Genomic DNA, 72,089 nt, shown 5'->3' on the forward strand with positions numbered 1-72,089 from the left:
CACATTAGGAAAAAAGTATTTTAATATTCTTCATTTAACCATACTTACCATACTTCAGCGCCTGCAAAAAACATAAAATAATAAACCGTTTACTACCTGTCTGCCGTAGTCCAATTAATAACGTGTGTCCCACGATGATCTCCCCTATAGAACATTGACATCGGGTGATGTTACTGCTCTATAGGACCTTCAGTGACACACTGACAGGAGACAATGGCTCCTGCAGTGCATCACTGAGGTTACTATAGTTCAAAGTCTCACTTTATGGCAATTGCTGCATGGGAAAATTTCTCACACAGCAATGCCATAAGTGAGACTAGGGACTATTTTTTACAGCGGTGGAGGAATACAGTGGCGGAAGGATACCTTCCTCCCATCATTGTGTTCCTGGAGCCCCTGGAGAGCGGTCGCATCAGCTGATGCTGCCATTCTCCACTGGAGATCATCGTGGGACACTCGTGGATTTCTGTGGACAAGGAGTATATTGGTTGTTTGTAGTACATGCACAAGGCAATCTTGCCTTACGCAGGCGTGTACTATGGAGGACAGAGAATGAACTTCAACCCAATATTGCAGCCAGCGGGTAAGGAAAGGGTGAATCAAACACCCGAAAACCCCGCCCATATGACTGAAAATTGTTCCCTCCAAATTCAGGTGACAGAGTCCCTTTAAGTTCAAAAGACCTTAAAAGTAAACAAAATAGTGCAAAATAGTAATTTCATGATGCAAACTCAGATATTGCAACAGCAGGTGAAGCATGAATGCTATTTGCTTAATTAAGAAAGTTCGTTGGCATTGAAACTGCATCCAACTGTAAATTTAATTAGCAACATAACTTTTTTCATTGTCCAAAACATCTGTGCACACTTGCTGCAAATATAATTTAATGCTGCATATTTTTTCATTGCTGTATAGTATTTGCCATGCTTATTTAATTCCACATAGCAACCACCTGAACAGCCGGAGGGAAAAGCATCTGCACTAAATGATTTTATATAATTTTTAAAAGGCATAACAGTCACCACAAAACATAATTCATTGTCTTAATGACCTGAGAAAACTCCCTGAGATCAAAATTAGAAACAGTTTAAATCAGAGCGAAAGCCTGTCTTGCATTTTTGTGAAGAGATATGTATATCCGGAGCCAAAATGGAGTCTGCATTCAAAACCATGAGCAAAAGTACTTAGGAATTAAAATCTGACACTGTCAGAAACAAACACAAGAGGGGCAATTTCTTTCCATGGATAACAGCTAATATATATATATATATATTTTTTTTTTTTTTCAGTTTGTCTGATTTTCCTCTTTATATTGTAGGTATATTTTTCAGTAAATGTAAATTGATCTTTTATTCTATAAACTACTGACAACATGTCTCCGAAGTTCCAAGCAATACATTTTGTATTTATTTTCTGAAACTGAGAAATGGTCAAAATAACACAAAAAAATGCATTGCTTGCAGACATCAAATAATGCAAAGAAATCAAGTTCATAATCATTTAGAAACAACAATGCTAATGTTTTAACTCAGTAAGAGTTCAGAAATCAATATTTTGTGGAATAACCATGATTTGTAATCACAGCTTTTATGCGTCTTGGCATGCATTCACACTGCTTTTGGGTGACCTTATGCCACTCCTGGTACAAAAATTTAAGCAGTTCTTCTTTATTTGATGGCTTGTGACTATCCATCTTCCTTTTGATTACATTCCAGAGGTTTTCAATGAGGTTCAGGTCTGGAGATTTGGCTGGCCATGACAGAGATTTGATGTGGTGGTCCTTCATCCACACTTTGATTGACCAAGCTATGTGGTATGGCACATTGAGTTGAGGAACATTGCCTCAATAAAAGGCAATACAAGCACACCCAGGGAGACATGCACACACACAATCACATGCAGGCACTCAAAGACATACACACACAACGCTTATTATGAGGGCAATCTGGCCATGGGCCCCCCGAAGCCTCAGGCTCTGAGCAACAAGTCAGATTGCTCTCATTATCACCGCCCTGGTTAAGATTTGGTTCTGCTGGTTCCAGCGTAGTCAGACTTGCAGCCAAGTGACAACTAGTATCAGCCATGTCGGTGAACAGAACACTGCAGATGTGGCTGACACTCTACTTGGCACATGACAGCAAGTGCGCAAAGTGCATCCTCATGGTTATGTGATTACTACTGGAACCGGCAGAGCCCGACCATGTATATATTATATTACATTATATGTCTGGTATATGGTAGTATACTACAAATAAAAGTATGGAATAGTGTAGTAGACTGCCCTATTCCATACCACAGTATCATATAAAAGACGCATATAAAAGCCCCTACACAACTCTTCCTATATACAATCTGTGCCCCCACATTGCCCCCTATATACAGTAATGAGCCATCATATGTCCATCAATGTACACAAACAAATCACACACACACACATGCGCAACAAAAAAAAAACACACACACACTCAGCTCTCTCCTGTTCCCCCGGTGCTCTGCTCCAGTGCTCTGCTGCACTGACTCACAGCCGACGTCATCACATCTACTGTCACAGTCGCACACGGTGTGGCTGGTAAAAAGAGTCGGTGGTTCTGTCCTCCATTATATTCACCACTATTTGCATCCTGAAGATGCAGATGGTGGCGAAATCTGGATGCAGGTCGGCCGTATGATGCATCCTGTGGACCAGTGTTTTTGGGCGTTTGGCTATCTCAGGTAGCCCAGTCCGATTTCCACTTTGCCCAGGTCAATTATATACCAGCCATATACTAATTTGTGCACTGGGTGGTGTTATGCACTTTACTATGTGCACATATACAGTGTTACATGCAGTAAGCACTGACCAGGCTGCAGGACCTCACATTATAATTAGTGTTGAACGATACCGTCCGATACTTGAAAGTATCGGTTTCGGATAGTATCGGCCGATACCCGAAAAGTATCGGATATCGCCGATACCGATACCCGATACCAATACAAGTCAATGGGACACCAAGTATCGGAAGGTATCCTGATGGTTCCCAGGGTCTGAAGGAGAGGAAACTCTCCTTCAGGCCCTGGGATCCATATTACTGTGTAAAATAAAGAATTAAAATAAAAAATATTGATATACTCACCTCTCCGGAGGCCCCTGGACATCACCGCTGGTAACCGGCAGCCTTCTTTGCTTAAAATGAGCGCGTTTAGGGCCTTCCATGACGTCACGGCTTCTGATTGGTCGCGTGCCGCTCATGTGACCGCCACGCGACCAATCACAAGCCGTGACGTCATTCTCAGGCCCTACTCCTCATTCTAGGAATTTAGGACCTGAGAATGACGTCGCGGCTTGTGATTGGTCGCGTGGCGGTCACATGAGCAGCACACGACCAATCAGAAGCCGTGACGTCATGGAAGGCCCTAAACGCGCTCATTTTAAGCAAAGAAGGCTGCCGGTTACCAGCGGTGATGTCCAGGGGCCTCCGGAGAGGTGAGCATATCAATATTTTTTATTTTAATTCTTTATTTTACACAGTAATATGGATCCGATACCGATTCCCGATACCACAAAAGTATCGGATCTCGGTATCGGAATTCCGATACTGCAAGTATCGGCCGATACCCGATACTTGCGGTATCGGAATGCTCAACACTAATTATAATATATATCTGATATATAATGCGGTATCTCCTGGAGCCGGGCTCTGGGTCAGACAGTGCAGGGTGAGGATCACTGTGAGTTATTGCTGCAGCTTGAGCTTACTTACAGATCGGGTGATGCTGGAGCCGATGACCCCACTGACAGAGTGACCTGATCTGTATGTAAGTGTAAGATGGTTCAATAAATCTCTCAGTGCCTCAGATAGAGCCTCCGCAGCAAACACTGCAGGAATCTGATGAAGCCCCTTCACATACCTCCCGTCTCGACACCTCCATGGGCTCTGCTATCCTCATCTCTCCTCTCCGGAAGACTGAAACAGGTGCGCAGATCAGGAGACACACACCCTGCAGTGTCTCTGCAATAGTGGGATGATGGCCGGCACCGATCTACTAAAGCAGCAGAAAGCCGGGTCCCTGCCTGCAAGGGCCCCCCTCCACCTCAGGGCCCCGATGCAGCTGCACTGGCTGAATCAGCGGTAGGTATGTGTTGTGGATTCTGTTTGTGGGCTCCCTCTGGTGGTTACTGCTGGTACTGGGTGACTTTGGTGGGTTGCGGCCTTTGGTTTCCACCTGTCCATCAGAGGCTGGGTGTTTCCTATTTTACCTGGCCTTTCTGTCATTCCCTTGCCGGCTATCAATGTATTCAGATGTGCTCTGTTTGGTTCCTGCCTACCTGCTCCCAGATCTTTCAGGATAAGCTAAGTGCTGATTTTCAGTTGTTTGGTTTTTTTTGTCCAGCTTGCTTATTATGTCTCTATGCTAGCTGGTAGCTCTAGTGGACTGAGGTTCTCCCCATGTGCCATGAGTTGGCACATGGGTTCTTGTAATCTCAGGATGGTTTTTTTGATTAGGGTTTTTTGCTGACCGCTCAGACCCCTTTTGTATCGTTCTGCTTTCTAGTTTACAGCGGGCCTCAATTTGCTAAATCTATATATATCATCTCTATGTGTGTGCCTTCCTCTCATTTCACCGTCAATACATGTGGGGGGCAACTATATCTTTTGGGGTCCATTCCTCTGGAGGCAAGTGAGGTCTTTATTTTCTCTGCAGTACTAGTTAGCTCTTAGGCTGGTGCGTGGCGTCTAGAACCAACGTAGGCACGCTCCCTGGCTATCTCTAGTTGCGTTTGTCAGGCGTAGGGCAGCGGTCAGCCCAGGTTCCATCACCCTAGAGCTCGTCCGTTATTTATTTGTACTTTGCTTGTCCTGTGCTATCCCTAGCCATTGGGGATTCATGACAGTATAGCCGGCCCACAAAGTGTTAATTGTTTGGGCTGAAGCAGGAGAAAAAGAAGTGTTTAAGGGAAATTTTTTTTTTTTTTTCCCTTCAGAGTTTTGCTGCCTAGCCCTTAATTGCTGTCTAGCTGCTTCTTACCTCCTCTTAACCCTTGAATGGCTCTGATCTTAGCTGTTTAACATGGATGTCCAGAGTTTGGCTTCCAGCCTGAGTAATCTCGCGGCAAAAGTTCAAAACATACAGGATTTTGTTGTTCACACTCCCATGTCTGAACCTAGAATTCCTATTCCAGAGTTCTTTTCTGGAGATAGATCTACCTTCCTGAATTTCAGGAACAATTGTAAATTGTTTCTTTCTTTAAAATCTCGCTCCTCTGGAGACCCTGCTCAACAGGTCAAGATTGTAATATCTTTCCTGCGGGGCGACCCTCAGAATTGGGCATTTGCATTGGCACCAGGGGATCCTGCATTGCTCAGTGTGGATGCGTTTTTTCTGGCATTGGGATTGCTCTATGAGGAACCTAACCTGGAGATTCAGGCTGAAAAGGCTTTATTAGCCCTCTCTCAGGGGCATGATGATGCACCTCCGATTTCAATCGCTTCATCTACTCCTTCTGAGGTCCCTGCGTTTTTGTCTGACTATCGGGATGTTTTTGAGGAGCCTAAGCTCAATTCGCTCCCTCCTCATAGAGATTGTGACTGTGCTATAGAATTGATTCCTGGCAGTAAGTTCCCTAAGGGTCGTTTATTTAATCTGTCACTGCCAGAGCATACTGCTATGTGGAATTATATTAAGGAGTCCTTGGAAAAGGGACATATTCGTCCATCTTCGTCCCCTCTGGGAGCAGGTTTTTTTTTCGTGGCAAAAAAAGATGGTTCCCTGAGGCCTTGTATAGATTATCGCCTTCTGAATAAGATTACAGTCAAATACCAGTATCCATTGCCATTATTAACTGATTTGTTTGCTCGCATTAAGGGGGCTAGGTGGTTCACTAAGATAGATCTTCGCGGTGCGTATAATCTGGTGCGGATAAAACAGGGTGATGAGTGGAAAACCGCATTTAATACGCCTGAGGGCCATTTTGAGTATTTGGTAATGCCTTTTGGACTCTCCAATGCTCCGTCAGTCTTTCAGTCCTTTATGCACAATATTTTCCGTGAATATCTGGATAAGTTTATGATTGTGTATTTGGATGATATTTTGGTGTTTTCTGATGACTGGGAGTCTCATGTTCTACAGGTCAGGAAGGTGTTTCAGGTTCTGCGGGCCAATTCTCTGTTTGTGAAGGGCTCAAAGTGTCTCTTCGGAGTCCAGAAGATTTCTTTTTTGGGGTACATTTTTTCTCCTTCTACTATTGAGATGGATCCCGTCAAGGTTCAGGCTATTTGTGACTGGACACAACCTACATCTGTTAAGAGCCTTCAGAAGTTCTTGGGGTTTGCTAATTTTTATCGTCGGTTCATTGCTAATTTTTCCAGTATTGTTAAACCTTTGACTGATTTGACTAAAAAGGGTGCTGATGTTGCTGATTGGTCTCCTGCGGCCGTGGAAGCCTTTCGGGAACTTAAGCGCCGGTTTTCTTCTGCTCCTGTGTTGTGTCAACCAGATGTTTCACTTCCTTTTCAGGTTGAGGTTGATGCTTCCGAGATTGGAGCGGGGGCGGTTTTGTCACAGAGAAGTTCTAATGGCTCAGTGATGAAGCCATGTGCATTCTTCTCTAGAAAATTCTCGCCCGCCGAGCGCAATTATGATGTGGGTAATCGGGAGCTTTTGGCCATGAAGTGGGCGTTTGAGGAGTGGCGTCATTGGCTTGAGGCTGCTAAACATCGTGTGGTGGTCTTGACTGATCACAAGAATCTCATTTACCTTGAGTCTGCCAGGCGTTTGAATCCTAGACAGGCTCGTTGGTCGTTGTTTTTTTCTCGTTTCAATTTCGTGGTTTCGTACCTGCCAGGTTCAAAGAATGTGAAGGCAGATGCTCTTTCCAGGAGTTTTGTGCCTGACTCTCCTGGAGACTCTGGGCCTACTGGTATCCTTAGGGATGGGGTAATATTGTCCGCCGTGTCCCCAGACTTGCGACGTGCATTGCAGGAGTTTCAGGTGGATAAACCGGATCGTTGTCCACCAGAAAGACTGTTTGTTCCGGATGATTGGACCAGTAGAGTCATCTCCGAGGTCCATTCTTCTGTGTTGGCTGGTCATCCTGGAATATTTGGTACTAGAGACTTGGTGGCCAGGTCTTTTTGGTGGCCTTCCTTGTCTAGGGATGTGCGTACCTTTGTGTAGTCTTGTGAAGTGTGTGCTCGAGCTAAGCCTTGCTGTTCTCGGGCCAGTGGGTTGTTGTTATCCTTGCCCATCCCGAAGAGGCCTTGGACGCACATTTCCATGGATTTTATTTCTGATCTCCCGGTTTCACAGAAAATGTCCGTTATCTGGGTTGTGTGTGACCGCTTTTCTAAGATGGTTCATTTGGTGCCCTTGCCTAAGTTGCCCTCCTCCTCTGAGTTGGTCCCTTTATTTTTTCAGAACGTGGTTCGTTTGCATGGGATTCCGGAGAATATCGTTTCTGACAGGGGATCCCAGTTTGTGTCTAGATTTTGGCGGACGTTTTGTGCCAAGATGGGCATTGATTTGTCTTTCTCGTCTGCATTCCATCCTCAGACGAATGGCCAGACGGAGCGAACTAATCAGACCTTGGAAACTTATTTGAGGTGTTTTGTTTCTGCTGATCAAGATGACTGGGTTGCTTTTTTGCCACTGGCCGAATTTGCTCTTAATAATCGGGCTAGTTCTGCCACGTTGGTCTCTCCTTTTTTTTGTAATTCGGGGTTTCATCCTCGTTTTTCCTCTGGTCAGGTGGAGTCTTCGGATTGTCCTGGAGTGGACGTGGTGGTGGACAGGCTACATCAGATTTGGAATCAGGTGGTGGACAATTTGAAGTTATCTCAGGAGAAGACTCAGCAGTTTGCTAATCGCCGTCGCCGCGTGGGTCCCCGACTTCTTGTTGGGGATTTGGTGTGGTTGTCTTCTCGTTTTGTCCCTATGAAGGTCTCTTCTCCTAAGTTCAAGCCTCGGTTCATCGGTCCTTATAGGATCTCGGAGATTCTTAACCCTGTATCTTTTCGTTTGGATCTCCCAGCATCGTTTGCTATTCATAATGTGTTCCATCGGTCGTTGTTGCGGAGGTATGAGGTGCCCGTTGTTCCTTCGGTTGAGCCTCCTGCTCCGGTGCTGGTGGAGGGAGAATTGGAGTATGTTGTTGAGAAGATCTTGGATTCTCGTGTTTCCAGACGCAAACTCCAGTATTTGGTTAAGTGGAAGGGTTATGGTCAGGAGGATAATTCCTGGGTGGTCGCCTCCGATGTTCATGCGACTGATTTGGTCCGCGCCTTCCATAGAGCTCACCCTGATCGCCCTGGGGGTTCTCGTGAGGGTTTGGTGACCCCTCCTCAAGGGGGGGGGTACTGTTGTGGATTCTGTTTGTGGGCTCCCTCTGGTGGTTACTGCTGGTACTGGGTGACTTTGGTGGGTTGCGGCCTTTGGTTTCCACCTGTCCATCAGAGGCTGGGTGTTTCCTATTTTACCTGGCCTTTCTGTCATTCCCTTGCCGGCTATCAATGTATTCAGATGTGCTCTGTTTGGTTCCTGCCTACCTGCTCCCAGATCTTTCAGGATAAGCTAAGTGCTGATTTTCAGTTGTTTGGTTTTTTTTGTCCAGCTTGCTTATTATGTCTCTATGCTAGCTGGTAGCTCTAGTGGACTGAGGTTCTCCCCATGTGCCATGAGTTGGCACATGGGTTCTTGTAATCTCAGGATGGTTTTTTTGATTAGGGTTTTTTGCTGACCGCTCAGACCCCTTTTGTATCGTTCTGCTTTCTAGTTTACAGCGGGCCTCAATTTGCTAAATCTATATATATCATCTCTATGTGTGTGCCTTCCTCTCATTTCACCGTCAATACATGTGGGGGGCAACTATATCTTTTGGGGTCCATTCCTCTGGAGGCAAGTGAGGTCTTTATTTTCTCTGCAGTACTAGTTAGCTCTTAGGCTGGTGCGTGGCGTCTAGAACCAACGTAGGCACGCTCCCTGGCTATCTCTAGTTGCGTTTGTCAGGCGTAGGGCAGCGGTCAGCCCAGGTTCCATCACCCTAGAGCTCGTCCGTTATTTATTTGTACTTTGCTTGTCCTGTGCTATCCCTAGCCATTGGGGATTCATGACAGGTATGCTCATGTACACACATACAGGCATATACATATACCATACATACAGGCATACACACATACAGTATACCATGCATACATACACATACAGGCATATACATACAATTCATATAAACATACACAAGCATTAGGGGCTTTAGTTCCCTACCTTGGCTTGTCTCTAGTCCCGCACAGGCTTTATTGAAGTACTTCTTCTATACCCGGAAGCAGCAGTGCAGGGCCCGTAGAGTGATGTCACTTTTAGAAGACACGGCTGAGGCCGTGTCTGCTAGCTGTGACATTGCCAGGAGTGCGACTCCGGCTCTCTCCTGCTCCCTGGCCCAGCTCTCCACTGTTCTGTGCGTCGCGGCTGTCCAGCTGCGTGTGCACGCATTTAAAGGGCCCCCGACCTTTTTTTTTTTCTTCCTCCCCTCTCCTGCTATTCTGCAAGGGCCCACCAGGGATTTCTCCGGCACCCCGCCAGGCCTGTCCGACCCTGTATGACAAACAGTATGCATGACAAACAGTACACCATGGCAGAGTTTCTGAAAGGTCTAACAGACCAGTCAGATTTGTGGCTCTTGCTGCCGAACCTACAACCAGGTGTGGTCATTTGTGATAATGACCATAACCTGTTGTTGGCTCTGAAGCTTGGCAACCTCGAAAATGTACCAGGCTTAGCCCATGTGCTAAACTTAGTAGTACAGCACTTTCTAAAAAAATCTACCCCAATTTTCCTGAGCAACTTGTCAAGGTATTCAGCATGTGCGCCCATTTTTGCAAGTCAGCTACAGCTGCCGCAGGTCTGGCAGTGCTGCAGCAGCGCTTGCAATTGCCACCTCACTGATTGGCCCGCCTTATCACACTTTGTCATTTTGTTGGGATCAAATTAAACTGTAGATGGATGATCCAGAGGCCACCGAAAAATTCTTGTGTTCCTAATATCATACAGTAGGGGACCTGACTTTAAAATAGTTTGAGGCATCTAGTGTGTTATAGAGGCCTGAAACAGAGGCCACAAAAAAATTCTTCTGTTCCTAGTGTCATACAGTAGGAGACCTGACTTTAAAAAAAGTTTGTAGCATATCTTCGTCATACAGGCCTCATCCACACTCAAATAATTCTTTCTGCTGTGACTAACATGATACAGCACACCATATTTCACCTTGGAATTTACTGTTAATGAAATTCAGCTATTTGCAGAGGTAGTGCACAGTTTAAAATCTAATTTTTGTTGCTAATACTGTGCTCCTACCACACTATCTAAGCAACATGACTGGAAAAAAAGTGAGGCCGTGTTGGAGGTGGAATTATGCTTGGTGTTCATGGTGTACATGTGGTAGGTGGTACTGTTTGTGAAAGCACTAATGAGTCAACAATGTCACGTCCTATGCAGGACACCGGGAGAGGGCATCCTGCTGTGCGTGTCCTCCTGTCTTCGCAAGCTTGGTGGGTTTCCGTGGTTATGGCCAGGCGCCGGCAGTCTCATGTGATCATACTGAGTTGATGGGCAGGCATGCAGCTGCAGGGATTTCCGTGGCATGGGCGCACATGCACCGACATATCATCGTGAATGGTTCCTGCCGACCATGTGATAGGAGGAACCGGACATTTAAGAATTGACTTGTGACATATTAAGCCACTCCTCCTGAAGAAGCAACCAACAGCAAAATGTGCTTTGGGGACAGTCAACCGGCGCACTCTTTCTCCTTTAGCAATGGGTATTTATGAAATTCCTTTATTGTAACTAATCTATCTGTATCAGTCTGATTGATGTTAATTTATGCATGCCACCATGTGCCTTCAACTGGATGTGCATATCTAGGCTTGCTGTCTTGAATGGAGGTGGAGATGTACTATTTCCAGCCATTCTGCAGTGATTGTTATCCATCCTCATTGAGACATATATATGTGCATCTCTGACTCTTCTTATATGTGCCCTTCTCCTGAAGACTGTTATTGAAAGTTGATTGCAATTTTGCATATGAGAGAAATGCACTTTACTTATATTTATTGATATTAGTGATTTTCTAGCACCCATTGCTTATTAACCTTAGTGCTACTGTCTGGCTTCAATCTCTGGGTTAATTGTCACTGTTTTGCCCTCATACCTTACCTGTTGCCCATTTTTTATCTTTTCTAAGATGTTTGTTGTATATATAATAAAATTATGATTTTTTTATGTAGCTTTGACTCAGGTTTCTCCTTTTAAGTAATTTTTGAAAACGTGAATACTCCTGGTTGGGTGTCCATCTGCTGGATTGGGTTTAGTGGAAGACCTGTCGGTCCCTATTACACTATCTATACTGTGGTGAAATTGATGCCACTTTTGTGGTGTCTGCCAGTAATTTCTGGAAATGGGAACACTCCTGGTTGGGTGTCCATCTGCTGGATTGGGCATAGTGGAAGACCCACCAGGCCTCCACTTCCTTGGGCTCAACTACACATGTGTGAGGTTGTAACCCCTGTTACAGCTAGTGGGCGCTGTTTTGTGCTCCCCAGAAAACGCAGAGAGACGGATGAAGTCCATAGGTATGCATGGCAGTCGCAGTTGTAGCTGTGATTGCAATATGAGGCAGTGACTCATGTCACAAGTAGGGGTCACTGTGTGTTCTCCTCAGGTTGTGCATACAGATGGATGAAGTCCATAGGTGTGCATGGGAGTCACAGATTTACGGTCTGGGTTATCCATGTGGCTGAAGGCCACAGGTTTGTGTGTGTTTTTAACATGCCCTGCAGTAAGAGTTATGGGTGTGTCAGGTGTGTGAGGTGCACGTCAGTGCCAGTCTGGTATGTTCTGGTGTGCAGAGCAGAGGCCTGCAGAGCACCGGCTGAGTGCATGGAGACACAGGCCTGCGGAGCCAGCACACAGGGCATCTGAATAGCCTGGCACCCGCAGCATATACAGTGATGAAAGTCGTCCATGGTACTGGTCTCGGATGTGAACAGTCCTGTGCCCCTAGGTGGATGTTCTGTGCCTGAAAGAGACGGATGTGGACATTCCTGTGCCTGGAGGTGGATGTCCTGTGTCTGAAAGAGATGGATGTAGACAGCCCTGTGCCCGGAGGTGGATGTCCTGTGCCCGAAAGAGGACTAGCATGTTTAATGATATGGTGCTCGGCTGCTATGCGGAGGATATCCTGGGCGGTATACGTCTTTGTGAGTAAAGAGACTGTGATACAGTGATGCAGGACACCCACGAAAACTAGTCGGAGGGGGCTCGCGTATGTAGTGTCTGCAACATATGAGGCTGTGTATATGGAGACTGTATTATGGCATGCGGTCGCCTTGGGAAACTGGACAAGGGAAGTCTGACCTGTTTAGGGACTGTAAATCTAAAGCCATACGATATGTATTGCTATGAACTGGTGTGAACTGAACACTGATAATATACACTGAAGTTATATGCATTTGTGTGAATTGGACTTTAATGCTGGGAGGAAACACATTAAAGAGACTTTTGTGTTGTAACTTTGTGGGTCACTGCCTATTCACTGCATACGATGCTACAACAATCTTACACATTACTATCCTTAAATTTTTCTAACAATGGTAGTCTACAAAACTGATATTTGTGCCACCTGAGTGTGGCTCAGCATGGAAGCAGGTTGCGATGTTGCATGTGGTATCAGGGCTCCTAGCAAAGGGGCCCTACACCAATCCCTCACCCACCTCGTCTTACTGTGACGTTCAATTAAAAGCTGTAAATGCTGTCCCAGACCCCGATACCTCATGCCTGGCTGATTGCTGCAGTGCCATGCTACAATTTGCACTGTAGGTGAATTGAGGCCACTTTCCTGGTGTCTGTCCCTAATTGATGTGTTTTGGCAGCATTTGGGGCCATTATAAGGTGTTGTGCATGCCTTTGGTTTTGCCTCCCATTGACAGTAATGGTGTTATGTTCGGTGAATATTTGACAAATTAATTGGTGAATATTGCAAATTTGTCGATCGTAATCCAATCCGAACATTGAAATATTCAGTCACCTTTAAAAGTAACTCATGGGCACATCCTCCTTTCAACTGAAAATGCTGACAGGCTGACTCTCATCAAACTGAATAAGGACTGGATTGGCCAAGATTTTGCAACACCACTGGATGAGAGCAGCAGATTATAAAGTCAAATTATATATTCCTTTTTAAGGGTATATACCCATGCACCCGTTCCAACCCAAACAAGAATATACAGTAGGTACGGAAAGGTATGGAAAGTATTCAGACCCCTTTAAGTTTTTCACTTTTTGTTTCATTGTAGCCATTTGGTAAATTCAAAAAAATTCATTTTTTTTCACATTAATGTACAGTACTCTGTACCCCATCTGAATGAAAAAAACAGAAATGTAGAAATTTTTGCAAATTCAATACAATTCAAGCTGCTTGAGGTCTAGTGTGAAGGTTCCACAATCAGTGATGGTTTGGGGAGCCATGTCATCTGCTGGTATAGGTACACTGTGTTTCATCAAGACCAAAGTCAGTGCAGCCATCTACCAAGAAATTTTAGTGCACTTCCTGCTTCCCTCTGCCGACAAGCTTTTTGGAGATGGAAATTTCATTCTCCACCACGACTTGGCACCTGTCCACACTGCCAAAAGTACCAATAGCTGGTTTAAAAAAAACAGTATCACTGTGCTTGATTGGCGAGCAAACACGCCTGGCCTTAACCCCATAGAGAATCTATGGGGTATTTTCAAGAGGAAGATGACAGACACCAGCCCCAACAATGCAGATGAGCTGAAGGCTGCTATCAAAGCAACGTGGGCTTCCATAACACCTCGGCAGTGCCACAGGCTGATCGCCTCCATGCTATGCCACATTGATGCAGTAAATGATGCCAAAGGAGCCCTGACCAAGAATTGAGAGCATTTACTGAATATACATTTCAGTAGGCCAACATTTCAGATTTTAAAATAATTTTTTCACGCTGGTGTTATAACGTATTCTAATTTACTGAGATAATGACTTTTGGGTTTTCATTGGCTGTAAGCCATAATCATCAACATTAACAGAAATAAACACTTGAAATAGATCACTCTGTTTGTAATGACTAGATAATATATGAGTTTCACTTTTTGTATTGAAGAACTGAAATAAATTAACTTTTTGATGATATTCTAATTTTGTGAGATGCACCTGTAAATTGGGTATCATTGTAATCGTACTGTCCAGAAGAATAAAGCTGCCTTATCAATTTTACCACATACAGAACGGTATAAAATACAATTTAAAAAAAAAACAATTCCTGAATTGCTAGTTTTTGTTCATTCTGTTTCCCAAAAATCAGAATAGAAAGTGATCAAAAATGTCATATTCACATTGTCCTGCAAAAAAACAAGCCATAATGTGACTCTGTCAGCCGAAATATGGAAACATTATAGCTCTCAAAATATGGTGATTCAAAAACTAATTTTAGTAATAAAAAACATATTTTTTTTGTGTGACAGCAGCAAAACATAAAAACCTGATTATAAGTCTGGTATCGCTGTAATCGCACCTACCCAAAAAAATAAAGTCGCTTAATCAATTACATCGCACAAGGTGTAAAAAATAAATAAAACCAATTTTTGACATGCTGTTGATTTTTTCATTCTGCCTACCAAAGATTGCAGTAAGGCTCAGTGCACATTTATCCTGCGCTTTACGCTAAGCACTTACACCGGGGGTTTCCCGTGTAAATCTCTGAAATACATGGTTCAGACAGAACTTCCTGGCGGAAGATTCCTGTCACGCTGAGGCAGGCGGAATGGGAATAGTAAACCCACTGGACCTCAGAGTATACTGTGGAAGCTGAACCCTAGGAACCAGCCGGAGTAGGAGGTAAGATGAATAGCAAGACTTTATTGGTGACTTCAAACAAGTAGACCCCCAGAGAAAAAACCCTGGACCGAGGCACCGAATTTCTACTAGGGAGCACCATTGAGCGAACCCCTTACAGGGACTGTGCCGATACAACCAAGGCGGCTCGAGTGGAACGGTTCCAAGACCAGAGGGTCTGACCCGAGAGTGATAAAGACACAACAGAGAGGCAACGGGAGGTCCTGGGAACCAAAGGGGGAGAACCAGATGATTCAGAAAGTTCTGACGAAGTCTGCAGACAGATGATGGATGGATGGGACACAGAACTAGAAGAGAACATGGAGAGAAAGATAACGACCGCACAAGCAATCGCTGGTCTGCAACCTGAGGACGGCAACTGAAAATAAGACACAAAATTGCCCAGGCACCTCCCAAAGGAAATCACGACCTTAAATATACCCAGAACTCACCGCGATCGCCTGACAGCTGCGTGCGCACCCTATGCAGGCTCCCCTGCAACCAGGAAGCGAGGGAGCAGAGGAGACACGCTGGACAGATGCTGCAGCAAGAGGGAGCATTGCAGGAGCATTGTCTGGGTGAGCAGGACTTCGTAGACCAGGGGGACACCTGTGGGCAGGCGGAACCAGGTCCCCCTGCACCTTGGAAATGGGACCACCTCCCTTATGCCCCCTCCTTTTCAAGCCAGCCTAAAACCTATGCATGAGATGGGGATTATTAATATTCTCTCTTGATTCCCAAGACCTCTCCTCTGGACCAAAACCCTTCCAGTAGACCAAAAACAGTGTCTTGTTTCCTCTCCGTTTCATATCAAGTATGGCCTTGACCTTCGAAGACAGCACCAGCAGAGACAGAAGAAGGAAGGATACCAGGATTCTGGAAATAGTGACCAAGGACAACAGGCATAAGGAGAGAGACAAGAAAAGAGTTGTGGATCCGCAAAGAGAAAGGCAAATTCAGTCGGTAACATACCTCAATGATTCTCTGAAGTACCTCGAATGGCCCTAAAGCGAATGTGCCTAGAAGAGAGCCATATCTTGTCCCCAGGTTGGAATGGAGGGGAATCCAGACGTCTCTTATCTGCATGGTCTTTCATCCACACGGATGTCTGTTCCAAGAAAGCCTTGGTCTCTGACCAAATTCTGAAGAAATCCCAAGCCAGATTCTGGGCTGTTGGATCACCCGAAGGAGTGTTCAAGAAGTCGGAGTCTTAAGATGGCACCCATAAACAATGAAAAATGAGGAATTGGAAGAAGACTGTTGTGAATTCTGCTCTTGGGTTCCCTCCGGTGGTTGTAACTGGTAGCGCTGCTGTCTCTGAATCACAGCAGTTATCAGGTGTGTTCACTTCTTGTGATTTTGACTGGGCTATTTAATCTTGCTTCACCCTTTAGTCAGTGCCAGTTGTCCATTGTTCCTGGAGGATTCACTTGCCTGCCTGGTCTCTTCTGCTTTGCAGTTCATTTCAACAAAGCTAAGTCCTGGCCTTGATTTTGCTGTCCACATGCTGTGGACTTATTGTTCAGTTCTTTTCCATGTTTTTGTCTTGTCCAGCTTGGTCTGTATAAGGATTTGTTTAGCCAAGCTGGTATCTCTGGAGATGCAGATATACCCTCCATATCTTTAGTTAGCTGTGGAGTTTTTGTATTTTCTGTGGTGGATATTTTCTAGTATTTTAATTCTGACCGCATAGTACTCTGTCCTATCCTTTCTGTTTAGGTAGAAGTGGCCTCCTTTGATAAATTCTCATTTCCGTCTGTGTATGTTTTTTCCCTCTCCTCCTCTCACAGTCAATATTTGTGGGGGGCTGCCTAACTTTTGAGATTTTCTCTGAGGCAAGATAGTTTTCCCTTTTCTATCTCTAGGGGTAATTAGTCCTCCGGCTGTGTCGAGGTGTCTAGGGAGTGTCAGGTACATCCCACAGCTACTTCTAGTTGGTGTGTTAAGAGGGTCTGCGGTCAGTACAGGTACCACCTTCTCCAGAGTACGTCTCATGCTGCTCTTAGGCCACCAGATCATAACAGAAGACTTACCAATATGATTATTGTAGGAGAACTCCGTCCAGGGCAAAAAGCAACCTAGTCCCCCAAGTCATCTCTTGCCCGCTCATGCCGCTTACACCTAAAGAACATCACTAGAATCCGCCCTTTTCTCACTATGGAAACAACAAAAACCCTCACTGTCGCCCTGATCCACTCCCGCCTGGACTACTGCAATGCTATATTAATTGGCCCCCCCTTACTCGACTTTCCCCTCTCCAGTCTATCCTTAATGCAGCAGCCAGGGTTGTCTATCTAGCTAATCGTTACTCGGATGCGTCCGCTCTTCGCCAGTTGTTGCACTGGCTGCCCATACATTATAGAATCCAATTCAAAGTACTTGTTCTCACCCACAAATCTCTTCACAGTGCAGCACCCCCTTACATCTCCTCCCTCATTTCTGTGTATCGGCCTAACCGACCACTGCACTCTGCAAATGACTTTCGACTAACCTCTGCACTAATCCATACCTCCCACTCTCGACTCCAAGACTTCTCCTCTGGAATGCTCTACCCCAAGATATTAGGACCATTAACAATTTGCATAGTTTTAGGCGCTCCCTCAAAACACATTTGTTCAAAGCGGCCTATCACAATCCCTAATCAGTCATTTTATGTTTGTGTGTAGCCCATTCACTACTTCCATCTATCCCCCACTCCCTGAAGATGGCTGGACCAACATTGTAAATACATCATTGTAAATAAGCTCCTGTACTTTGTATCTCCCCCACCTCATTGTAGATTGCAAGCTCTCGTGAGCAGGGTCATCTTATTGTGCTTTAATTATTGTATTGTTAACGTTGTTACTTATGACTGTTGTGTTTGAAACTGTTAAGCTGTAAAGTGCTGCGGAATATGTTGGCGCTATATAAAGATTATTAATTATTATTATTATTATTATTATTATTATGTGTGCGTTGACAAAGTGTTGCAGGTACTTGGTGAGTATCTGATTCATCTGTTCCACCTGGCCATTGGATTGCGGGTGATAGGCTGAGGAGAAATCCAGAGAGACATCCAGCTGCTTGCAGAGGGATCGCCAGAAACGGGACATGAACTGCACTCCCCTGTCAGACACAATATGAACAGGTAAACCATGGAGAAGAAGAACATGTTGAACAAACAACTTGAGTGCAGAGGGACGACTGGACAAAGGGATTAAGTGGCCCAATTTGGAGAATTGATCCACCATGACGCATATCACAGTACAACCGGGAGACATTGGCAAATCGGTGATAAAGTCCATAGTGATATGCCTCCAGGGGGCAGACGGCACGGGGAGAGGCAGAAGTCTGGGTTCTGATTGCGAGCACATGAGGAACAGGCGGCAACAATATCGCAGATATCTAGAGGCATCTTGGGCCACCAGTAGTGCCATGAAGTCAGCTGCATGGTAATTCTCAGCCCCGCATGCCCAGCAAGTTTAGAAGAATGCCCCCACAGCAGTATTCGTTTCCTATCCGGAACAGAGAGGAACGTCTTACCTGGAAGTAACAGCTGGACTGGTGCAACGGTGATTATTCTAGACAGATCAATGATGTGGCAGGGTACCTCCTCTTGGTCATCGGAGATAAAAGACCTGGACAAAGCATCAGTCTTGATGTTCTTCTCAGCTGGATGGAAGTGGAGATAGAAGTCAAACCGTGCAAAGAATAATGACCATTGAGCCTGACGAGGATTAAGCCTCTGAAGGTAGGCCAAGTTTTCATGATCAATGTAGATGAACAGCACCCTCCAAGAGATAATGCCATTCCTCCAAGGCTAACTTGACACCCAACAATTCTCTATCACCAATGGAGTAGTTGCATTCACAGGGCGAGAACTCTTTAGAGAAGAACCCACAGGTCACCATCCTTCCAGAAGGAAGCTTCTGCATGAGTACAGCTCAGGCTCCAGAAGAGGAAGCATCCACCTCCACAAAGAACTGCTTATTGACAATTGGCCTATGAAGAGCAGGAGCAGTAGAGAAGGCTTGTTTGAGGGACAAAAAGGAAGACTGCCTCTGGAGGCCATTCTTTAGGATTGGATCCTTTTCGATTCAGAGCGGTGAGTGGTTTGGTCAGATCCGAGAAGTGCAGGATAAACTGCCGGCATTAGTTGGCAAACCCTAGGAATTGCTGAATGGCTTTGACTCCAGTGGGACGCGGCCACTTGAGACTAGCTGACACTTTCTCAGGATCCATTTCAAGCCCTGTGTCAGAGATGATGTAACCCAGGAAGAGTAGAGATCTCGGCTTGGTAAGGCACTTCTCATACTTGGCATATAAACAATTCTCACTCAATCGTAACAGGACCTGGGGGACAATTCTTCTATGAGTAGAGAGATCCGGAGAAAACATCAAGATATCATCCAGATAGACCACTACACAAACGTAGAGAAGGTTACGGAAGACATCATTGGCAAATTCCTGAAATACCGCTGGCGCGTTTCGTTGCCCAAAAGGCATTACCCGGTGTTCATAGTGACTGTCGCGAATGTTGAAGGCAGTTTTCCACTCATCCCCGGAATGGATCCTCACAAGATTGTAGGCTCCTCAGAGGTCCAACCTGGAGAAGATTCTGGATCCACAAAGGCAATTGAAGAGCTCTGGAATAAAAGGCAGAGGGTACTTATTCTTTACTGTGATGCATTAAGGCCCCAATAGTCAATGCATGGATGCAAAGACTTTTCCTTCTTCACAAAGAAGAACCCCTCACCAGCAGGGGAGGGGGATTTTTGAATGAACCCGTGGTCCAGATTCTCCTTGATGTAGTCATACATAGCTTGAGTCTCAACAGGCAACAGCAGGTAAATCTGGACTCGGGCGGGAATAGAACCTGGAATAAGATCGATAGGGCAGTCATACGGCCTGTGTGGTGATAGGGTCTCCGCCTCACGCTTGTCGAACACATTTGCAAAGGACCAGTAGGCAGCAGGTAACCCAAGTAGGGCTGGAGGAGGTGGCGGAGTGTAACCTGGCTGCACAAGTATGAGACAGTGATGATGACATGACTGACCTCCAACAAAGAACGTCTCCTGTATGCCAATCCAGAATCGGCTTGTGAATGTGAAGCCAGGGAAGACCTAGCAAAAATGGAGGAGAAAGGTTTAGCAGGGTCCTGCAGGGGTCTTCCATCCACGGAGGTGATGAGATGAGGATGCTGCAAAGTAACAGCAGGAATCCCAAATCGAAGAGCCACAGCTTGCTGCACGAAATTAACTGCAGAACTGGAGTCCAAGTACACTGTATCAGAAAATCTCCCACCTTCAGTCAACACATGTATAGAAACAGTAAAGGGTAGAGAGGAATCACTTTCACCTGACCTAGGCAAAGAAGTTTTCCAGCCTCTTGGGACACCGGCGGCAAAGATGCGTAGCACTCCAACAGTACAGGCACAGCTTTTTGGCAAACCTCTCCCCACCCTATCGTTCACGCAACTTGATGCAGTCGACCTCCATAGGCTCGGAGACCAAAGTTGGAGCAGAAACCGACGGGATGTAAGGGCTTTCGAAGGATGGAGCTAGTTGAGGAAATCGCCTTTCATAGGTTCTTTCCTTGGTCCATTCCTGTAGATGGAGATCAATTCGGATGGCGAGAGAGATGAAGTCATCCAAGGTATCGGTTAACTCTCGAACCACCAATTTGTCCTTAAGTCTCCCGCATAGCTCGCATTGGAAGACTCCAATCAAAGGTTCATCGATCCACTGTAACTCAGAAGTTAGGGTACAGAACTGGATGTCTTACTGACGAACCAGGAGAGAACCTTGTTGAACGTTGAAAAGAGCCTCCATTAATGACGCCACTCATCCTGGCTCATAAAAGATCTTGCGGAAGCTATCCAAGAAGTATTGGAGATGAGACACAAGGGGATAATTCTGCTCCAGTAAGGGATTAAACCACTCCAAGGCCTCAAACAAGTGGAGCAGCATAAGCACTATATAATACGTGTCTTCCCTTCTGAACTGTGCATTGTGCCTCAAAAGTAGTTTTTGATGACATATGGGGTATCGGTAAAGTCAGTAGAAGTTGCACAACAAATTTTGTGGTCCACATTTTCTTTTTACCCTTGTGAAAATACAAAATTTTGAGCTAAAAAAGATTTTTGCTAGAAAAATTGTGATTTTTTTATTTCTACATCTTAACATTATAAACTTTTGTGAAGCATCTGGGGGTTCATGGTGTTCAATGCAAATCTAGATAGGTTCCCTAAAGGATCTAGTTTCCAAAATGGTGTAACTTGTTGGGGGTTTCAACTGTTTAGGCACATCAGTTGCTCTCCAAACATGACATGGTATCCGCTAATTATGAAAATAACAGCAGATAAAAGGGCAGCACCCCTTACTTGCCCAGATCTTTGAACAAATACACTACAGGAAGCAACCAGCCTATATAGCAAGATGTTGGCAAATTTTTGGAGGATTGTAGTCCTTTTGTGGGTTTGCTATTAGTTTAGTGATAGGACTCGCAAGTGTGGGGATCCTTGATGTGGATTGCGAGCTTGCGTATTTTGGCCAAAATATCGACCAATACCTCACTATTTTTATGTATTTTTTGCACTATATTTTTCAGGGTGCAGTCAAGCCCAGCACGTTTAGTCTTGTATACAGGGGTATTCGTTCACATTGAGATGCAGTGGGAGAATGCTGGCCAGTCCACCTAATCGAATAGCAGGGGCATGACTAATAGGCTGAGAACCAGACACTATGCATTTCCTTTATGTGATCAGCGTTGTATGCAGGCCTTTATTGTGCAAATGTATACTAATCATTCACCCCCACCATAAATGGGTATGTGCTGAGTGGCTGTCTATTTAGTATTTTGTACCTGTGTTGCCAACATCTTGCTATATGGGCTGGATGCATCCTATAGTGTATTTGTTCAAAGACCTGGGCAGGTAAGCGGTGCTAGCCCTTTCAGGAGTTTAGGATTTTAGTCCTCTTTTGTGTCTTTGCTATTAGTTTATCCGCCAATTATGCCAGCAAATTTAACATTCAAAAAGTCAAATGGCGATCCTTCCCTTTCAAGCCCTGCCGTGCACACAAACACTCAGGAGAAATTGCACAATAAATTTTATGGCACAATTTCTCCTGTTACCCTTATGAAAATGCAAAATTTGGAGCTAAAAAAAGATTTAACAGAGAAAATGGTGATTTTGTTTTTATTTTCACGGCTCTACGTTATAAACTTCTGTGAAGCACCTGTGGGTTCAAGGTGCTCAATACACATCTAGATAAGTTCCCTAAAAGGTTTAGTTTCCAAAATGGTGTCACTTGTTGGGGGTTTCCACTGTTAAGGTACATCAGGGGCTCTCTAAACATAATATGGCGTCCGCTGATTATGCCAGCAAATTTTACATTCAAAAAGTGAAAAGGAATTCCTTCCCTTCCGAGCCCTGCCGTGTGCCAAACAGTAGATTTCCTGTTGTGAATTCCGTCTGGGCTCCCTCTGGTGGCCTTTAGCGATACTGCGGGTCTGTAGCAGGGCTCAGTTGCCTAATTTCCTGCTATGACTGGTCCCTATTTAATTCCACCTGGACCTTCACTTGTTGCCTGCTGTCGGTGTATTCAGTCCTGTTTCTGAGTTCTCCTGAATATTCCTTGTGACCAGTCTCCTGCTGGAGAAGCTAAGTTTGTTTGCTCATATTTCCTTGAAAACGTTTCTCAGTATATAATGAGTTCAGTCCAGCTTGCTTTTATGTGATTTTTTGCTGGCTGGTTAGTTCTGGGGTGCAGAGTGCGCCCCTCACATCGTGAGTCGGTGTGGGGGTTCTTGCATTCTCTGCGTGGTTTATTTTTGATAGTTTTTGTACTGACCGCACAGACTCCTATCTATTTTCTGTCTATCTAGTATTAGCGGGCCTCATTTGCTTAACCTGTTTCATTTCTACATTTGTCTTTTCCCCTTAACTCACCGTTATTATTTGTGGGGGCTATCTATAACTTTGGGGTTATTTCTCTGAGGCAAGTGAGGTCTTTGCTTTCTCTCTAGGGGTAGTCAGTTTCTCAGGCTGTGAACGTGGCGTCTAGGATTTTAGGAACGCTCCACGGCTGCCTTTAGTGTGTTTGGATAGGATCAGGATTGCGGGCAGTATAGCTGCCACATCCCCAGAACGTGTCCAATATTCTGGTCATATGTGTCAGGTCAGTTTTGAGGTCCTACCACCGGACCATAACAATTTCCCCCCACATACTGGTTATTGTCATGCTCAGAAAAAATTGCACAACAAATTTTATGGTCCATTTTCTCCTGTTACCCTTGTAAAAAAAAGTTAAAGTAAAAATTTGGTCTAAAGGAAAATTTTTGTGAAAGAAAAATATTTATTTTTTCCTTCCATATTCCAAAAACTCCTGTGAAGCAATGCAAGAATGCAAACCAATTCACAATCTTTTTCAAATTGTCACAGAAATTTAGACTCAAGACCCCCTCTCCATCTGTTGCTGGTTTTATTGCAATGATTCCTCCTGAGTCCTTGCAATTTTAGCTAGGCCTCGCACTGAGTGCTTTGACTTTCCCCATTTTGGAGTCAGAATCTTTTAAAAATTGCACCAGAAGTGATTTAGAGTGAGTCCGCAAGGACAGGGTCCTTTCCCCTCTGTACCAGTCTGTCTTTGTAAATTGGTTTACTGTGAATGATATCTATAACCCTGTATGTAATCCCTTTTCTCATGTACTGCACCATGGAATTAATGGTGCTATATAAATAAACTAGACTGTGGCCCGATTCTAACGCATCGGGTATTCTAGAATATGCATGTCCCCGTAGTATATGGACAATGATGATTCCATAATTCGCGGCAGACTGTGCCCGTCGCTGATTGGTCGAGGCAACCTTTATGACATCATCGTCGCCATGGCAACCATTATGACATCTACGTCGATACTGTGCCCGTCGCTGATTGGTCGAGGCCTGGCGGCCTCGACCAATCAGAGACGCGGGATTTCCAGGACAGACAGACAGACAGACAGACAGACAGAAAGACAGAAAGACAGACAGACAGACAGACGGAAAAACCCTTAGACAATTATATATATAGATAATGATGATAATTAAAGTCCATCCTCTACATCTCTTCCAGGGTGCATTGCTGTCCCTCCTTTTTATTTTTGTCAGACCTTGCACATACCACATTGGCTTCACCAGTCTAGGAGTCCCACACCTTTAATAAGGATAAAAAATGGTTTCCTGAGGCCATCACCTGCATATTTTACTGGGTGTTTTGATGTGCCTCTTTCTAATTTTATTTCAGGCCTTGCACATAGTGAATTGGATGGTGACTGGCAGATATTAACCAGTCTCGGGATCTAAATCTTTTTAAATTGTCTAAAAATTTATTTTTCATCCAATCCAATTCACAATCTTTTACATTTTTCCAAAAATGTATTCAGAGTCCTTCCTCTATATGTCATGCTGGCTCTATTGCAGTGCCTCATTGTAAGTTTAGCTAGACCTCGCAGTGACTACATATCCTTTGCCAGTTTCAGAGCCAGAATATTTTTAAAATAGTATTAAAACTGAATCAGTCCCTCCGCTACGTGTCTATGTGTCTGAGGCCCTAACCCGCATGTCTTGCAGGGTATATCGGGGAGCCTACTTCTAAGTTTTGGTAGTTCCTGCATTGTCTGCATGGACTTGGTGGCGTATTTCAGTCCCTCCTTCATAGATTAAACAGGATGTGTCTAACCATATCACACACACCACATGCCAAGATAAGGTAGTAAAATGTTAAAATTACATTTACTGGGCAATGGGTTTTTCACAATTTAACGCAATGAAAAAGTGCAAAAACACTGCAAAAACATAGCAAAGATGCTATGTGTGAACATGGGGTGGGTGAGGCTTTTTTTCTATCTTTTTTACTTTGCCTTTTACACAAGTCATTATACAGGAAATAATTTTTACTAACATTTTTTCTGTAAAATTCATATTTGCTTTGGGTTTGTTTGTTTTATTGCTAGTCCGTAAAAGTGGCGTAATAATCTGACAACATTGTATTCAGAAGTGACCTGGACGTCAGAGATGTGTCCAGGAATCTTCACCATGTTGTTCCCATTCCATTTGAGCACTTTTTCCATCCATTTCAGTAATTTTAATGCCCTTCAGAAAAATGCTAGAGTTTCCCCGTTGACTTCCATTATAGTGGATACTTGACACGAGCACTCGAGTATTGCGGAAAGCTCGTAACGAGCAACCAGCACCCTAGCATTTTAGTGCTCGCTCATCACTAGTTATTGTTTTTAATTTCTTTGGAAACCAAATGCAAGATTTTTCATCTGATTTTTCCTCTTCTTAGTGCTGGCTATTTGTTCCTGTCTAATGGGAAAGGGAAGCTTGAAAACCTTAATTTTTTGTTATACAAGAAAAGTAGATTCCACACTAATGGTAAAAACAGATACATAAATCAAAAATGGCTAAAAAATAATATTATTCAGTGCACTTATAAAAATAACTGTCCATTTGTATTTCTACATAAAAAATATATTTGACATCTGAATGAGGAGTAAGCTTCAGATATTTCCAATTCTTAAGGGATTGAACTACAGCAAATATTTATTTCATTTTTTTTTATTATTCAGTTTATCTCAGGGTAGAGTACAATACATAGGGTGTTGAAGGAGCTAGGGTCCTTTTGTGAGAATAGTTGAAATGGTGTTATCCCTTTGTGTCAAAAATGTGGTAAGGAGTTCAATTGACATGTACAGGTCTGGAAAAAATGCAAAATCTTCAGTTTGTCTGATTTCTCTCTTTATAGTTATGTTTTTGAGTAAAATGTTAATTGTTCTTTTATTCTATAAACTTCTGACAACGTCTCCGAATTTCCAAGCAATACATTTTGTATTTTTTTCTGACAATGAAAATGGTCAAAATTAAAAAAAAAAACAGTGCTTTCAGATCCCAAATAATGCAAAGAAAACAAGTTCATAATCATTTAGAAACAACAATACTAATGTTTTAACTCAGGAAGAGTTCAGAAATCAATGTTTTGTGGAATGACCATGATTTTAAACCAGAGCTTTCATGCGTCTTGGCATGCTTTCCACCAGTCTTTCACACTGTTTCTGGCACAAAAATGTAAGCAGTTTTTCTTTGTTTGATGGCTTGTGATTATCCATCATCCTCTTGATTACATTCCAGAAGTTTTCAATGGGGGTTCAGGGTTGGAGATTGGGCTGCCCATGACAGGGTTTTGATGTGGTGGTCTCTTAATTTTTGCCAGAGCTGAATATGTGCAGTAGATATTCGCTAATTTAGGCAAAAGGTATTGAATTCTACTCCAATTGCACAAAAGTCTGTATTCTTTTGAGTATGGATATTTTTGTAACTCGCTATGCACTAATTCAGCTGGCTATCTGTGGCCGCCATTTTGCCAAATTGTAGAGGGCCAGCCAATTGTTGAAAAACAATAAAGCATGATTGTGCTTTTTCACCTCCGGTCACAGCTGCAGGTTAAACCTTTCATTTGACAGCGTGGGAGCCGCGTCTCTTACCGGTGGTAATGATTTTACCACTGATCAGAGGCAGTGTTTGCCACACTGTCATGCACAGGACAGTGTGGCAAACACTGGAAGCTCGGGCCCCTCATTCAAGTGAATGGGGTCCGGGTTCAGGTTCGGGCACTGTTCTGGTAGCTGAACCAACCTTTTTTTAACTGTTTGTCCAAACCCGCCGGACCGGGGGTTCGCCCATCACAACACCTGGTGTATGCGCTTTTTTCAATGCCCATAATATTGTAGTTTATACTCTGTGAACTGGGGATTACAAGAAACAGGAATTGTTTTAGGCAAATCCTAACATTTTAATTTTTGACTAGTTTCCTTTTCTTACAGCTTTATGCAGCAAGGCAGAAGATAAAAGATTTCATTAACCATACAGTATATGTTTCCATAAAAAAAAAACAGTTATTATATTTATAATATACTTTTATTATTAGCTGCTTTTCATCATACTTTAGATACATTGTAAACTGCGGTAGTCATTAATACCCTTTGTGGCTGTACATTGTAACACATTTCCTTTTACTGGCAAACGCTTCAATGGATGATATTGCAAGTTATCTGTAATCTATGAAATATTTGTTAGATGGATGCTGCAATATTAAAAAGTGTCAGTGTTACCGATGGCTGATAAATCAATCCCTACATATGAAGGAAAGTTATAAGATTTGTAATGATGGATGGAGAGAGTTTTCCTTCTTTGCCATATATGTATGTCCGCCTGTCAAGCAGAAAATAACAATATGATCTTTTGTCCAACAGAAGCAGCAAAGCTCTGACCTAGACATATACAGAAGAAGGATTTTAAAGGAAAACTACATAGCAGCTAATATAAGTGCAGCTGATAGAGCTGATATCATTCACTTCTATGCATGTGAATTGTAAGATGGTTCTAAGAATTGTATTTAAAAGGATAAAGTTGTGATTATGGGGGAAATATTTTATCGACTTTCAGCTCATATTTACATTAATAAAGACTACAGTTAGATTATCCATAGACCAAAAGTTGCTGAAGGCAGACAGCAGCAAAATGCTAAGCCAGTTTTAAGAGTGAATAAAATATACTCCTTAAAAAAATAAAAGAAATAAAAGAATCAATGTACCCCTTCCTCCGCAGATCAACTGTAGATCTATTTACTGGTCGCCGCTTGTCAGTGCTTTTTGACACATCATAAATCTCTGTAAATGTCATCCCAATCATTTCATGCATGTGTATTTTTTATTTTACAGTTTATTTGCAATATATTTTATAACACTTATTCCTAAAGAGGTTCTCCATTACGTGATAAATATGTCCACCATCACATATTTTAAGCTGCAACCTATCCTAGTCAGTTGCAGCCTGAAGAAACACTACTCAAGAACTGTGTCTCAACTGCCAAAGGAATAGCCTGATGAACAAACATAACTGATATGCTGACTCAGCCATGAAGCAGGACTATAACAAGAGAAAAAAAGCCCGCTCCTTGGCTAACTTTTTCTGTTTAATCCTGCTTTGTGCTCATTTTTCAGCCCATTCTGATATCATGCCAGATTTATAGCCGGGCACAGAGACGGAATGAGTGTGTAGCAGTTGATTGTGAACAACCACAACACTTCTGGTGGGATTGGTACTCAAATACGATCTTATCCCGTAATACAACTCAATATAAATCTTGGCACTCTGTAACACTATTGCCAACTTTCATGTATGGCTTTCCTCCCCCTACATGCAGGGATGCTGGCATACTCACTGCCCCGACCCCGCAGAATGGTCTTCTTCTGCTGGTGTGTCTGGTGTATGCTGCACTTTCTGGCAGCCTGGCTAGTGTTCGCGTGAATGCACTTCACCTTTCCTAAAGGGATAGCGTGCATATAGTAAAATGCCCTCAGCCTTCTGCTGAGATGAATTTAGTATCACCTGAAAGATGGCTCCCAGCCAATTGCTAAGAGTCATCCTGTATAAAAGACTGCCTCTCCCTTAGAGAATCACTGAAGCAATAGCATTCATTAGCATGTAGTCTAACCTACTGGTTAGTTGTTAGGTCCTCTAATCCTGGTGTGGCCAATGAACTGAATCCGAATCCCTGGTCCTGGTGTGGCCAGATCCTGAACCTGAATCACTGGTCCTAGTGTGGCCAGATATTGAGCCTGGATTCCTGGTGCTGGTGTGGCCAGGTCCTGAACCTGAATCCTTGTTCTTGGTTCTGACAGAGTCCTGAACATTGCCCCCTGGTCCTGGTGTGGTCAATCCTGTTCTGAAGTCCCCTAGTCCCGGTTGCAGCCAGTATCTGAACATTGTCTCTATATGAATTTCCTTTTAAGTACCATTCTGCAACTCAAACTTAACCTGTTAGTCTGAACAGAGCCATATTCAGGGTCAGCATACCTGACCCCTTGGGTCGGCAGCTACAGTACCGGGTTCTGCCTAGGAGTGGTACCTGGTGGCTACCTGCTGCTCAAGCCTGACCTCACCTATATCCACTTAGCAACTCCCCTTCTTTGGCAGGCCAGGTTCTGTGGCACAGTGGGTCCACTAACCCATGTGCACAACTGCTGGGTGTAACACACTCAGTATGTTGAAAAATTAGAAATATTTTATTTGGAATTTGAAATCCAGAATATTTTAGATATTTCAGTCTTAATGCCCCATTAAGACTGAAATATCTCACTGAAAGACCTTCTGAAGTTCCCAAATGCAGACCGTACTGAAGATGGTCTGTCATTAAGACCGAAACATCTAAAATATTCTGGATTGCAAATATCAAATAAAATAATTTACTTTCTCAACATATTGAGTGCCAGGTTTCCTATTTAATGAGTATGTAGCAGAACCAGGGCCGGCGTTAGGGCAAGGCAGACTTAGGCAGCTGCCTGGGGCCCCCACTCCCTTCGGGGCCCCCAGCATCTACAGCAGAAGCTTCACTGATAATAGCATTATCAGTGAAGCTTCCGATGTAGAGACTGGTTAAGGACCTGTAGTGACATCACGATCAGGTGACCTGCCATGTGACCGTGATGTCACCACAGGCCATGTACTCTGGGGATTCGGGAATGTTTGTAGCAGTAAAATAGGAGCGTGCAGTGAACCTCCCCCATCAGCGTGATAGAAGTGCTCATTGGCCAGTGCTCCTGTCCTCCTGCACGGAGCCAATGAGGGGAATGGAGAAAGAGACCCAGCACCTACCAACCTGAGCTGGCAGGTAAGTAGAAGAGCACCCGTCCCACTGTGTGTGCTGCTCCTGGTGGAAATGGCTCCTGTCCTGCTGTCAGCGCCTCCTGTTCTTGTCCGCAGTCCCAGCAGAGGAGAGGGCAGGAAGGTGTCTGCTGGGACAGTGCTGCTGGGAGCAGGAGGAGCTGCATCTGATCGTGTGGAACATCTCATTCCCTCCAGCATAAAGCAGTGCGTGTATCTGAGGTGTGTGCAGTGTATGTGTGTGTGGTGTGTATAGTGTGTGGTATGTGTAGTGTGTGCTGTCTGTGAGCTATGTGTATGTTTATATGAATCATGTGTCAAATGAGCATTTGTTGTGCAACATGTGTGTGCCATTTATATGTGTGTGTATAAGTGCGTGCCATGTGTGTGTGTATGTGTGTGTATAAGTGCGTGCTATGTATGTATGTGTGTATATAAGTGCATGCCGTGTGTGTGTGTATAAGTGTGTGCCATGTATATGCGTGTGTATAAGTGCGTGCCATGTATATGTGTGTGTATAAGTGCATGCCATGTGTGTGTGTGTGTATAAGTGCGTGCCATGTGTGTGTGTATGTGTGTGTGTATAAGTGCGTGCCATGTGTGTGTGTATGTGTGTGTATAAGTGCATGCTATGTATGTGTGTATATAAGTGCATGCCATGTGTGTGTGTGTATAAGTGCGTGCCATGTGTGTGTATGTGTGTATAAGTGCGTGCTATGTATGTATGTGTGTGTATAAGTGCATGCCGTGTGTGTGTGTGTGTGTATAAATGCGTGCCATGTATATGTGTGTGTATAAGTGCATGCCATGTGTGTATAAGTGCATGCCATGTGTGTGTGTATGTGTGTTTGTATAAGTGTGTGCTATGTATGTGTGTATATAAGTGCATGCCATGTGTGTGTGTGTATAAGTGCGTGCCATGTATATGTGTGTGTATAAGTGCGTGCCATGTACTTGTATGTATGTGTGTGCCATGTATGTACAGTATATGTATGTATAAGTGTGTGCCATGTACATGTATGTGTATGTATGTATGTATAAGTGTGTGTGTATAAGCATGTGCCTTGTACGTGTGTGTGTTTAAGTGTGTGCATGTTTATATATAATTTTTTGCATTATTCTAACTTGAATATATGTTATTAGTATATGTAGATGGCTGGGTATAAACACACAGTGATAGTGTGTGAGTGTGTGTGTGCCATGCACATTTTTAAATACTGGCTGAACAGATGAGAGTTTTCTAACGCATCGGGTATTCTAGAATATGCATGTCCCCGTAGTATATGGACAATGATGATTCCAGAATTCGCGGCAGACTGTGCCCGTCGCTGATTAGTCGAGGCAACCTTTATGACATCATCGTCGCCAAGGCAACCATTATCACATCTACGTTGATACTGTGCCCGTCGCTGATTGGTCGAGGCCTGGCGGCCTCGACCAATCAGAGACGCGGGATTTCCATTATGACATCATCGTTGCCATGCTGTGCCCGTCGCTGATTGGTCGAGGCCTGGCGGCCTCAACCAATCAGAGACGCGGGATTTCCAGGACAGACAGACAGACAGACAGAAAGACAGACGGAAAAACCCTTAGACAATTATATATATAACTAGACTGTGGCCCGATTCTAACGCATCGGGTATTCTAGAATATGCATGTCCCCGTAGTATATGGACAATGATGATTCCAGAATTAGCGGCAGACTGTGCCCGTCGCTGATTGGTCGAGGCCTGGCGGCCTCGACCAATCAGAGACACGTGATTTCCATTATGACATCATCGTTGCCATGCTGTGCCCGTCTCTGATTGGTCGAGGCCTGACGGCCTCAACCAATCAGAGACGCGGGATTTCCAGGACAGACAGACAGACAGACAGACAGACAGACAGACAGACAGACAGACAGACGGAAAAACCCTTAGACAATTATATATATAGATATAATAATAATAATAATTTTTATTTATATAGCTCCAACATATTCCGCAGCGCTTTACAACTTATAGAGGGGACTTGTACAGACAATAGACATTACAGCATAACAGAAATCACAGTTCAAAACAGATACCAGGAGGAATGAGGGCCCTGCTCGCAAGCTTACAAACTATGAGGAAAAGGGGAGACACGAGAGGTGGATGGTGACAATTGCTTTAGTTATTTGGACCAGCCATAGTGTAAGGCTCGGGTGTTCATGTAAAGCTGCATGAACCAGTTAACAGCCTAAGTATGTAGCAGTACAGACACAGAGGGCTATTAACTGCATAAAGTGTATGAGAACACGATGCAAGGAACCTGATTATGTGTTTTGTTTTTTCTATTTTTAATAGGCCACACAGGGATAGTTAGGTTAATGCGTTGAGGCGGTAGGCCAGTCTGAACAAATGCGTTTTTAGGGCACGCTTAAAACTGTGGGGATTGGGGATTAATCGTATTAACCTAGGTAGTGCATTCCAAAGAATCGGCGCAGCCCGTGTAAAGTCTTGGAGACGGGAGTGGGAGGTTCTGATTATTGATGATGCTAACCTGAGGTCATTAGCGGAGCGGAGGGCACGGGTAGGGTGGTAGACTGAGACCAGAGAGGAGATGTAGGGTGGTGCTGAGCCATGGAGTGCTTTGTGGATGAGGGTAGTAGTTTTGTACTGGATTCTGGAGTGGATGGGTAGCCAGTGTAATGACTGGCACAAGGTAGAGGCATCGGTGTAACGGTTGGTGAGGAATATGATCCTGGCAGCAGCATTCAGGACAGATTGGAGCGGGGAGAGTTTGGTAAGAGGGAGGCCGATTAGTATAGAGTTACAATAGTCCAGACGGGAATGAATAAGAGAAACAGTAAGAGTTTTTGCAGAGTCGAAAGTAAGAAAAGGGCGAATTCTAGAAATGTTTTTGAGATGCAAATAAGAAGAGCGAGCCAGTGATCGGATGTGGGGGGTGAATGAAAGCTCGGAATCAAGGTTGACCCCAAGGCAGCGGGCATGTTGCTTTGGAGTAATGGTGGAACCGCACACAGAGATGGCAATGTTAGGCACAAGTAGGTTAGTAGAGGGAGAGAACACGAGGAGTTCAGTTTTTGACAGGTTCAGTTTCAGATAGAGGGAGGACATGATGTTAGAGACAGCGGTAAGACAATCACTGGTGTTTTCTAAGAAGGTCGGAGTGAAAGCAGGAGAAGAGGTGTATAATTGGGTGTCATCAGCATAGAGATGGTACTGGAACCCAAATCTACTGATTGTTTGTCCAATAGGGGCAGTATACAAAGAGAAGAGGAGGGGGCCTAGGACTGATCCTTGAGGAACCCCAACAGTAAGGGGAAGGTGAGAGGAGGAGGAACCAGCAAAACATATATATAGATATATATAGATATATATTTATATTTATACGTATATATATATATATATATATATATATATATATATATATATACAGCCCTGCTGCTTATAACATGATACTACATGGGGACAGATTGATCTATTAGTGTTCTGTCCCCATCATTCTTCCTCAGACAGTGTAAAGAGGCCGAGAAACAAGAGCCAAACGAGTTCGATATTGTCGATCACACGCATTGAACGGTCTGAACTCAACGCATATAAATGCAACCAAGATGTTTGAGCGTCATGGTGCAATATGTGAGCATTCGGGGCCTCATGTTAAACTTTTGCCTAGGGCCCCACATTGTCTAAAACCGGCCCTGAGCAGAACTGAAGTTGGAAAAAAAAAACATAGTGCTATTTCAGCTGAGTAGAAGTGTTTTTTCTCCTGTTATATAGCTGCTCAATGGCCGAGTGAACAGATCAGGTGTGTTTGTACATCACGCTACTCCTGTGACAGTTGATACACATTTCTTGAGCAGTGTTACTTCAAGTAGCAAGTCAACCCATCCTAGTATGTGACTAAGATGGTTTGTAGATTGAAATATGTTAGCTGCCATGCCAGCTCTGCCATCATAATAATGACTAGGCAGCCAAATGTTAAATTACTCCTAAAACATTCAAATAATCCACTCACTATTAGTATTCTGGGTCACAGCAGATGTACAGCAAAAATGTATTTGTTACATTGTTTATCTTTTTAATAGATTTTCAATGGCCCTCACAGAGGGATAATTTCTGCTAATATATTCCAATTGTGCCACCAATTGATGTCACATGGCAGCCCCTCTGTACAGCTAAAGATCAGCATTTAATTCAGCTTGAAGTGTAATGAGAATAGAAAATTGCCGGGCTGTGATGTAATAAGCTCAGAGATGAGTTTTTAAAAGCTTCCTCATTAACAGTGACACTAATGGAACATTTAGCCACATTAATGACTATAGCTGACCAATCTTATCTAGTAAACAAATATCTAAATGGCCCTTTAGCAGTGTATGCCCTTGTACTGTATTACATATATTAGAGAATATATTGTAAAGTGATGTAGTATATTGCAGGATTATGTAGAACATAGGATTGATTGATTTTACTGGTTCTTCAAGAAAAAAAGGCAAAAATAATTGTGACACATATTATACACATAGCATAGATTAATTAACATCTGACTGTTCTTGTAAGATGAAGGAAGGAGGAGTATGTGTTATTACTTTGAAAATGAGTTATTCAAAGTGAAAGGAATAGCGAGATGAAGCTCATTAGTGAGCCATGAAAATACATCATGGACACCTACTAGGGGTAAAAAATTTTTTACTTCTGATAAATTGGGACTACTTTTAGATGCAAGTGAAACTTCTCACTTGTTCAATATGCCTCTCTAGTAGAAATAGTCAAATTTATTCTAGTGAAATTGAATTCTACATGAATTTCACAAAAATCTGCATTCGAAGACAGCACAATGGCTCGCAGACAGCAGTGGCCATCAACTTGTTGAATAGTTGAAGGCCGGCAGAAAGTTGAAGAGAAAAAAATATACATCACCATTTACCTCTCCAGCCACCCACTCTGCTCTCTTCACTTTGTCTAGTCCCCTCAGCCTCCGTCACATTAAATCTCTGGCCTGGTGTTCACTCTATGCTGGGGCTTCCGGTCGCGAGCAGGCAGTGGAGTTCTGTGAGCATGCTCTAGTGCCTACTCGGGACCAAAAATGAAGGCCTAGAGTGAACAGCAGGCTGCAACTTCCAGCTGCAGGTGGAAACCTGACCTAGAGTGAACACCGAGCTGGAGATGCAATGAGACAAAGGAGCAGAATTCCTGAGATCAGAAAGAGAACAGCAGGAGCAGCCATAGAGATAGTCAATGAGGTGAATATAACTATTTTTTCCTTGTTTTTTTAAATATTATATTTTTTGTATCCAGGAGCCTGGAGAGAACCAAGAGCATATTACAGAACACTAAGTTGCAGAGAATAACTTATCAGTTAATCAAATTTCCCAGTAAAATATGTGCGAATAGTCACATTTGAATTTTGCCTGATCCTGTCATCATTACTCCCTAGAAATATCAGCTCACAGTTCGTAGAAAATCAACCACATAAATAGCAGAAATGTTGATATTTATCAGTATCCTCTTACATAGTTTTTGGCATACAAGTAGTCAACTGGCTGAAAATTTATCATAAATATTAAGTTGGAATTAACTATAGATGTTAAATTAAGATGAAGTCTTAAAGTAAGATCAAAACCAGACAAAAAAGCTTCAGAAGTTTTGTGGAACGATAAAACTGGAAATCTTTGATCCTATTGATCAGCAATATGTCTGGAGAAGGAAGAATTAAGTATATGCTGAACAGAACACCATGCTGCCATCAAGCATGGTGGTGGCCTTCTAGTGTCTACAATGCAGCATGACGGTGGCTTGTTGATGGGGTTGCTTTGCTTCATGTGACACTGTAAACCTGCAGCATGTGGAGGGCAATATGGATTCAATCAATTCATTGGAAATCATAAGAGCAAACGTCATGCCTTCTCTGTTGAAGCTGAAGCTTGGGCATCATTGAACTTTCCAACAGGACAGTGTACATCTTTAAAAGGATTGTCCAGTTTGGAACTTCATTTTAAAGGGACTCTGTCACCTGAATTTGGAAGGAACAATTTTCAGCCATAGGGGCGGGGTTTTCGGGTGTTTGATTCACCCTTTCCTTACCCGCTGGCTGCATGCTGGCTGCAATATTGGATTGAAGTTCATTCTCTGTCCTCCATAGTACACGCCTGCGTAAGGCAAGAGTCCCTTTAGGCCATGTTCACACATTGCAGTTTTTACTGCGGAACCGCAGCGATTTTGCCGCTGCGGGTCCGCTGCAGTTTCCATTGTATTTACATTTACATGTAAACCTATGGAAACCGCAAACCGCTGTGCACATGCTGCGGGAAATACCGCGCAGAAACGCAGCGGTTAAAAACCCGCAGCATGTCACTTCTTTGTGCAGAACTGCAGCGGTTCTGCACCCATAGACCTCCATTGTGAGGCTCAAACCCGCAGTAAAACCCGCAGATCAAAAAATATCTGCGGGTTTTAATGCGGTTATGGGTGGAGAAACCGCTGCAGCAGGAAGTGCGGGGAAGCGGGAGGAAGTGCGTGGGCGGAAGTGCGTGGGTGGAGTGTGATCCTGGATTCCGAAGTGACTGTCAGCATGGAGGCATATCGTCGCATGGGGATCGATGTCGGTCGTTTGATAGATTTGGTATGTATGTGTGTGTGTCTGTGTTTGTGTCTGTGTATGTGTGTGTGTCTGTGTGTGTGTCTGTGTATGTGTGTGAAGTCTGTGTGTGTCCCCATGCGACGATAGTGCCGCCACCATTGTGCTAATCGCCGTATGGGATTACTACTCCCATCCGGTATTAGGATGGGAGAGTTGTCCCTATGTCCGGCGACTTAGCACAAGTGTAAGTAACACAAAACACAAACACACACAATACACATACAATAAACGTAACATACATGACACACAGTACATATAAGGCCGGGGTCACACTAGACCGTAATACGGACGAGTGCTATGCGATAAAAAATCGCATAGCACTCGGCCCAATGTTAATCTATGGTCCAGCTCCCATCATCCGATATTTTCTCCACCGTATTTCGGATCCGAGGGAACTCGCAGCAGGCTGCGATTGTCAGCGTATCTCGGCCGAGACTCGCCAATGCAAGTCTATGGGTGCGAGAAAAAATCGGATTACACACGGACCATGCGTGTGCATTGCGAGAAATACGCAGCGGTGTTCTATAGAAAAGCCGCTAATTCAATTGCCGGCTTTGCATTTCTCCTTCACAAACCCGACAGGATATGAGACATGGTTTACATACAGTAAACCATCTCATATCCCCCTTTTTTTGGCATATTCCACACTACTAATGTTAGTAGTGTGTATGTGCAAAATTTCAGTGCTGTAGCTGCTAAAATAAAGGGTTAAATGGCGGAAAAAATTGGCGTGGGCTCCCGCGCAATTTTCTCCGCCAGAATGGTAAAGCCAGTGACTGAGGGCAGATATTAATAGCCAGGAGAGGGTCCATGGTTATTGGCCCCCCCGTGGCTACAAACATCTGCCCCCAGCCACCCCAGAAAAGGCACATCTGGAAGATGCGCCTATTCTGGCACTTGGCCACTCTCTTCCCACTCCCTGTAGCGGTGGGATATGGGGTAATGAAGGGTTAATGCCACCTTGCTATTGTAAGGTGACATTAAGCCAGATTAATAATGGAGAGGCGTCAATGATGACACCTATCCATTATTAATCCAATTGTCTGAAAGGGTTAAAAAACACACACACACACATTATTAAAAATTATTTTAATGAAAGAAACACACAGGTTGTTTTAGTATTTTATTGTTCTCTCAATCCAGCTGCAGAACCTCGCTTGGCAAAATAATAAACGCACAAGATACATACCTTCTGCTGACCCGTCACATCCCACGAGGTAATCCATCTGAAGGGGTTAAAATAATTTACAAGCAGGAGCCCTGCAAAAGCAGCTGTGCTCGTGCTTGTAATTCCCCGGCGAATGAAGGAAATGTAGGTCATTGACCTACATTTCCTTCAGTTGCGGTGATGCGCCCCTGCTGGATGTTCTCATGAACTGCAGCCTGGGAACTTTTTCCCACGCTCCAGGTCATATGAGGACATCCACCAGGGGGCGCATCACCGCGACTGAAGGAAATGTAGGTCAATGACCTACATTTCCTTCATTCGCTGGGGAATTACAAGCACGAGCATAGCTGCTTTTGCAGGGCTCCTGCTTGTAAATTATTTTAACCCCTTCAGATGGATTACCTGGTGGGACGTGACGGGTCAGCAGAAGGTATGTATCTTGTGCGTTTATTATTTTGCCAAGCGAGGGTCTGCAGCTGGATTGAGAGAACAATAAAATACTAAAACAACCTGTGTGTTTCTTTCATTAAAATAATTTTTAATAATGTGTGTGTGTTTTTTAACCCTTTCAGACAATTGGATTAATAATGGATAGGTGTCATCATTGACGCCTCTCCATTATTAATCTGGCTTAATGTCACCTTACAATAGCAAGGTGGCATTAACCCTTCATTACCCCATATCCCACCGCTACAGGGAGTGGGAAGAGAGTGGCCAAGTGCCAGAATAGGCGCATCTTCCAGATGTGCCTTTTCTGGGGTGGCTGGGGGCAGATGTTTTTAGCCACGGGGGGGCCAATAACCATGGACCCTCTCCTGGCTATTAATATCTGCCCTCAGTCACTGGCTTTACCATTCTGGTGGAGAAAATTGCGCGGGAGCCCATGCCAATTTTTTCCGCCATTTAACCCTTTATTTTAGCAGCTACAGCGCTGAAATTTTGCACATACACACTACTAACATTAGTAGTGTGGAATATGCAAAAAAAAGGGGGATATGAGATGGTTTACTGTATGAAAACCATGTCTCATATCCTGTCGGGTTTAGGCAGGAGAAATGCAAAGCCGGCAATTGAATTACCGGCTTTTCACAGATATCGCGCTGAATGAAATATAAATACAGAATATATATGTGTCTCAATGACATATATCTATATATATATACTGTATATATGTTTTCCCGAACATTTGAGCACATAAATCCATTAGATGTCAGTTTTGCAAGCTTGCGAGAAAATCTCGGCATACGGATGCCATACGGATGTCACACGGATGTCACACGGATCATTTGATGCGAGGAAATCGCATCCTCGCACTGCACACGGATCACTGTTTTTGAAACATTTGTGCGATTCTCGGCCGTGAAAAACGGACCGTTTTTTTATACGTTAAGTGTGTCCCCGGCCTAACATAGAGTATATACTCACCAGACAGCACATACAGGTACGCGAAGCCCTCGCCCCTTGGGAAAAAGTCCAAAAAAATAAACCAAATCCATACTCCCTGTCCGCAGATTCCAATACCGAGTGTCCCACGCCGATCCCCTGCTCTCTGGCGATACACTGCCAGGAGCGAAGCTCCTAACAGTGTATCGTGCACTGTTCCGGAGTTCAATGGCGCCGGCGTCTCTATTTACGGCACTACAGGTGCGGGTGAACTTTCCCACGCTGTAGTGCCGTAAAGCGAGAGTACCGGGGTCAATGACCGCCAGTAAACTCTCGCACATGCGCAGTAACACACCGACAGGTGCCGGAGCACCTGTCAGTGTGTTGCAGCAGCTGTGGAGAGCAGACACATCTCCGGATGTGTCTGTTCTCCATGGCAGATCGTTGTGGGACACTCGTTATGGGATTTCTGCGGACAGGGCCAGGTAGTATGAATTTGGTTTGTTTTTTTATGTCTGTTGCAGGTCGAGGGTCTTCAGGTGGATTACCCGTGTAATAAAGGACTTGTCAAAAAGTGGGTGTCTTTATTTCATTAAAATATTTTTTCTTGTGTCTGTGCTTTTTTAAAAAACCTTTAGGATTAGTAATGGATAGGCGTCTTATTGACGCCTCTCCATTATTAACCGGGCTTAATGCCACCTTCCAATTGCAAGGTGGCATTAACCCCTCATTACCCCATATCCCACCACTACACGGGAGTGGGAAGAGAGGGGCTAAGTGCAGGAATTGGCGCATCTTTTAGATGCGCCTTTTCTGGGGCGGCTGCGGGCTTCTATTTGTAGCCGGGGGGGGCAAATATCCATGGCCCCTTTCCTAGGCTAAGAATATAAGCCCACGGCTGTCTGCGTAGCCTTTCTGGCCTAAAAATATAGGGGGACCCCAACACTTTTTTGGGGGGGGACTCTCCCTTTATTTCTGAGCCAGAAAGGCTACGCAATCAGCTGTGGGCTTCATATTCATGGCCTGGGAACAGCCAGGGGTATTTTAACCCCTTCCCGGGCCACAAATATTGGCCCACAGCTGTCTGCTAGCCTTTCTGGCCTAAAAATATAGGGGGACCCTACGCATTTTTTTTCGGGGCCCCCCTATTTCTTTGTGCCAGAAAGGCTATGCAGGCAGCTGTGGGTTAATATTCATAGCCTGGGAACAGCCAGGGGTATTTTAACCCCTTCCTGGGCCACAAATAGTGGCCCACAGCTGTCTGCCTAGCCTTTCTGGCCTAAAAATATAGGGGGACCCTACGCATTTTTTTTTCGGGGGCCCCCATATTTCTTTGTGCCAGAAAGGCTATGCAGGCAGCTGTGGGTTAATATTCATAGCCTGGGAACAGCCAGGGGTATTTTAACCCCTTCCTGGGCCACAAATATTGGCCCACAGCTGTCTGCCTAGCCTTTCTGGCCTAAAAATATAGGGGGACCCTATGTAATATTTTTTTTGTTGGTCCCCTTATATATATTTTTTTCCTTTAAATAGGATTATGGATTTGTGTCTTATTGACGCCTCTCCATTATTAACCGGGCTTAATGCCACCTTACAATAGCAATGTGGCATTAACCCCTCATTACCCCATATCCCACTGCTACACGGGAGCGGGAAGAGAGGGGCTAAGTGCCGGAATTGGCACATCATTTTGATGCACCTTTTCTGGGGCGGCTGCGGCCTTCTATTTGTAGCCGGGGGGGGGGGGAAATATCCATGGCCCCTTTCCTAGGCTATGAATATAAGCCCACGGCTGTCTGCGTAGCCTTTCTGGCCTAAAAATATAGGGGGACCCCAACACTTTTTTGGGGGGGGCTCTCCCTTTATTTCTGAGCCAGAAAGGCTACGCAGACAGCTGTGGGCTTCATATTCATGGCCTGGGAACAGCCAGGGGTATTTTAACCCCTTCCCGGGCCACAAATATTGGCCCACAGCTGTCTGCCTAGCCTTTCTGGACTAAAAATATAGGGGGGCAAAACCACTGTTATTAGTGTTGGCGTAGAGATTAGGGTTATGGTTTTAAAAGCTTGAGTGTAGAGTGTCTTGCAGGTTGCAAACAAGCAGTGGCACCGTCAATCCCGAGCTTATCGTGAGCCCACCCAGCAACACATGTTGCCGCACGGCCCGCTCAGGAGTGACGGCGCCAGAGCTTGTTTTTAAACAACGGCACACAAACGTGTCTATTGGTGTTTGTGTTTTGAGTTTGTCCTTGGGTTCATGTAGGGGTTACTTTGAAATATATTCCAACTTTTGAAAACCATTTCTGTAACATTACTTGGTCGTTCTATAGAGTATGAAATGACACTATTGTATTCATTGTAGGTTCGTGATTATCCGGTCCTGTGGGACCCTTCTGATGAGTCGTACAAAGATAAACATTACCGGGAGCTAGCCTGGACAAAAATTGTGCGTGACATGTTCTCGGAATGGGACAACTATCCAGGGGCAACACAGCAGCAAATTTGTAATTATAATTACATTTAGTTAGCAAACATTGATTTTATTAAAAATATACTTTGTTTTGATCTCTAAAAAATCATTGTTTTTTTTTTTTTTTTTTTTTTTGTAGATAAAGATGTGAAGCAACGGTGGCGCTCCATTAGGGACAGATTCAATAAGTTCATAAATACCTGCGCTAGGAGTGGCTCGTCACCGAGTAAACAAACATTCCCATTTAGTGAGGAGCTCCAATTCCTTGTCACCAGCCGGACATTGCGAAGGTAATTTACAATCCACTCCACAAGATTATTTATATATAATATGTGGTGATAATGCCTATTTGCTGCATGTAAACTTTGATCCTTCGCAGCCTTGAAAAATTTTATTAATGTTCTGTTTTTCCCCCAACAGGACGGAAGGAAACATGTCAGCAGCTGATGTTGATGAAAGCGACACTGAGGATGGAGCAGGCAGTTCCTCTGGAGCGGGAGGGATCATCTCTCCATCCATTCCCACAGCTTCTGCTGAATCCACATCCACTTCAGCAGCTGCTGCATCCACATCTGCTTCAGCAGCTGCTGAAGCATCTGGTTCCGCAGAAGCTGTGAGTGGAGAAGAGAGCTGCCTATCCGGTGGCAGCAGAGAAAAGAAAAAAAAAATCAAAGAAGAACAATGAGGACCAAACAGTGCAAATTGCCACGGACACCCTTGATTTATTAAAAAAATCTTCTTGCGATGACCATTGCGATTCTTTTGCATTGACTGTCGCAAGGAAGACCCGCTCACTGCCACCGGATAGGCAGTCTCTTTTTATGTCTATGGTCCAGATGTCCCTCACTGCTCTGGAGGACCCTGCTCCAATTGTGCCATATAACGAGGTTCTGATGGGGGTATTGGGACTGTTCAGGCCCCGCCATAGAACACCGGACCCACCTGCAACACCACAGTATCTGTGCAACAGTCAACAAGGCAGTTATGCCGAGAGAGGAAGTTCTCAGCAACTGGGACCAAGTTCTCACACAGAAAATACAAATTACGTGTATTCTCCCGATTACACATATCTTCATTAAAATGACAATGGGCTAAAGCTCCAGTTGCATGTTGCCTTTGCAAGGGGCAGTTTAATTTCTTTCAAATTGAAAAAGCAATTATAAAAGTTACAAATATTTTGTGTTTGTTAAAATAAATTTTTTTTTCAAAAATTATTGTCTGGTTTTTATACAATTGGGAACAAGGCCTCTGTGTCTGACGCTGTCCTGGGTATATGGGCACTCGATTATTGGTTTGGGGTTTGCACTGTTATGTGTTCACTGCAGTATGAGATATAGAATAGTTAATTTATGAAAACACCCCCCTTTTTTTGAGCTACAAAGAAACAAAAGAAATTAAGCCAAAAACATTTTTTTATTTAAATTACAACCAGAAGTTTTTTTGGGGGGGTTACATGACCCAAAAATTTTTAAAACACAATTGTGTTGATTGTTGTTGATTCTGAGTCTTCGGGATCTTGACTTGTTTTCACAACAATTTGCAGCGATGTCGGCAACTTTGTTTGGAGGGTCAGTGTAGATGCATCCTTCTCTGCTGGTCAGGCTGCCCAACACCAGCACAGGAGTATTGCCAGTGCATGGCACCTTCAGGACTCATAAAGTAGTCAGTGAAGGATTCTCTCACACGCACACCCGAGTTGGACGGCCTGCCCAGACCCCCGTTGACCACTGGATTAAATACTGGCTGCTGGTACTCCACATCTACGTCAGTGTTGTACTCACGAGCATAGTTGTGGAGTACACAGCAAGCCTTAATCACAGCATCAACGGTGTCTGTGTCCAACTGAATGGCAGTGTGAAAGATCCTCCACTGACTAGTCATGATCCCAAAGGTGCATTCCACATATCTGCGTGCACGACTCAGCCTATAATTAAAAATCCTCCGTCGGGCATCCAGTCCCCTTCGTGGGTATGGGCGCAGCAGGGTTGTCGTTAAGGGAAACGCCTCATCCGATACCATCACAAAGGGTACTGGATGTGTGGAACCCGGCAAAGGTCTTGGGGCTGGGAGCGTTCCGCCATCTTGAAGAATTTGCATCCCAATCTGTGACGTTCGCAACACCCGAGAATCCCCAGTACTACCATAGGCACCAACATCAATGGCAACAAATTTGTAATGGGTATCAGCCACCGCCATCAGGACCACTGAAAAATACTTCTTATAATTAAAGAAGCGTGATCCTGATCGCGGTGGCTTCAGCACTCTCACATGTTTACCATCGACTGCACCTATGCAGTTTGGGAAATTGGCCACAGACTGAAAGCCTGCTGCGACCTGCAGCCAAGTCTCCTCGGTTGGGGAAGGCATCACCATGGGCTGCAACTTCTGCCAGATGACAGTACATGTACACCTCACAATGTTACAGATGGTAGATTTACCAACTATAAATTGGAGGTGCAGGGATGTATAGCTCTCTCCTGTGGCCAAAAATCTGCAAAGAAACAAAAAAGAATATTAGAAGTGTCACACAAAAATTTAATTAAAACATGTCACAAGTTAAGGCCGCTATAATATGCGTCCAGCACCATTCACGTGTTATGTTAAGCATTCAATAATGCTGGCATTAACACCCTGCACAACACAAAGGGTGTAAACAAACTAAAAAAAGGCCTGATGGGACTTGTGCACACACACACGTGAGATACGGCCGAGTGTTGCATGGTAATCCCCGGACCTGCTGCCTGCACTCCGTTGTGGAGCGTGCGGCTCCATGTATTTGTATGTGGGTGCACACTCCGCTCCAGAGTTCAGGCGGCAGGGCCGGGGATTACCATGCAACACTCGGCCATATCTCACGTGTGTGTGTGTGTGTGTGTGTGTGTGTGCTCCCCATCCAACAAGAGGGGTGGGTGTGTGGGCGTGTGTGTGTTTGTGTGCGAGCAAGAGAGAGAGGGAGAGAGACGTGTAACGCAACCGTGGGCTGAATTATAACAACACGGATGGCTTGCAGGGATAAAAGCACTACAGTAGGCGCAGTTACACGGTGGCATGTGATGCTGTCAAATCCCATTCTTCCCTGGTGGCCCTGAAATCAGTAGGGGAGAATGATGACAGCATCTTCATCACCGTCCGCCAGAGAGCATCGATTCCTGTAACGCTTGTCATGCAGAGGACATCAATGTGCGTGGGACACTATGTGGCACGTGCAAATGTTATCAATTTAGCATGTTTTGCCAACGGACACACGGCCGCCCAAAACAAGCTGACATGTGCATAGATTAGTGGGTCAGTGTCTCCAGGAGATATGAAAAATTAAATCACACATACTGGACACATAGACGTGTGAAATAGAGACCTAATGACATTCCAACAAAAAAAATGGTTACTTACCGCAAGGTGATGAGCAGCCTTTCCTCTGCAGAGATGGCCTTCCTCATAAAAGTGTCATGCAGTGTCAAATGGGGTGCCAGGATGGTGAGCAGTCTGTCAAATGCCATAATCGATAGCCAACAAAAAGATAGAAATTTGTCTGGATATCTGAAAATTGTAAAAGACACACAAAAAAAGGGTTACTTCACAAGTTACATTGTTAGCAAAACAAGTTAAATTTGTCGTTAAATAAATTTCAACTTACCTCCTCAAATCATTGTAAAGGACGTAAAAGTGGCCCTTCTGTGTGCGCTCTGCTACAAGAGGGTGCACCCACATTCTTTTATGTGCACGCCTTCTCTGCCGCCGCTGCCTCTAAAAAAAAAAATATATATATATATATATATATATATATATATTTTTAAAAACACTACGATGAGAAAAATATATCAAACATGCCTGGAAAGCAATGCAGAATATGTAAGGGTACGTGTCCACGTTCAGGATGGCCGTCGTTATCGTCGGAGCGCCAAAGCCGCTCTGTGCAAAGCCCCACCCCCTTCTGGGACGCGATGATGCCAGATGTGTTCATTGTACAAATCTGGCGTCATCGCACCCCACGCATAGGGCCCTGTTTTATTCCTTGCGGAGCCGCAGCGTCTCTGCAAGGAACACGTACATGCTGTGATCTTAAAAGACGCGCAGCATGTCCGGAGTCGCAGGGCCGACGTATGACACACAGTGGACACGTGATTTCATTAAATCCCCTCCACTATGCTGTAACATCTGGATGATGCATGTTTGATGCTGCGGCCCCACGCAGCGCCAAACACGCAGCGTTTCCAGAACGTGGACATGTACCCATAACCCAATATATAGAACAAAATTAAAAAAACAGACATCTGCTTACCTGACGTGTATGACGATTCAGGATTAGAAGCAGCAACCCCAGGATCGCAATCCGGTGTGGCGTGCGGAGCTGGATCCGCGGGCTGTGATCTGGCCTACGCTCAGCACTCTGCAGAGCGCTGTCATTCACAACACGTCCACTCATTGTGGTGTGTTATTCCCAAAATGGAGGATGGAAGAAAAAAGGGTTGGACAAGGAGATGACATCATTCCTTTTTTTTTTCCCCACTGCAGTTAAAGCTTTATTTGTGTCAAACACACAGACAATCTGCAGAGAAAACTGCATTAAAAACCGCACTAAAAACTGCATCAAAAAACGCACCAAAAACGCACCAAAAAATGCACCTGCGTTTTCTGGCAAGAGCTGCGGTTTTTAGTGCAGAAAAATCCGCAGGGAAATCTGCAATGTGTGAACATGGTCTTAATGTATGATATTAGAGAAGTATCGTTAGTCAGAAAGGATAGCGGTTAGAAACTGTGCATCTATCTGGAGGTCCTGTACTGTCAAACATTATACAGAAAAACCATTGATTTATTAAGGCAGGGTCTAAATTTTTCCAGTGGTAATGTTTCAGGAAAAGTTAAATTTTTATGTCAGGCTTTCATACAGATAAATGCTGATTGCTGAGGGTCTCAACAGGGGTGACTTTCTTTGATTTGTGAAGTAATTTTCCAAAGCTAAGAACATTTTGTTGTCTTTATTTATGCTGCAGTCTGTGATGGTGCAAGATGTCATGAAGTTAAGGTACCGTCACACTAAGCGACACTGCAGCGATATAGACAACGATGCCGATCGCTGCAGCGTCGCTGTTTGGTCGCTGGAGAGCTGTCACACAGACAGCTCTCCAGTGACCAACTATGCTGAAGTCCCCGGGTAACCAGGGTAAACATCGGGTTACTAAGCGCAGGGCCGCGCTTAGTAACCCGATGTTTACCCTGGTTACCAGTGTAAATGTAAAAAAAACCAAACACTACATACTTACATTCCGGTGCCTGTCGTGTCCCCCGGCGTTCGCTTCCCTGCACTGTAAGCGCCGGCCCTAAAGCAGAGCGGTGACGTCACCGCTGTGCTCTGCTTTACGGCCGGCCGGCGCTGACACAGTGCAGGGAAGCGGACGCCGGGGGACGCGATAGACATCAGAAGGTGAGTATGTAGTGTTTGTTTTTTTTACATTTACAATGGTAACCAGGGTAAATATCGGGTTACTAAGCACGGCCCTGCACTTAGTAACCCGATGTGTACCCTGGTTACCAGTGAAGACATCGCTGGATCGGTGTCACACACACCGATCCAGCGATGTCAGCGGGTGATCCAGCGACGAAATAAGGTGCTGGCCTTCTAGCTCTAGCTCCGCTATCGTTATCATTGTTAAGTTGTTCAGTGTGAAGGTACCTTTACAGAAAAATGTTATCAGTTAGTGATTCTAATCTTCTCCAGATTTACTTGCAAACATCTATAGGGCCCATTTGTTCAGGCCCATAATCAGGAATGCTTGTTTCCCAATTTGTGACCTGTCTAAAAGCACAAACAATCGCCCAGCAATCATGTAAAATGCTTGTTTCCTCAAGTGAGATAATTTTTCATCTTGCTTATAAGTAATTTTTCTAGGCCTCACTTTGTCCTATGTAAAGAGGGGATGTGTTGACAATAATACTATCAATGAGGGAAAAAACTGGGACAAAATAAAGGGCAATAGGGTCTTAGCTGATGACAATGGAGTGTAAAAAAAAAGAGAATGCACTTACATTGTTAGGTTTCTAAAGGTAACACATAATGGGCATATATAACAGCTGCTGCACGGATACCGTAGACCAAGGTGACGGAAAAAAATGTAAAGGTAACAGAAAGTCAACGCATTTAGAGGTCACACAAGACCTCTTCATCAGGAAAAACCTGACGACCAGGTTTGTCCTGATGAAGAGGTCCTGCTGTTATGATCCCAGTGGCTGGGGATCACAGGAAATACTAGCTAAGTAACTAAACATAGACACGAGCTCTAGGGAGGTGGCAACTGGACTGACCGCAAAACCTGATCCTATCCAAACACACTAAAGGTAGCCGGTGAACGTGCCTAAAATCCTGGACATCTCGACGCAGCCTGAGAAACTGACTACCACTAAAGAGAAAGCAAGACCTCACTTGCCTCAAGAGAAATAACCCCAAAGATATAGGAAGCCCCCAACAAATAATAACGGTGAGGTAAGGAGAAAAGACACACGTAGGAATGAAAACAGATTCAGCAAATGAGGCCCGCTAATACTAGATAGCAGAAGACAGATAGCAAACTGTGCGGTCAGTAAAAAACCCTACCAAAATATCCACGCTGAGAATTCAAGAACCCCCACACCAACTAACGGTGTGGGGGGAGAAACTCAGCCCCCCAGAGCTACCAGCAAGCTGGGAAATCACATATTAGCAAGCTGGACAAGAAACATATAGAACACTGATGATCAATAAATGAACAAAACGGAAACTTAGCTTCTCTTGAAGAGACTGGGAGCAAGGTAGTCAGAAGGAATCAGAATAGCACTGAATACATTGACAGCAGGCATAGACTGAGAGTCCAAGTGAGCTTAAATAGAAAACCAGCCCACAGATAACGAGACAGCTGATGCCAGTCACAAACCTGCAGAAAGACAGCACTCACACAGTACCACTTGTGACCACAAGAGGGAGCCCAGAAATAGAGTTCACAACAGTACCCCCCCTTGAGGAGGGGTCACCGAACCCTCATCAAGACCCCCAGGGCGATCAGGATGAGCCGCATGGAAGGCACGAACTAAATCGGCCGCATGGACATCAGAGGCGACAACCCAGGAATTATCCTCCTGACCATAGCCCTTCCACTTAACTAAATACTGAAGCCTCCGTCTGGAAATGCGAGAATCCAAGATCTTCTCCACCACGTACTCCAATTCGCCCTCAACCAGCACCGGAGCAGGAGGCTCAACAGAAGGAACCACAGGCACCACATACCTCCGCAACAAAGACCTATGGAACACATTATGAATGGCAAACGATGCTGGGAGGTCCAAACGAAAAGACACCGGGTTAAGGATTTCCAAAATCTTATAAGGACCGATGAAGCGAGGCTTGAATTTAGGAGAGGAAACCTTCATAGGAACATACCAAGAAGACAGCCATACCAAATCCCCAACACGAAGTCGGGGACCAACACCGCGACGGCGGTTGGCAAAGCGCTGAGCCTTCTCCTGTGACAACTTCAAATTGTCCACCACATGGATCCAAATCTGCTGCAACCTATCCACCACAGAATCCACCCCGGACAGTCAGAAGGCTCAACCTGACCCGAGGAAAAACGAGGATGAAAACCAGAATTGCAGAAAAAAGGCGAAACCAAAGTAGCAGAACTAGCCCGATTATTAAGGGCAAACTCGGCCAATGGCAAAAAAGTCACCCAATCATCCTGATCAGCAGAAACAAAACATCTTAAATAAGTTTCCAACGTCTGATTAGTTCGCTCGGTTTGGCTATTCGTCTGAGGATGGAAGGCCGACGAAAAAGACAAATCAATACCCATCTTAGCACAAAAAATCCGCCAAAATCTGGACACAAACTGGGATCCTCTGTCAGACACAATATTTTCAGGGATGCCGTGCAAGCGAACCACATTCTGAAAAAATAAAGGAACCAAATCGGAGGAGGAAGGCAACTTAGGCAAGGTGTTGTGAAATTGGATTTTGGGCTCCCCCGGTGACCACAGGTGGAATTGAACTGGTGTGCATCATCCTCTCTGTTCACCTGTTTCCATCAGGATGTGGGAGTCGCTATTTAGCCTTGCTCCTCTGTCACTTCCATGCCGGTCAACATTGTAATCAGAAGCCTTTCTGTGCATGTTCCTGCTGCTAGACAACTCCCAGCTAAGTTGGACTTAGTCCTTGTTTGTTTTTGCATTTTGTTCCAGTTCACAGCTGTAGTTTCGTTTCTGTGTCTGGAAAGCTCTTGTGATCTGAAATTGCCACTCTGATGTTATGAGTTAATACTAGAGTCTTAAAGTAATTTCAGGATGGTATTTTGATAGGGTTTTCAGCTGACCATGAAAGTGCCCTTTCTGTCTTCCTGCTATCTAGTAAGCGGACCTCAATTTTGCTAAACCTATTTTCATACTACGTTTGTCATTTCATCTAAAATCACCGCCAATATTTGTGGGGGCCTCTGTCTGCCTTTCGGGGAAATTTCTCTAGAGGTGAGCCAGGACTATATTTTCCTCTGCCAGGATTAGTTAGTCCTCCGGCCGGCGCTGGGCGTCTAGGGATAAAACGCAGGCTACGCTACCCGGCTACTGTTAGTTGTGCGGCAGGTTTAGTTCATGGTCAGTTTAGTTTCCATCCTTCCAAGAGCTAGTTCTTATGTTTGCTGGGCTATGTTCTCTTGCCATTGAGAACCATAACAGTTTTGACCGGCCAAAAAGGGTTAAATTAATTGACAGAGAAAGGAGAGAAAAGAGAAGTCTGCTGAAGATTTTTTTTTTTTCTTTTCTCAGTTCTGAGTGTGCTTGTAATTGAATCTCTTGCACGTCTGCCTATATTGCAGCCTTTCTCTCTCTCTCTCCTTCTAATCCTGGAATGGCTCTGTGTTCACCTGTTTAAAATGGATATTCAGAGTTTAGCTGCAGGTTTGAATAATCTCACCACGAAAGTTCAAAACTTACAAGATTTTGTTGTTCATGTTCCTATATCTGAACCTAGAATTCCTTTGCCTGAATTTTTCTCGGGGAATAGATCTTGCTTTCAAAATTTCAAAAACAATTGCAAGTTGTTTTTGTCCCTGAAATCTCGCTCTGCTGGAGATCCTGCTCAGCAGGTCAGGATTGTGATTTCTTTGCTCCGGGGCGACCCTCAGGATTGGGCTTTTGCATTGGCTCCAGGGGATCCTGCGTTGCTCAATGTGGATGCGTTTTTTCTGGCCTTGGGGTTGCTTTATGAGGAACCTCAGTTAGAACTTCAGGCGGAAAAGGCCTTGATGTCCCTATCTCAGGGGCAAGACGAAGCTGAAATATACTGCCAGAAATTCCGTAAATGGGCTGTGCTTACTCAGTGGAATGAGTGCGCCCTGGCGGCGAATTTCAGAGAGGGTCTCTCTGATGCCATTAAGGATGTTATGGTGGGGTTCCCTGTGCCTGCGGGTCTGAATGAGTCCATGACAATGGCTATCCAGATCGATAGGCGTCTGCGGGAGCGCAAACCTGTGCACCATTTGGCGGTGTCTACTGAGAAGACGCCAGAGAATATGCAATGTGATAGAATTCTGTCCAGAAGTGAACGGCAGAATTTTAGACGAAAAAATGGGTTGTGCTTCTATTGCGGTGATTCAACTCATGTTATATCAGCATGCTCTAAGCGTACTAAGAAGCTTGATAAGTCTGTTTCAATTGGCACTTTACAGTCTAAGTTTATTCTATCTGTGACCCTGATTTGTTCTTTATCATCTATTACCGCGGATGCCTATGTCGACTCTGGCGCCGCTTTGAGTCTTATGGATTGGTCCTTTGCCAAACGCTGTGGGTATGATTTGGAGCCTCTTGAAACTCCTATACCCCTGAAGGGGATTGACTCCACCCCATTGGCTAGCAATAAACCACAATACTGGACACAAGTAACTATGCGGATTAATCCGGATCACCAGGAGATTATTCGCTTTCTTGTGCTGTATAACCTACATGATGTGTTGGTGCTTGGATTGCCATGGCTGCAATCTCATAACCCAGTCCTTGACTGGAAAGCTATGTCTGTGTTAAGCTGGGGATGTAAGGGGACGCATGGGGATGTACCTGTGGTTTCCATTTCATCATCTATTCCCTCTGAGATTCCTGAATTCTTGACTGAATATCGTGACGTTTTTGAAGAACCTAAGCTTGGTTCATTACCTCCGCACCGGGAGTGCGATTGTGCCATAGATTTGATTCCGGGTAGTAAATACCCTAAGGGTCGTTTATTTAATCTGTCTGTGCCTGAACATGCTGCTATGCGAGAATATATAAAGGAGTCCTTGGAAAAGGGACATATTCGTCCTTCGTCATCTCCCTTAGGAGCCGGTTTTTTCTTTGTGGCTAAGAAAGATGGCTCTTTGAGGCCGTGCATTGATTATCGGCTTTTGAATAAAATCACGGTTAAATATCAATATCCGTTGCCACTGCTGACTGATTTGTTTGCTCGCATAAAGGGGGCCAAGTGGTTCTCTAAGATAGATCTTCGTGGGGCGTATAATTTGGTGCGAATTAAGCAGGGGGATGAGTGGAAAACCGCATTTAATACGCCCGAGGGCCACTTTGAGTATTTGGTGATGCCTTTTGGTCTTTCAAATGCCCCTTCAGTCTTTCAGTCCTTTATGCATGACATTTTCCGTGATTATTTGGATAAATTTATGATTGTGTATCTGGATGATATTTTGATTTTTTCGGATGACTGGGACTCTCATGTCCAGCAGGTCAGGAGGGTTTTTCAGGTTTTGCGGTCTAATTCCTTGTGTGTGAAGGGTTCTAAGTGCGTTTTTGGGGTTCAAAAGATTTCCTTTTTGGGATATATTTTTTCCCCCTCTTCCATCGAGATGGATCCTGTCAAGGTTCAGGCTATTTGTGATTGGACGCAACCCTCTTCTCTTAAGAGTCTTCAGAAATTTTTGGGCTTTGCTAACTTTTATCGTCGATTTATTGCTGGTTTTTCTCATGTTGTTAAACCATTGACTGATTTGACTAAGAAGGGTGCTGATGTTGCTGATTGGTCCCCTGCTGCTGTGGAGGCCTTTTGGGAGCTTAAGCGCCGCTTTTCTTCCGCCCCTGTGTTGCGTCAGCCTGATGTTGCTCTTCCTTTTCAGGTTGAGGTCGACGCTTCTGAAATCGGAGCTGGGGCGGTTTTGTCGCAGAGAAGTTCCGATTGCTCCGTGATGAGACCTTGTGCTTTTTTCTCGCGTAAATTTTCGCCCGCCGAGCGGAATTATGATGTTGGGAATCGGGAGCTTTTGGCCATGAAGTGGGCTTTTGAGGAGTGGCGTCATTGGCTTGAGGGGGCTAGACATCAGGTGGTGGTATTGACTGACCACAAAAATCTAATTTATCTTGAGTCCGCCAGACGCCTGAATCCTAGACAGGCGCGCTGGTCGTTGTTTTTCTCTCGGTTTAATTTTGTGGTGTCCTACCTGCCGGGTTCTAAGAATGTTAAGGCGGATGCCCTTTCTAGGAGTTTTGAGCCTGACTCCCCTGGTAATTCTGAACCTACAGGTATCCTTAAGGATGGAGTGATATTGTCTGCCGTTTCTCCAGACCTGCGGCGGGCCTTGCAGGAGTTTCAGGCGGATAGACCTGATCGTTGCCCACCTGGTAGACTGTTTGTTCCTGATGATTGGACCAGTAAAGTCATTTCTGAGGTTCATTCTTCTGCGTTGGCAGGTCATCCTGGAATCTTTGGTACTAGGGATTTGGTGGCAAGGTCCTTCTGGTGGCATTCCTGTCTCGAGATGTGCGAGGCTTCGTGCAGTCTTGTGACGTTTGTGCTCGGGCCAAGCCTTGTTGTTCTCGGGCTAGTGGATTGTTGTTGCCCTTGCCTATCCCGAAGAGGCCCTGGACGCACATCTCGATGGATTTTATTTCGGATCTTCCTGTTTCTCAGAAGATGTCTGTCATCTGGGTGGTGTGTGATCGTTTCTCTAAGATGGTCCATTTGGTTCCCCTGCCTAAGTTGCCTTCTTCTTCCGAGTTGGTTCCTCTGTTTTTTCAGAATGTGGTCCGTTTGCATGGTATTCCGGAGAATATCGTTTCTGACAGAGGTACCCAATTCGTGTCTAGATTTTGGCGAGCATTCTGTGCTAGGATGGGCATAGATTTGTCTTTCTCGTCTGCTTTCCATCCTCAGACTAATGGCCAGACCGAGCGGACGAATCAGACCTTGGAGACATATTTGAGGTGTTTTGTGTCTGCAGATCAGGATGATTGGGTTGCTTTTTTGCCTTTAGCGGAGTTTGCCCTCAATAATCGGGCCAGTTCTGCCACCTTGGTGTCTCCCTTTTTCTGTAATTCGGGGTTTCATCCTCGATTTTCTTCTGGTCAGGTGGAATCTTCGGATTGTCCTGGAGTGGATGCTGTGGTGGAGAGGTTGCATCAGATTTGGGGGCAGGTAGTGGACAATTTGAAGTTGTCCCAGGAGAAGACTCAGCTTTTTGCCAACCGCCGGCGTCGGGTTGGTCCTCGGCTTTGTGTTGGGGACTTGGTGTGGTTGTCTTCTCGTTTTGTCCCTATGAGGGTTTCTTCTCCCAAGTTTAAGCCTCGGTTCATCGGCCCGTACAAGATATTGGAGATTCTTAACCCTGTGTCCTTCCGTTTGGACCTCCCTGCATCTTTTTCTATTCATAATGTTTTTCATCGGTCATTATTGCGCAGGTATGAGGTACCGGTTGTGCCTTCCGTTGAGCCTCCTGCTCCGGTGTTGGTTGAGGGCGAGTTGGAGTACGTTGTGGAAAAAATCTTGGACTCCCGTGTTTCCAGACGGAAACTCCAGTATCTGGTCAAATGGAAGGGATACGGTCAGGAGGATAATTCTTGGGTGACTGCCTCTGATGTTCATGCCTCCGATTTGGTCCGTGCCTTTCATAGGGCTCATCCTGATCGCCCTGGTGGTTCTGGTGAGGGTTCGGTGCCCCCTCCTTGAGGGGGGGGTACTGTTGTGAAATTGGATTTTGGGCTCTACCGGTGGCCACTGGTGGAATTGAACTGGTGTGCATCATCCTCTCTGTTCACCTGTTTCCATCAGGATGTGGGAGTCGCTATTTAGCCTTGCTCCTCTGTCACTTCCATGCCGGTCAACATTGTAATCAGAAGCCTTTCTGTGCATGTTCCTGCTGCTAGACAACTCCCAGCTAAGTTGGACTTAGTCCTTGTTTGTTTTTGCATTTTGTTCCAGTTCACAGCTGTAGTTTCGTTTCTGTGTCTGGAAAGCTCTTGTGATCTGAAATTGCCACTCTGATGTTATGAGTTAATACTAGAGTCTTAAAGTAATTTCAGGATGGTATTTTGATAGGGTTTTCAGCTGACCATGAAAGTGCCCTTTCTGTCTTCCTGCTATCTAGTAAGCGGACCTCAATTTTGCTAAACCTATTTTCATACTACGTTTGTCATTTCATCTAAAATCACCGCCAATATTTGTGGGGGCCTCTGTCTGCCTTTCGGGGAAATTTCTCTAGAGGTGAGCCAGGACTATATTTTCCTCTGCCAGGATTAGTTAGTCCTCCGGCCGGCGCTGGGCGTCTAGGGATAAAACGCAGGCTACGCTACCCGGCTACTGTTAGTTGTGCGGCAGGTTTAGTTCATGGTCAGTTTAGTTTCCATCCTTCCAAGAGCTAGTTCTTATGTTTGCTGGGCTATGTTCTCTTGCCATTGAGAACCATAACAGCAAGGGCACCAAATGGACCATTTTGGAAAAACGATCACACACCACCCAGATGACAGACATTCTCTGAGATACTGGAAGATCTGAAATAAAATCCATGGAAATGTGCGTCCAAGGCCTCTTCGGGACAGGCAAAGGCAAAAGCAAACCGCTGGCACGAGAACAGCAAGGCTTAGCCCGAGCACAAATCCCACAGGACTGCACAAAGGAACGCACATCCCGCGACAAGGAAGGCCACCAGAAGGACCTAGCCACCAAATCTCTGGTACCAAAAATCCCAGGATGACCTGCCAACACCGAAGAATGAACCTCGGAAATAACTCTGCTGGTCCATCTATCTGGGACAAACAGTCTCTCTGGTGGGCAACGGTCAGGTCTATCAGCCTGAAATTTCTGCAGCACTCGTCGCAAATCTGGGGAAATGGCAGACAAAATCACTCCCTCTTTGAGAATACCAGCCGGCTCTGAAACTCCCGGAGAGTCAGGCACAAAACTCCTAGAAAGGGCATCAGCCTTCACGTTCTTCGAACCAGGCAGGTACGAGACCACGAAATTGAAACGGGAGAAAAACAACGACCAACGAGCCCGTCTAGGATTCAGGCGCTTGGCAGACTCGAGATAAATCAGATTTTTGTGATCAGTCAAGACCACCACACGATGCCTAGCTCCCTCGAGCCAATGTCGCCATTCCTCAAATGCCCACTTCATAGCCAACAACTCCCGATTACCAACATCATAATTCCGCTCGGCAGGCGAAAACTTTCTTGAAAAGAAGGCACAAGGCTTCATCACAGAGCCATCAGAGCTTCTCTGTGACAAAACAGCCCCTGCTCCAATCTCAGAAGCATCCACCTCGACCTGGAAAGGAAGAGAGACATCAGGCTGACATAAGACTGGAGCTGAAGAAAACCGGCGCTTCAGCTCCCGAAAGGCTTCCACTGCCGCAGGAGACCAATTAGTCACATCAGAACCTTTCTTGGTCAAATCCGTCAAGGGCTTAACCACGCCAGAAAAATTAGCGATGAAGCGACGGTAAAAATTAGCAAAACCCAAGAACTTCTGAAGACTCTTAACAGATGTAGGCTGAGTCCAGTCATAAATAGCCTGGACCTTGACTGGGTCCATCTCAATAGTAGAAGGAGAAAAAACAAAACCCAAAAAGGAAACCTTCTGTACTCCGAAGAGACATTTTGAGCCCTTCACAAATAAAGCATTAGCACGCAGGACCTGAAACACCATCCTGACCTGCTTCACATGGGACTCCCAATCATTAGAAAAGACCAAAATGTCATCCAGATACACAATCATAAATTTATCCAGATATTCTCGGAAAATGTCATGCATAAAGGAATGAAACACAGAAGGAGCATTAGAGAGTCCAAAAGGCATCACCAAGTACTCAAAATGGCCTTCGGGCGTATTAAATGCTGTTTTCCATTCGTCCCCCTGCTTGATACGCACAAGGTTATACGCACCACGAAGATCTATCTTGGTGAACCAACTGGATCCCTTAATCCGAGCAAACAGATCAGACAATAATGGCAAAGGATACTGAAATTTGACCGTGATTTTATTTAGAAGACGATAATCTATACAAGGTCTCAGAGAACCATCCTTCTTGGCCACAAAAAAGAATCCTGCACCAAGAGGGGAGGAGGATGGGCGAATATGTCCCTTCGCCAAAGACTCCTTTATATAACTCCGCATCGCGGCATGTTCTGGTATAGACAAATTAAAAAGTCGTCCCTTAGGGAACTTACTGCCAGGAATCAAATTTATAGCACAATCACAATCCCTATGAGGAGGCAGGGCACCGGATCTGGGCTCATCAAATACATCCTGGTAGTCCGACAAAAACTCAGGGACCTCAGAAGGAGTGGAAGAAGCAATTGACACCAAAGGGACATCGCCATGAATCCCCTGACAAGCCCAACTTGACACAGACATAGCTTTCCAATCCAGAACTGGATTATGGGCCTGCAGCCATGGCAGAACCGAAACTACAACATCATTCAAATTATGCAGCACAAGAAAGCGAATCACCTCCTGATGTACAGGAGTCATGCACATGGTCACTTGAGTCCAATACTGAGGCTTATTCTCAGCCAATGGTGTAGCATCTATTCCCCTCAGTGGAATAGGAAATTCCAAAGGCTCCAGAACAAAACCACAGCGCTTGGCAAACGACAAATCCATAAGATTCAGGGCAGCACCTGAATCCACAAAAGCCATAACCGAGTAGGATGACAAAGAACAGATTAAAGTAACAGACAAAATGAACTTAGGCTGTATAGTACCAATGGTGACAGGTTTAGTGATTTTTTTTAAGCGCTTAGAGCATGCTGAGATAACATGAGTAGAATCACCACAGTAAAAGCACAACCCATTTTGACGTCTATGACTTTGTCGCTCAATTCTAGTCAGAATTCTGTCACATTGCATTGACTCAGGTTTCTGTTCAGAGAACACCGCCAGAGGATGCGCAGATTTGCGCTCCCGCAAACGCCGATCAATCTGAATGGCCAAAGCCATTGAATCACTCAGACTTGCAGGCGTGGGGAACCCCACCATAACATTCTTAATGGCTTCAGAAAGACCCTCTCTGAAATTTGCAGCCAGGGCACACTCATTCCATTGAGTAAGCACTGATCATTTCCAAAATTTTTGACAGTACACCTCAGCTTCATCCTGACCTTGAGAGATAGCCAGCAAAGCCTTTTCTGCCTGGTTCTCAAGATTAGGTTCCTCATAAAGCAGTCCAAGCGCCAGAAAAAACGCATCCACATTCAGCAATGCAGGATCTCCTGGCGCCAGAGAGAAAGCCCAATCTTGAGGGTCGCCGCGTAACAAGGAGATAACAATTTTAACTTGCTGAGCGGAATCACCAGAGGAACGAGGTCTCAAAGATAGAAACAATTTACAATTATTCCTAAAATTCAGAAACCTAGATCTATCTCCAGAAAACAACTCAGGAATAGGTATCTTTGGCTCAGACATAGGGCTATGAACAACAAAATCCTGAATATTTTGCACCTTTGCAGCAAGATGATCCACACTAGAAGTCAGACTCTGAATATCCATGTCTGCAGCTGAGCTCAAAACCACCCAGAGATTAAGGGGATGAGAGAAGCTAGACAGACTGCAGCAAAGGAGGAAAAGAAAAAAAAATTGTACTCAGGACTTCTTTTATCCCACTTCATGCGATGCATAAAACACTTTTTTGGCCTGCTGTACTGTTATGATCCCAGTGGCTGGGGATCACAGGAAATACTAGCTAAGTAACTAAACATAGACACGAGCTCTAGGGAGGTGGTAACTGGACTGACCGCAAAACCTGATCCTATCCAAACACACTAAAGGTAGCCGGTAAACGTGCCTAAAATCCTGGACGTCTCGACGCAGCCTGAGAAACTGACTACCCGTAAAGAGAAAGCAAGACCTCACTTGCCTCAAGAGAAATAACCCCAAAGATATAGGAAGCCCCCAACAAATAATAACGGTGAGGTAAGGAGAAAAGACACACGTAGGAATGAAAACAGATTCAGCAAATGAGGCCCGCTAATACTAGATAGCAGAAGACAGATAGCGAACTGTGCGGTCAGTAAAAAACCCAGGAATTATCCTCCTGACCATAGGCCTTCCACTTAACTAAATACTGAAGCCTCCGTCTGGAAATACGAGAATCCAAGATCTTCTCCACCACGTACTCCAATTCGCCCTCAACCAGCACCGGAGCAGGAGGCTCAACAGAAGGAACCACAGGCACCACATACCTCCGCAACAAAGACCTATGGAACACATTATGAATGGCAAACAATGCTGGGAGGTCCAAACGAAAAGACACCGGGTTAAGGATTTCCAAAATCTTGTGACCACAAGAGGGAGCCCAGAAATAGAGTTCACAACATCCTGCGTGACCTCAAAATGCGTTGACTTTTAAACCTGTTTAATAAATGTCATTAATTTTATCTATGATCCATCAGCAGCAGTGCATGAGTGATACTTCCAGCCTCCTACTGGTAATACTATGTTAGTGATCATTTTGCAGGTATAAAAGTATGATACGTCTGTTTAAACAGGCCATAATTTATTTATCGATTGGCTTGCATATAGCAGATTGGCAGTAATTTAATGACCATGGCCAGACAACAATAGAAAACAAAAATGAGCAAATACCTTGCAGAAAATAAATAATTAGCAATAGTACATAAAAAAAAAGCATAAACAACATCTCACAATGTCATGATGACCCTGTTCGGGACTGTTCTAATCTCCAGTGGTGAAGTCAGGCTTGTGTGGCAGGTAGCTGCCAGGTACCATTCCTGATAAAGAATCAAAGGTTCACGGCACACAATTGAGATTTATGGTGAAAATAACTTAATTTATTATAATAATCCTTTGAACAAGAACAGAGGTATAAGGGAGCAAAACAAGTGATCATATATAGAGTGACCTATATTTACAAGTGACCTATATTCACAGATGTTTCCACCCTACCCTGGTCTTATTCCTTGAGTCACTGTATCCAGTAGGTAGGTAGCATAGTCTAGAATAGTGAAGTTCCTAGGAAATCCACAAAGAGAGTGCTTAGAGGGGTGGCTACCAGTAACGCTGGTGACCCGATGGTCTGAATGAAACTAGCGGCGCTCTCGCTCCTTGCTAAGGTGCAGGCGTGCGAGAGTGAGTGATAGAAGCCAAACATAAAAAAATTAAAATCGTTTTTTTGCTGTAATCTCACCGACCTGAAGAATAAAGGGTATGTTCACACGCTGCGGATTTGATGCTGCGGATCCGCAGCAGTTTTCCCAAAGTTTACAGTACCATGTAGAGCCGACCCAAGTATAAGCCGACCCCCTAATTTTGCCACAAAAAACTGGGAAAACTTAATGACTCGAGTATAAGCCTAGGGTGGGAAATGCAGCAGCTACCGGTAAATGTCAAATGTAAAAATAGATACCAATAAAAGTAAAATTAATTGAGACATCAGTAGGTTAAGTGTTTTTGAATATCCATATTGAACCAGGAGCCCTATATAATGATCCATAAAGTTTATGATGGCCCCATAAGATGCTCCATATTAAAATATGCCCCATATAATCCTGCATAAAGGTTAATAATGGCCCCATAAGATGCTCCATAGACACATTTGGCCAATATAATGCTGCACAAATGTTGATTATGGCCCCATAAGATGCTCCATAAAGATATTTGCCCCATATAGTGCTGCACAAACGTTGATTATGGCCCCATAAGATGCCCCATACAGACACTTGCCCCATATAGTACTGCACAAACGTTGACTATGGCCCCATAAGTATGCTCATTACAGACACTTGCCCCATATAGTGCTGCACAAACGTTGATTATGGCCCCATACAGACACTTGCCCCATATAGTGCTGCACAAATGTTATGGCCCCATAAGATGCTCTATACAGACACTTGCCCCATATAGTGCTGCACAAACGTTATGGCCCCATAAGATGATCCATACAGACACTTGCCCCATTTGCTGTTGCTGCGATAAAAAAAAATCACATACTCACCTCTCCGTCGCTCAGGCCCCCGACACTTTCAATATTCACCTGCTCCTCGTTCCGGCGCCGCTCCATCTTCAGCGTCCTCTGCACTGACGTTCAGGCAGAGGGCACGCACTAACTTGTTGTGAATTAGACTTTTTTTGGCTCCCTCTTGTGGTCACTAGTGATATGACTCTGGGATTGTCTTTCCTCTGTTTGGCACCCACCTGGGTCATTAGTCCAGGGGTGTTGCTATATTAACTTCCTGAATTCTCAGTCTGGTGCCTGGCATCGTTGTAATCAGTCCTTTCTGTTTGCTCCTGTCTGCTGGTCCTGGTTCTTGCAAAATTAAGCTAAGTCCTGCTTCCTTGTTTTTTGGTTATTTGCATTGCTCTTATTTTTTGTCCAGCTTGTACTAAATGTGATTCCTGATTTTGCTGGAAGCTCTAGGGGGCTGGTATTCTTCCCCCGGGCCGTTAGACGGTTCGGGGGTTCTTGAATATCCAGCATGGAAATTTCGATAGGGTTTTTGCTGACCGTATAAGCCATCTTACTATATTCTGCTATTAGTCAGTGGGCCTCTCTTTGCTAAATACCTAGTTCATTCTTACGTTTGTCTTTTCTTCTTACCTCACCGTTATTATTTGTTGGGGGCTTGTATCCAACTTTTGGGGTCTTTTCTCTGGAGGCAAGAAAGGTCTATCTTTTCCCTTCTAGGGTTAGTTAGTTCTCCGGCTGGCGCGAGACGTCTAGAACCAACGTAGGCACGTTCCCCGGCTGCTGCTATTTGTGGTGCTAGGATTAGATATACGGTCAGCCCAGTTACCACTGCCCTATGAGCTGTTTTTTTGTGTTTGCAGACTTGGTATTATTTCTGAGACCCTCTGCCATTGGGGTCATAGCACTAACTACGACACCGCGCCCTCTGACCTGAGCGTCACTGCAGAAGACGCTGAATATGAAGCGGCAGCTGGAACGAGGAGCAGGTGACTATCGCGCAGCACTGCGCTCCCTCCCCGTTATACTCACTTGCTCCTGGCGCCGTGTAGTCCCTGCTTCCCCGGCGCTGCTGCTTCTTCCTGTACTGAGCTGTCACCGTTACCGCTTATTACAGTAATGAATATGCGGCTCCACCCCATGTGACCGCTCAGTACAGGAAGAAGCTGGGGAGCCGGGGAGCCAGGGACCTGCAGGGACCATGCCAGGAGCAGGTGAGTATAGTTAGACAACCCCCCGCTCCCCCTCCCCTGCCAACCCCTGGGTATGAGTATAAGCTGAGAGGGGGACTTTCAACCCAAAAAAATGGGCTGAAAATCTCGGCTTATACTCGAGTATATACGGTATTTGCAATTTTCTCTCAGCAACATCCACTGCTCTTTGTTTCTGGAAACAATTCTTTCTTCACTACGCAATAATATAACATGGTGTGAGACACCTGTGGGGTCAATATGCTCACTGCATGCCTAGATGAATTCACTGAGGTTGTAGTTTGTAAAATGAGGTCACTTATGGGGGGTTTGGCTACTCTGGCCTCTCAGAGGCTCTGCCAATGTGACATTGCATCCTCATACTATTCCCGTAAAATCTGAACTCTAATATGGTACTTCTTCCCTTCTGAGCTTTGTACTGTGGCTCAAAAGTATTTTAGACCACATTGCTTTAATTCCTGTGAAGCACCTAAATTGTTAATAAACTTATTGAGTATGGTTTTGAGTAGAGATGAGCAAAAAATGTTCCACAATCTCAAATTCGTCACGAACGTAGCACATTCGGATTTATCTTCTCTTTCACACACATTTTTACTCAACGTCGGCAAAAATCGGTCACAGTTCGGTAAAACATCATGTTTCCACTAATGTTTTTGTTATTGCTTTGGCTAGGATAGTGGTGCTGCATGATGAGTTGGGGTAAGGGGGAGGGGGTATGGGAGGTTACAGCAGCGGCGCAGAAACCATCAATAACATCATGACACAAGGTCTTCTGAATTAGCTGCCAAAGTCAGATGTCACTGGCTATATAAAAAGCGGACATGTTATTTTGCTGACTCCATTTGCTCAGTGTCACAGTGCAGAGAGGTCACTCCTGCACTAGTGCCGATGCTGAAAGTGAACTTGTCAGTTAAATAGATAGGATCCTGTCCTGTGTGAAAACAATCTTCAAGCATCAAAGTCTCTGGAAGCCCCATTTGCTACTTCAAATCACTTGTGCTAAAACTGAGTTTCAGTGGTAAATCAGAAGGCCAGATTTCCAATTAAAAATCGTTACGACTGTTCTTCTTACTCCACCCTCTCTCACCACAGCAGCCAATCATCGGTCCCGCACTTGTGATCATGTAAAAGAATGTTGAATGGTTCCTCCTACACATGGCAAAGTTAAGAGCTTGGACTCAATCACCTCCATTCTGTTGACCATGGAAATGCTGCCTTTCTGAAGGTACCTTCTGAAGGTTCTGTTGCTTCCAACTTAGTAATCCTCTGATGCTCAGGAGGCCAGGAGATCAGAGCTGTATCATTACATCTCATACACTGAGAAACCCAAGGTATGGTAGGTGTTATGATCTGGTGGCCTAAGATGAGCATGAGACGTACTCTGGAGAAGGTGGTACCTGTACTGACCGCAGACCCTGAACTTAACACCGCAACTAGAAGTAGCCGTGGAATGTACCTAGCGCTCCCTAGACATCTCGACACAGCCGGAGGACTAATTACCCCTAGAGATAGAAAAGGGAAAACTATCTTGCCTCAGAGAAAATCCCCAAAGGATAGACAGCCCTTCACAAATATTGACTGTGAGAGGAGAGGGAAAAAACATACACAGACTGAAATTAGAATTTAGCAAAGGAGGCCACTTCTAGCTAAATAGAAAGGAAAGGATAGGACAGAGTACTATGCGGTCAGTATTAAAACACTAGAAAATATCCACCACAGAAAATACAAAATCTCCACAGCTAACTAAAGATATGGAGGGTATATCTGCATCTCCAGAGATACCAGCTTGGCTAACAAATCCTTATACACACCAAGCTGGACAAGACAAAAACATGGAAAAGAACTGAACAATAAGGCCACAGCATGTGGACAGCAAAATCAAGGCCAGAACTTATCTTTGTTGAAATGAACTGCAAAGCAGAAGAGACCAGGCAGGGATGTGAATCCTCCAGGAACAATGGACAACTGGCACTGACTAAAGGGTGAAGCAAGACTAAATAGCCCAGTCAAAATTGCAAAAAGTGAACACACCTGATAAATGCTGCGATTCAGAGACAGCAGCGCTACCACTTACAACCACCGGAGGGAGCCCAAGAGCAGAATTCACAACAGGTAGGGGTGTGTTCTTTCCTTTGAGTGTTGCTGCCTGCTTATGATTGGTCAGCATCATACATGGAGAAGAATTACATGTTCCCAGGGAGAACTACCTGATAGCCTCTTGGACTTAAAAAAAGTTAACTTATTATATGCTAAATATTTTGATTGCTGAGACAAAAGCTAAAAAAAAAAAAAATCCCAACATTTTAGTTCTCTCTACAGCCGCTATTACATCATTTGTCCAATTTAACATGAAAAATTTGGGTGAAAGGTCCCTTTTAAATGTTGTAACATGCTGATTGCTTCAGAGCTATTTTAAGATAGAGTACCTGCCAGCAAGAATGTACCTAGGAATCCTGAGGTACTGCAGAATAAGGTATAACATTTCTGATAATACCCATTCAACTGTTATCAATTGTAGCTCAATTGTGCCAAAATTCATGTTTTATTCTCATGCAAATTAAGCTCTCAAGTGCACTGGTAGGCTTATTGGTGCACTTTGGGTCAATTACTCTTCAATGATTTCCCCGCCAGCATTATATTGTTTTGATTGACAAAGATGAGCAGAAATGGCATTGTGCGGCACAGCCTCTGTCTCTTCTGTCAATCAAGAGGCAAGGCAGTGACACCGATATCCTAAACAGGGGCAATTGCATGATGTTAAACCATGAATTTTGGCGATACAGAGATATAGATAATAACTAATTATGTTTTCTTTGGAAATGTGGTTCCCTGTCCTGCAGTTTTTCAGGTTTCCTTGGTTCATTCTTCCTTACAAGTTTGCTTTAAACTTTCATGGATGATCTATATAAATATAGTTATAGATTGTAAGTTCTTGTGAGCAGGAGCCTCACACTTACCCTAAGTGTTGAATTATGTTACTCTGTAATGTCTTTATTGTCTGTACATGTCCCTGCTTAGTTGTAAAGTGTGGCAGAATATGTTGCCACTATATAATTTTTTTTTTTGCAAGTATTATTATTATTATTATTATTATTATTATTATTATTATTAATAATATCATATTGAGGGGTTAATTCACAAGTATTTCTATACTACATTTTTTGACAATTTACAGTGTTTGATTTCTCATTGCTTATATAACACTAATATACTATATAGCTCTTTATACAATGCATCCATGGAAAAACATTAAAAAACGAAATCCTAAAACATTCATTCCATTTGGGGAATACATGTTATGGATGCATAAATGATGACATGTCATGAAGAAGTTAATACTAATTTTAGAAGACTAAACCAAGCTAGAATGATGCATTCGTTTCTCTGGCCGCAAAATATTTTTCTTCCAGTTTTACAATTTTAATATATTTATGTTCTCTAGAGTATAACGATTCTTGATATTTGTCAAATCATAATTTCTAAACAGCATATGTACAGTAGGAATAAGAATAAGATGATTCACAGGAGTATGCCAAGTAAGCAGCTTGTGCAGCAGAAGGTGACTTTTTAAATTCTTATTTTCACAAAATATGCACCAAAAAAAATCTCATATCACTGAGGTTAAGGAGACGTAAAATCAGTGTCTAGTACTTGTGGTACTGTGAGTTTATTCTTAGTCAGATTTTCTGGGTTTGTTAATATATTTACATACTGGTAATTTTAACCCCTTTCCGACATCAGACTTAATAGTATGCCAATGTCGGACTCCGTCTTTTTGATGCAGGCTCCGGCGCTGAGCCCGCACCTTTCTGGGCACATGTCAGTTAATATATACAGCTGACATGTGCCTGCAACAGCCATGGTTGTTAACTTGTTAAATGCCGCTGTCAATTTCTGACATCGGCATTTAACGCGAGCTTCAGGCAAGCATGCCGGAAATCCCGCCTATCACTGACCCCTTCACGTGATCGCGGGTCACCGATGGGTTGGCATGACAACCAGAGGTCTCCAGCAGACCTTTATGGTTGTCATTGCCGGATTGCTATGATCGCCGCCCGGTGGTCGGCACTCATAGCAAGTGAGCTTTTCTGCTACATACAGGAGATCTGATCATCGCCTGTGTGTAGCAGAGCCGGTCGTATTATGGCAGCTTCTAGTGTCCCATGGAGACTATTTAAGCATGCCAAAAGTAAAAAAAAAGATCTTAAAAATGTAAAAAAAATGTATACAAAAGTTGAAATCACCCCCTTTGCACCCCATTCAAAATAAAACAATTAATAAAAATCACATATATTTGGTATCACCGCATTGAGAATCTATCAATATAAAAAAGGATTAACCCGATCGTTAAATGGTGTAACAACAAAAAAAGTCAAAACGCCGAAATTGCGCTTTTTTGGTCGCCACCACATTGCATTAAAATGCAATAACGGGTGATCAAAAGATCATATCTGCACCAAAATGGAGACACTACAGGTATCGGAAAATGGTGGAATTTTATTTATTTTTTAACAAACTTTGGAATTTTTTTTTCACCACTTAAATAAAAAAGAACCTAGACATGTTTGGTGTCAGTGAACTCGTAATGACCTGGAGAATTATAATGGCAGGTCAGTTTTAGCATTTAGGGAACATGGCAAAAAAAAAGTAACTGTTGGATAGCCCTTTTTTTTGCAATTTCACCACACTTGGGATTTTTTCGTGTTTTCCAGTACACAATATGTTAAAACCAATGGTGTCGTTCAAAAGTACAACTCAGCCCACAAATAAAAAGCCCTCATATGGCAATTTTGCCCAAAAAATAAAAAAGTTATGGCCGGGGAAAAAGGGGAGCAAAAAATGAAAATTCAAAAATGGAAAATGGCCCGGGGGATAAGGGGTTAAAGTATTAATATTTAGGTAATATCCCACCTATACGAACACATGAAATACTCTAAAAGTTATTGCTGCTTTCCACTTGGAATTTGAATCTTAAAGGGAGGTTCGAAGTCCAAAGTAGTTTCCTCCTAAATTTCTATCTATTTAACCCCTTTCTGGCATTGGACGTACTATTCTGTCCTTGTGACCTGGGACTTAATTCCCAAGGACGGAATAGTACCTCCAATGCGCTAGCACTAAATGCTCCTGCTGTAAAGTAATTCACATTAACAGTAGACAAGTTTGTGCAGTCCACAACTTGCAGCATGGATATGTTTAAAACAGAGATATATACAATCAGGAATTAGTGCGCATGCGTCGATGCACTATGTCCCGGAAGTATGTGTTCCGGGACATAGTGCGCCGGTGCATGCGCACTAATGCTTTTCGGCTTTGCCCGCAGATGGGCAAAGCATGCTGCGCGTACACAAAGCAATATTGCCTTGCGCAGGCATGTACTACAGAGGACAGAGCATGAACTTCAATCAAATATTGTGGCCAGCATGCAGCCAGCGGGTAAGGAAAGGGTGAATCAAACACCCAAAAACCCCGCCCATATGACCGCAAACCTGTCCCGCCAAATTCAGGTGACAGGTTCCCTTTAATTCCCCAGCCACACCCTTGAGCTGTAGATATGTTGAGTAGGTGTCCCGCCAATCTCTTAGCTACTCACCAAAAAAACTCGGACCCTTCATGGCTGATTAAACTTTTTAGATCACAAAAGAAAGCAATCTTCCTGACACAGATCTCCACTTACATACAGTGCCAGTGACCCTGTCACAATAGCCATTCTTGCAGTTGACCACTTAACCAAATGTAGTTCTTATGCTGCAGATTTCCAATATTACATAAAATCCTTTTTTTTTTCTTTTATTAACTCATACCTATTTTATGTTCAACAAAAAAAAGGTCTCCAAAATAGAGGCATTACTATGAGCGCAAATTTTTTTCCGGCGGTTGCAAATCTGGTTATATGGTGGTCGGAAGAACTCTATATGTATAGTCCAAGTAATCGTTTCTATAAATCGAAAAAATGGTAGACAAGATATATAGCATATAAAATGGCAGGAAACACCTGCACGCTCATAGTTTCCATCCCCCATACAGAATAATATCAATTCCTGTTGGTGAGGTCATCAGAGCTGAAACAAATTGCAGTGATTCGGGGGCTATCCACAAAGAATCATATACTATCCAACAGCGTTTAAAACATAGAAACTGTCCTTTGTGGTCCTCTGTTATGAATGCTGACACTTCTTTTCTTCAAGTTTCATGTGGTTTTTTTGTGTATGTATAGTATGTAGTATGGAGTGTGACCTAGTTAAGGTCTGATGGACTAATATGTATACTCATTATATATGACTGTATTATTGTCTGTTTTATTACATAAATGCATGTCCCATACATTTACAATGATGAGTATATTTTCTTATACATTCTGCCACTGTCCAATCAGTGCTGACTGTATAAGACTATACTGTATAGTCAGATAACCATTGATAAATGGGAATGGTTACATGCAGTTATCAATTCATTCATAATTTTTTTAGGGATAACAGAGGCACAAAAAGCTATAAGGAAAGTCCTGTCTTGATATTTTATACTATTTTCTAATATAGGAAAGCTGACAAAATCTTTAGTTCTTATATTAGGTGTAGTTGTATGGAGCAGACTCAGAAACTGAGTCCTCCCTCATAAGGCCGGTTTCACAAGTCCTGATATTTCCAGTACCGGAAAAAACGGTACCGGAGATATCAGTGTCCATGTGTCCATCTGTGTACTACATGCGGCACATGTGTGACAACTGTGTGCCACCCGTGTGCCGAATCATTACCACACGGATGGGTGCCGGGGAAGTAGCGCTACTCTAAGCGCTGTTCCCCTGTGTGTGGTGCTGAAACCGGCTGTCATCCGTTTTCCCTTGCTTGACCAGGGACCAGGGGATAATGAATGAATGAGAAGCAGCGAGCACAAGGTCAGTACCAAGGGCTGATGTCACTGAGTCTGTGCTCACTAACCGGCATGAACTTCTGTCACCTCAGGACCGGGGGAGAATGCAATTGATGAGGTCACTGTGACAGAGCATGAACTGCCATGACCTCATCACCTGCATTCTCCCACGGTCCTGAGGTCACAGGAGTTCATGCCGGCAAGCGAGCACAGATCCAGAGACATCACCGCTAGTTAATGAGCCTGCGCCCCACAGCGTCTCATTCATTCCCCAGTAGTTTACAGCCGGGGCGGTTGCATTAGCACCGCTCCCAGTTGTAAACTGTTTATTCCCCAGATATGGATTACGCCGTGGGACTGACTGTATGCCGGACAGTTATGGGTATATTAGTTTATTATTTTTACACAGGAGATCGAGGGCTTCAAATGGAATGGCAGACTAATAAAGAAGGGAAACTTTGTAGTGTATTACTTCATTAAAAGACTTTATTCTTACTGTGTTGTGTTTTATTAACCCTTTAACAACTATAGGATTAGTAATGGAGAGGTCACCATAATGTCACCATAATGTGACCACCGGAGCCCGCATCAAAGTTGGGACATGTCAGATGTTTTAAACAGCTGACATGTGCCCGCAATAGGCGTGGGTGGAATCGCGATCCACTCACGCCTATTAACTAGTTAAATGTTGCTGTTAAACTCTGATAGCGGCATATAACAAGCGCTTCTGGCCAATTGGCCGGAAATGCGCACACCACTGACCCCTTTCACGTTATTGGGGGTCAACAGTGCATTGGTATGACAACCAGAGGTCTCCTGCAGACCTCTATTATTGTTGATGCCAGATTGCTGTGAGGGCCACCCTGTGGTCGGCACTCATAGCAATGCTGTAATTCAGCTATCTGAGCATCACCCCTATGTAGCAGAGCCGATCAGGCTATGCCAACTTCTATCCTCCCATGGAGGCTATTGAAGCATGGCAAAAGTAAAAAAATTAAAAAAAATAAAAAAAAATAAAACTTCAAATCACCCATCTTTCGCCCCATTCAAAATAGAACAATTAAAAAAAAAATCAAACTTACACATATTTGGTATTCCAGCACTCAGAATCACCCTATCTATAAGAAAAAAATTAAACTGATCGCTAAACGGCATAGCGAGAAAAAAAAAAAATGCCAGAATTAAGTTTTTTTTGTCATTGCGACTTTGTATTAAAATGCAATAGTGGGCAATCAAAAGAATGTATCTGCACAGAAGTGGTATAATTAAAAATGTCAGCTTGGCATGCAAAAAATAAGCCCTCAATCGACCCGAGATCACAAAAAACGGAGACGCTATGGGTATCGGAAAATTGCACAATTTTTTTCACCAAAGTTTGGAATTTTTTTTACCACTTAGATAAAAAATAACCTAGACATGTTTGGTGTCTATGAACTTGGAATGACCTGTAGAATCATAATGGTAGGTCAGTTTTAGCATTTAGTGAACCTAGCAAAAAAGCCAAACAAAAAATAAGTGTGGGTTTAAAATTTTTTGCAATTTCACCGCACTTTGAATTCTTTTCCCGTTTTCTAGTACACGACATGGAAAAAAACAATGGTGTCGTTCAAAAGTACAATTCGTCCTGCAAAAATAAGCCCTCACATGGCCATATTGATGGAAAAATAAAAAAGTTATGGCTCTGGGAAGGAGAGGAGTGAAAAACGAAAACGCAAAACCGAACAAAGCTCCGGTCTTTAAGGGGTTAAAAACTGAAACATAAAATTTTGAATTGCTCTCCCCTTCTATTCCACAAATAATGAAATTTAAAAATATTAAAAAACAAAACATACTTGGTACTGCTGCATCCATAAATTCTGATGTATAAAAATATGAAATCAACTAATGCGCCCCCTGACGAAGGTGTTCCGAAACGCGCGTTGGGGCGGACACCGGGACTCCGTACCTGCAAAAATACCACAATTCTAGGGTGATGTATTAACTATCTTTACCGCTCTTTTCTTGTGCACTATGTTGTATCCGATTATATGCCAATGTGGCAGTATTAAGTACCAGATGTAGTGACTTCTTTAATGGATTTTTACTATATAAGGCTGAGTCCCCCTATGAGGCTCTGTAATTCTGATCCAAAATGATTATTGTTTTAACTAATATATTTTTTGATATGGGTCAGCAGGCGGTTTACTGGTGTCCTGTGTGTATTATTTGTTTTTAAAATTATTGTTGGGCGACTGTGTTGTTACCATTGCCCTCCTGCCTTGCACTGTTAATAAAGCAATTTTACTAAAAAGACATAAAGTTATCTTCCTGGATTCATTTCCTCCCCCTTGTTTATAGAAATTAATTTGCCTGATTAAAGATGGGAGGACCGGGCTGCTGAAGTGTCAGGTCCGGAAATGCTGGGAAACTCCTGTTTGTGGGGGGAACGAGATTGCAGCTGGATGAGCCTGTAACCAGGGTGAAGGAGGCTTGGCTTGGCTAGTCAATGTCAGGTAAAATGAGTTGCGTGGCAACCGGAGTGTCATTCCCACCAGAACACCAATGACGTGCTGACCGCAACCGCTGTGAGGGTTGGACAGGCCGCGGCATGAAGAGAAAGGGCAGCATAGGGAGGGACTCCCTGAACCCAGTGGGTGCGCAGGAGAGCATGTGAACGACGGCACATCCCAGTACGAACATCCAGGTGTCGGCCGATATCCAGAGAGGCATACAACGGGTAAAGCATTGCAGAGCAGCCTTCAAGTCATGGCGGCTGCTGAAGGAGACAAGCACTGAGAGGAATCTTGTGGGGAGCTCTACTCTCTTACTCCACAGAAATATGGACTAGGGGCTCAGCGGGCAAAACCAAAGACTGCCCGCTGCTGCCAGAAGATTGTGTGATAGGCGAGGGTGCCAGCAGAAATTACACAGAACATATCCGGCATTGTGTTACCCACAGAGTCTTCAGAGAGTGACAGGCTGAGGAGTCATGATAAGGCTAAGTTCACATTAGCGTTCCAGGGTTTTGCGGAGGGCTGCACATGCCCTCCGCTAAGCCCCGCCTACTTTTGCATACTTCTGCATCCATCCTGCGCACCTATCTTTAATATTGGTTATGCAGGACATGCGGATGTGTTGTTTTGACCAGCCCGCTGACCGCATGGGAACACAGCAAGTTGCGTTTTGTTAGAGATTGGTATGCAGGATGCATGCAGAAGTATGCAGAAGTAGGCGGGGCTTAGCGGAGGGCATACGCAGCCCTCCACAAAGCCCCCGAACTCTAATGTGAACCCGGCCTAAGTGAAACCGTTAACAAGAGACTGTTTAGTTAACCAACTTTTATTTAGTTTTACTCTTTGTTTACCTTGCTAACTCCCTGCAAAGAGTACTCCCACTGTTAAATAATTAAATATGGTTGATCCTTGCTGTGCAGCATTTGTGTTACTGCACCCCAGTACCTGCTTAGTACACATGCAGGCCTTTACTATACTGTATATACCTGCAGATAATTGTATTGATTAATACTGATCGGCAAAAAAAAAATAATGCCAAATGCAGAAAAGACCAAGCTAATGATGACAGGTTTGGCCAAGTGGGCTTCTACTCAATGCTCTGCAGTCACATCAAATGGTCTA

The sequence above is a fragment of the Ranitomeya variabilis genome, chromosome 1, assembly GCF_051348905.1.
Source record: "Ranitomeya variabilis isolate aRanVar5 chromosome 1, aRanVar5.hap1, whole genome shotgun sequence".
Lineage (NCBI taxonomy): Eukaryota > Metazoa > Chordata > Amphibia > Anura > Dendrobatidae > Ranitomeya > Ranitomeya variabilis.